Source organism: Sciurus carolinensis, chromosome 13 (assembly GCF_902686445.1).
Source record: "Sciurus carolinensis chromosome 13, mSciCar1.2, whole genome shotgun sequence".
NCBI classification, from domain to species: Eukaryota; Metazoa; Chordata; class Mammalia; order Rodentia; family Sciuridae; genus Sciurus; species Sciurus carolinensis.
In genome coordinates this window covers 25,566,971-25,639,059 of record NC_062225.1, presented here as the reverse complement: position 1 = coordinate 25,639,059, position 72,089 = coordinate 25,566,971, and the positions used below count along the sequence as shown (strand labels likewise).

Sequence of the window (72,089 nt, the reverse complement as noted above, 5' to 3'; positions counted from 1 at the left end):
TGATTCTCTATTTCTACACTAACCACCTGTCCTCAGTTCTGGCTTAAGTTCTTCTAATTTTACAGGAAGAAGGTGGTTATTGGCCTTTTGAGAATCCTAACAGTTTGTCATGAACTTCCATATAGTTTGCCTGACACATTGGTTGCAGCACACAGTTCTCACATTTAACATAATATGTGTTCTGTGAGGCATTTGAATGGGTCCACATAAAAGAGGGATGTAATACACCTGTGAGGTAGAATTCCTTTTGAATGGAAATGATAAGATAGATAATATTTTTCATTTATTATATTGATAATCACTGTTCCAGATCTGAAGAGGCTCCTTGAAGGCACCCAGAAAAATCAATCCAGACACAGGAACTCACACAAGAGATTTTTTTTAAATGAAAGAGCAGAATGTCCGCCCCCAAGGTTCAGAGAGAGAGAGAGAGACAGAGAGAGAGAGACAGGGAAAGAGACAGAGACACAGAGAGAGTGTCCGGGGAGCTGTTCTTATGTAGTAGAAGTTCCTCAGATAATAGAGATTAGACCAATGCCTGAGAAGAACATTTGCAGTCTAATGATCTAGGTTGTAAAATGGTGGGGTGTGGTTAGAAAAACAGCAGCAGCAAAATGACAGGGGAGTGGTAGAAGGCTTCATCCTTGGTAACCCATTATCCCTTCACTCCTCACTCAGACCTATTTTCCATAAAGTTTCCTGAATTGGCCCCAAATCCATTCTCATGGTAGGAGGTCATAATTCTCCCTCAGACCAGTACACAGAGGAGTTGGAGTGTAAAACAGTTCTAAAAACCAATCTAAACTATCCCTGTTTGACTATTTCCATCCCAAAGGTCTACATTCAGTGTCAATCAGTTCTGCCATAAGAACCCCAATTTATAACCTGTTTTCCTACAACAGAACGATTTTGAAGATGGAGTGTAACACATTCAGACCATGGAAACAATTTATGTGAAGCATCCCAGTGTCCATGGTAAGAGCATAGGTATCTGCTATGAGTTATTAACATTAAGTTCCTGCCATGGAGGTGAGCCTCTGCCAGTGAGGAAAATAAGCCTGTCCTCTTGATCCTGTGTTTTAGGGACATATGGAAGCCATGTTTGAGGCCCAGTGTGGTAACAACATGAGTTCTTGAGAGACATGCAAAGTGGGAGTTGAAAGTGTTGTGGGAATCAGGCAAGAAGTTGCAAAGGGCACTGGAAGAGTGGGAGACACCAAACTTTATACTACGCTGTGGGCCCAGAGGAGGTGAGCACTCCGATTCTGAGTACCCCTACCAGTTTTCCACACATTTCTAGGCTATCTAGTGTCATAAATTTTCTAGTCTGAAACAATGCATAGTTGTACACAAGGTTTCAAAAAATGATACATGATTGTGTGTAACAGTTTTCAAGTAAGAAGCATGTTTACAGAAGCAGAGTGCTATAAGGGGACTCCTCTCATAAGGCCTTTGGTAAATAAATCTCCACCCTTGGGCCCTGGAGCCTTGCAAGGGGCCTGGGCGAGGGTTTTACACTTCAAAGGAATGTAGTTAGGTCCTAGGGAAAGTCCTTTACAATCCAAAAGGTAGGAGTGAATGGAGATAATGAGGTTCCCTGTAAACCAGCTGGCAGGGGAAAGGGGAGGAGAACTCTCTCCCTTTCCCAGGCACTAATTTTCTCGGGGTCCTTAGTTTATTTTGTATCTGGGTCAGTGTTTGCCACCCCCTGCAGGAGGACAATTCCGAATAATTGAACAAAATTCGCTGGGAAGAACCAGTAGTCAACAAGGGACCAGGCAAAAAGGTGGTGGAATTAAGTTAGATTGAAGGGGGATGATCAAACCATGTTACTGGGTGAGCAATGGAAGGCTGTTGAATGTGGGCCCAAGAAGTCTCTGGCCACTAGTCATGCTCAAAGTTGTGCATATTATGAAGACCAGCACAAGGAACCTGTTAACAGGTTAGGAGTAATGAATTGACCCATTTTTATCAATTGGCACACAGGTAGTTTTGTTGTTCTCTTAACCTGCCTCCATCACATGGGGTGTGACTGCTCATTCATACTGCTCATTCCTGGGCAGCATCGAGGGTCTCATACAATATGAAATCCCTCACGTGATATGTGGCATTAGCACGTTAAAAAAGTATGCCCGAGATGATTCTGAGGGAGCCAAAACCAAGGAGGATTCTAGGCAGATGTCTCTTGCCTACTTTTTACTCCTGTGCTATGTGCCATGCCCAGAGGGGCACTCTCACTAATACAGAAGGTCATACTCCTTATCCAATACACTGCATTCTTAGAAGAGCAACTAATGATCTTTTGAAAAACAAAAATCAGATTCTATAACACATGGACTTCAAAACGTGTAATAACCTCCCATGATGCAAGGGCTTAAAAATTCAAACTCCTTACCCTGGATTGCAGAGTGATTCAGCCACTGTTGCCTCTCTGACCTCACCTCCCCCTCTCCTTCTTGCTTTCCATTCTCCAGCCACATCATCTAAACATCTGCAGTTCTACTCAATACCTTTGCACAGCTGATCACACTTTATGAGGTGCTTTTCTAGAATATTTACTTGGCTCGTTTCATTTGATCACTCATGTCACCTCCTCAAGGAGATCTTCTCTGTCCATCCACTCTAAGGAGCTACCCAGTCACCCTCTATCAGCTGGTCTTTTTTTAACCTTCTCAATAGTCTTTACCAGTATCTGATATGGTTCGGGTTGTTTATTGTCTTTCACTGTCCACTGGAATGAGATTTCCAGAAAGACAGGAGATTTTTGAGTTGCTTACAGCTCTCTTCTCAGTGCCTACATTGATACGTGACCCTAGTTGATATTCAATACATATTCCTGGTTGTTCCCATATTGCTGAGATAAAGGTCTCACTGTTCCCAAAATCGATTCCGTGGATAGGCTAGCCAATTGTGGTAATATCCAAGATACAGAATGAGAAAAGTTTACTTATGATCCTGAGACCAAGTCTTCTCCAGAAGGCAGTCCAAGCTAGAAGCATAATTCTTAAAGGCTAGATGCCTACAGCTGCTACCATATCCTTGAATCTATGTTAGCCAGTACACCTACAATGAAAAAGAAATATTTTTGTTATTTTAGGCTTTCATAGATGACAGTTTAGAGCCATCAGAACAAACAAATTTAAACGGTGAACAAGATTCTCAGGGGGATGCTAGGTGAAGTGCATGAATTGCAACACTACAACAACAGCCTATCTAGAACATTGCTAAGCATTCTGAAAGCAGAAATGGAATGTGTATTAAAGAGAAATTGTTCACACTGGTAAAATGGTTGCTGAGAATCCAAACTGCATTGCTCACCACAGGAAGAGAGAGAGGAAGAGAATTTGCAGTCCCAAGTATAGAAGAATGCTTGAAATTTTTGTAGGAATAAGACGGTAAAGTAAACATTGATGAGACTGACAGATTGTTATGATACTTGAGAAAGAGCATTATCTTAATGTTGTGGCAGTCAGGAAGCCTCTAATACCAGTAATCTTTGAGATACCCCAAATCAATCGCTTGCATGGCTGCAAGTGCTGGAGCAGTTTGGTACTCTTCTGATGAACTGCCTTCTCTCACCATTAGGGTACAGAAGACCCAAGTGGTCTGCTTCACATATTGTTCCCTACAAGCAACCTTCTCCCTGGCCTATCTTTCTTCTGAGCCTGTACTAGTATTTGCCCATGAATGAACCCTTCATCTGAAATGTTTTAGAAGGTAGAGGACATCTAACATTATCAGTTTGCAAGTGAGTAAACCCAGAGTCCGAGAAGTATGATTGACTTGTTCAATATCAGCACCAAGTTATGGAAACTTCCTCCCTTGGCCAGGGATCTATGCAGTAGACAAAGAGCAGAAGTCAGTTTAAATAGAATTTTACTTTTGCCTGTTCATAGGAAACAGTACTGCTATCACCAGTGTTATCTTCCCCATCCCATTTTGCTTGTGCAGGTCCCATGCCATTTCCCAGAGTTCAGTTGGACCATCCAAATGGTCATTGTTTACAAGCCTGTCTTTTCATCGTACACCAACATGAATACCTGAGGGTAAGTTTTATAAGAGATAATGCTTCTTGGAAAAAAATGTTATTTAAACTTTCTGTGCTTCAGGTTCCTCATCTATAAGGTATTTACAATAATACTGAGAGTCTTAATTCATTCACGAATAAAAGGGATATGTAAGATTTACCTGGAGGAAGGTATAATAAGTTCTGGAATGATAGAAAGGCAAAACTGAAAAGCACAGAGCTACAAAGAATACATAGACACTAAGAAAAATTTGTATATGTAGCAAGCGTCAAAGCATAGCAAATTTACTAATGAATGAAGTTCCATTATCATACATACAATATAATGAAAGTGAATGATTGTGGTTTATTTTAGTGACTACTCATAACTAAAACACTGCCCACAACTGAAGGTGATTTTGAATGAATTTCTAACCAGTACTTCTAGACAGAGAAACTGTATCAATGAAAAGTGTGTAATCAGCAGCAAATTTAAATAAAAAATATTATGAATCCACATGCAGTCCAACACTCCTGCAACCTCAGCTATTCAGGAGGCTGACGCAGGAGATCACAAGTTAGAGGATGGCCTTGGCAATTTGGCAAGACTATCAAAATAAACTTTTAAAAGGGTTCAGGATGTATCTTAGTGATAAAGTGTCCCTAGGTTCAATCCCTGGTGCTGCAAAAAAACAAAACCCCACCAACCCTCCTCTTCCCCACCACAGGCAAAAGCAAACTCCAAAGCAAAATCCCACCATGAATCTGGGCATGGTCCTGTGCGCCTGTGGTGCTAGCACTCGGGAGGCTGAAGCATTGGAATTGCTGGGACCCAGGAATTCAGAGCCAGCCTGGGCAATTTAACAAAATCCTTTCTCAGAAACAAAACAAAAGTGGGGAAAATGCTGGGGACATAGCTTGTGGTAGCATGCTGGCTTAGCACATATAAGACCCTGAATTCAATCCCCAGCACTGGAATCAAAAAAGAAAGAAAGGAAGGAAGGGAAGAAGGAAGAAAGAACAGGAGGAAGGTTTGTACAAGTAGAGCACAAAATAAGAAGTGTAAAGAAATTCCTTGAGTGTGCTTTTTCATCTCCTCTAAATATTATACACACCAAGTAAAAGATATTAATCCCACGAGGTAGATATTTCAATTAAAATCATTCTGATAAACATTTCAGTTACAATGAAAGCAGAAAAAAGCTTTAAAATAATCATAAAACTTATATTTATCCTGAAAACCTAGTTTATAATCATTTTTAACAGGAAAATGTTGGCCCTAAAATCTGATGAAACCATCCCCCACTAGAATATAATCATACAATTAAAAAATGTTTATGATGCTTCCTGGTGCAGGGTATTGAACCGAGGGCTTCCCACTTGCTAAGCATGCACTCTGAGACTGATTATATCCCTCCATCAAAACAATTCTTTGAAATGTAGAAAACCCAAAATAATTTACAATAGTATTTTAGATATATGTGGAATTAGAGATGTGGAGCTTGAATTTTATTCTTATGTAGGTCTTTCTTTTGCTTCTTAGGTTTAAAAATTGTTAATGACACTTTGTATGTACTCTGTTAAAAAAAGGAGAACTATTGTAAAGATTAAAAGCAGGACTGGTGTTGTGGCTCAGTGGTAGAGTTCTTGCCTAGCATGTGTGAGGCACTGGGTTCAATTCTCAGCCCCACATATAAATCAATCAGTCAATTAATAAATAAAATGAAGGTCATCAACAAGTAAAAAATATTTAAAAGCAAGATTAAAAACTTCTGCCTAAAAACTATGACACAAGTGAACGCATTCTTCTGATGCAGGTGAGGGAATATCATATTTTTACAAATCCACATAGTTTTAAAAGCAGAGTAAAATCGGACATGGAAAATGCTGTTTCCTCAGCCATGCCTGTAACCTCTTTCATTATCATGTTTAGATGAAGAATCATTCTAGAGCATACTTTTAAAATGTTCATGTTCAAACTATCTTGGTCATCTGTGTTCAAAGAGGCCATAGGAAAACTCCAAGCAACCAAAGGTGATTTTTCTGAGGCACTGCTTTCTTCACTGATACCCTAATTCTACCCTTAGTTTCCTCACTAGTCCATTAATCTAAACATTCTCTCAACCAGCCTCAGTTGTCCGGTGCTGGGAAGATTTCCCTGTATACTCTCTGCATTGATTTAAAATCTTTTGCACATTCCATCCCAAACATCCTCTTTTTTTTGAGAACATCTCCATGCTCTTTATCTCTTTTATTCTCACATTTTCTTCTCCCTTATTTTGATATTTTCTCCCTGCACCAAGTTCCTATTACCCTATGCTTCAACAGTCCCAAACTTACTTCCCCAGGAATATCTACCTCATTGCAGCCCTATGCGCTCCCTTCTCTCTCCCTAGTTCTCTTTTCACCTATTTACAGAAAACTCCAAAGTATGTGAATGTCCTTTTTGAATAGTACTAAATTCGAAATACTGACATGGAAATATTGGTGGAGGGACACTGTTGCAGTTGAAACCTCTAGGTACACACTGTAAGTTTTTTTTATTTTAATTTATTTTTATTGTAAACAAATGGGATACATGTGTTTCTCTTTGTACATGGAGTAACAGCATACATTTGCTTAAGTCATTCATTTGCATAAGGTAATGATGTTTGATTTATTGTTATTTTTTCTTTCCCCACCACCCCTCTCGCCCTCTTTTTCCTCTTTACAGCCCCTCCTTCCTCCATTCATGTCCCCCTTCCACCCCCCATTATGTGATATCATCTGCTTATCAGTGAGATCATTCGTCCTTTGGTATTTTGAGATTGGCTTATCTCACTTAGCATGATATTCTCCAATTTTATCCATTTGCCTGGATATGCCATAATTTTATTTTCCTTTATGGCTGAGTAATATTCCTATATATATATACAAGAGTTTCATTCTTTTTTTTTTTTTTTTTTTGCTTTTAAGAAAATACCATTTTAGTCCGAACAACTGGGATCATCAGCACAGCACTTGGAATCGGAGCAACCAGTGGGGCTCTGGGCGACTTCCTGAGGAGGAGCTGCGTGGCGAGCTGTTTGGACTCAGGCGATCGCTTCTGAACACCTGGGGGCTGCCCGGAGGAAGAGGAGGAACATGGCGGGTCGCTTGGTCTAGGAGTGACTGCATCAGAGCTACAGGCGGTTGCCAGAGGAGGAGGCGAGTGGTGAGTTGTTTGGACTCAAAGCAACCGCTCCTGAACACTGGTGGCCTTCCCAGAGGAGGAGCACGGTGGGTCACTTGGTCTCGGAGTGACCGTTTCTGAACACCCGGGGGTACCCCAAGGAGGAGGAGGAACAGGTCGGGTCACTTGGACTCGGAGTTACTGCCTAGGGCCACGGGCGGTTGGCAGGAAGAGGAGATGCAAAGTGAGTTGCTTGGACTCCTAGTGACTATGTCGGAACACCTTGGGTCTGTCCGGAGGAAGAGGTGTGTGGCGGGTCTCTGGGACTCGGAGCTATTGTACGTGGCTCCAGGTGATGGCTCAGAGGAGGGGCCGCATAGCCAGGCGACTAGGTGCAGAGCAGGGTCCCAGGACCTAGGCAGCTTCTTGGTGCAAGAGCCACACAGAGACACGCTTAGGGGCGGAGCGAAGGTTCCAGGACTGTAGGCAGATTCTCTGAGGAGAGGCAGCCTAAGGAGACTTGTCTGTGAAGGGTGAGGCTCCCAGGCCCAGGAGGTAGGTCCGGGCCCCTGGGAACGTTGCAGAGGAAGACAGCCCAGCCCAGGCGGTAGTTGTAGATTGAGGGGAACCTCTAGGAGGGAACTGACCAGCGAGACCTCCCCACCGGGTGAGTCTTCCCTGCCAGGTGAGGTTTTCCCACAAGGTCAGTAAAACCAGAGACACAGGCCCAAACAGGCCTTGCCTCAGCCCTCAGCCTAGTTCCCCAATGGATGACCATTGGTCAACAAGTGGAGGCACCTCTACCCACTATCAGGGAATATACCTCACCTGAGGGTCACCACCCCTAGAGAGGCAGCTTCCTTGTGGAGCACCGCATTATCAACTTCCTCCAAGACTTCAGGCTACTGAAGGATAAGAGGGGATATACTAGCAATCTTCAGGTACATTATAAGTCAACAGAGGAAATCTGCAATATCTTCATGATCCACTGATTCCTGAACAATATGAGAAAACAAGGGAAGAAAATGCCCCAAACAAATCTAGATGTTACATCAATAAAATCCAACGACAGCATGGCAGAAGAAATGACAGAAAGGGAGTTCAGAATGTACATAATTAAAATGATCAGGGAAGCAAACGATGAGATGAAAGAGCAAATGCAGGCATTGAATGATGAGATGAAAGAGGAAATGCAGGCATTGAATGATTGCACCAATCGACAGTTAAAAGAGCAAATACAGGAAGCAAAAGATCATTTCAATAAAGAGTTAGAGATATTGAAAAAAACCAAACAGAAATCCTTGAAATGAAGGAAACAATAAACCAAATTAAGAACTCCATAGAAAGCATAACCAATAGGATAGAACACCTGGAATACAGAACCTCAGATATTGAAGAGAAAATACTTAACCTTGAAAACAAAGTTGAACAAACAGAGAAGATGGTAAGAAATCATGAACAGAATCTGCAAGAACTGTGGGATATCATGAAAAGGCCAAATTTGAGAATTATTGGGATTGAGGAAGGCTTAGAGAAACAAACCAAAGGAATGAACAATCTATTCAATGAAATAATATCAGAAAATTTCCCAAATTTGAAGAATGAAATGGAAAATCAAGTTCAAGAGGCTTATAGGACTCCAAATACACAAAATTACAACAGACCCACACCAAGGCACATTATAATGAAAATACCTAACATACAAAATAAAGACAGAATTTTAAAGGCTGCAAGAAAAAGAACCAAATTACACTCAGGGGGAAACCAATACGGATATCAGCAGATTTTTCAATCCAGACCCTAAAAGCTAGAAGGGCCTGGAACAATATTTTTCAAGCTATGAAAGAAAATGGATATCAACCAAGAATCTTATACCCAGCAAAACTTACCTTCAAATTTTATGATGAAATAAAATCATTCCATGATAAACAAAAGCTAAAGGAATTTACAAAAAGAAAGCCAGCATTACAGAACATTCTCAGCAAAATATTCCATGAGGAAGAGATAAAAAACAAAGAAGCAAATCAGCAAAGTGAGGAATTATCCTAAAGGAACTGTCAAATAAAGGAGGAACCAAGATGTGTCAAAAATTTTAAATATGAACCAAATGACCGGGAATACAAATCATATCTCAATAATAAGCCTGAATGTTAATGGCCTGAATTCATCAATCAAAAGACATAGACTGGCAGATTGGATTAAAAAGAAAGATCCAACAATATGTTGCCTGCAAGAGACTCACCTCATAGAAAGAGATACGCATAGACTAAAGGTGAAAGGATGGGGAAAAACATACCATGCACATGGACTTAGCAAAAAAGCTGGAGTATCCATCCTCATTTCAGATAATGTGGACTTCAAGCCAAAGTTAGTCAGAAGGGATAAAGAAGGACATTTCATACTGCTTAAGGGAAGCATAAATCAGCAAGATATAACAATCATAAACATCTATGCCCCAAACAGTGGCTCATCCATGTATGTCAAACAAATCCTTCTCAATTTCAGAAACCAATAAGGCCATAACACAATAATACTAGGTGATTTTAACACACCTCTCTCACCACTGGACAGATCTTACAAAAAAAAATTGAACAAAGAAACCATAGATCTCAATAACACAATCAATAATTTGGACTTAACAGACATTTATAGAATATACGATCCAACCAAGAGCGAATACACTTTCTTCTCAGCAGCACATGGATCCTTCTCTAAGATAGACCATATATTATGCCACGATGCTAATGTTAGCAAACACAAGAAGATAGAGACACTACCTTGTATTCTATCAGATCATAACGGATTGAACTTAGAAATAAATGAAAGAGTAAAAAACAGAAACTACTCCAACACCTGGAGATTAAACAGTATGCTATTATATGATGAATGGATTACAGAAGATATTAGGAAGGATATTAAAAAATTCTTAGAGGTAAATGAGAACAAAGAAACATCATTTCAAAATCTCTGGGACACTATGAAAGCAGTACTTAGAGGAAGATGTATTTCATGGAGCGCATTTAATAAAAGACATAAAACTCAACAAATAAATGACCTAATGCTACAGCTCAAAGCCCTAGAAAAAGAAGAACAGACCAACACCAAAAATAGTACAAGACAGGAAATAGTTAAACTCAGAGATGAAATCAATGAAATTGAAACAAAAGAAACAATACAAAAAATTGACAAAATAAATAGTTGGTTCTTCGAAAAAATAAACAAAATTGTTAAACCATTAGCCACACTAACAAAGAGAAGATGAGAGAAAACCCAAATCACTAAAATTCGGAATGAACAAGGAAATATCACAACAGACACGAGTGAAATACAAAACATAATTAGAAGCTATTTTGAAAATCTATACTCCAACAAAATAGAAAATTTCGAAGACATCATCAGGTTTCTAGACACATATGAATTGCCTAAACTGAACAAGGAGGACATATACAATTTAAATAGACCAATTTCAAGTAATGAAATAGAAGAAGTCATCAAAATCTTACCAACAAAGAAAAGTCCAGGACCAGATGGGTTCTCAGCCGAGTTCTACAAAACCTTTAAAGAAGAGCTCATTCCAATACTTCTCAAAGTATTCCATAAAATAGAAGAGGAGGGAACCCTCCCAAACTCATTCTATGAAGCCAATATTACCCTGATACCTAAGCCAGACAGAGACACTTCAAGGAAAGAAAATTTCAGACCAATATCCTTAATGAACATTGCCACAAAAATTCTCAACAAAATTTTAGCAAATCCATACAAAAACATATTAAAAAGATAGTGCACCATGATCAAGTGGGTTTCATCCCAGGGATGCAAGGTTGGTTCAACATCAGGAAATCAATAAATGTAATTCACCATATCAATAGACTTAAAGTCAAGAATCACATGATTATTTCGATAGATGCAGAAAAAGCATTTGATAAAATACAGCACCCCTTCATGCTCAAAACACTAGAAAAAATAGGGATAGTGGGAACATTCCTTAACATTGTAAAGGCCAACTATGCTAAGCCCATGGCTAACATCATTCTAAATGGTGAAAAACTGAAAGCATTCCCCCTAAAAACTGGAACAAGGCAGGGATGCCCTCTTTCACCACTTCTATTCAATATCGTCCTTGAAACTCTAGCCAGAGTAGTTAGACAGACCAAAGAAATTAAAGGGATACGAATAGGAAAAGAAGAACTCAAACTATCCCTATTTGCTGATGATATGATTATACACTTAGAGGAACCAGGAAATTCCACCAGAAAACTTTTAGAACTCATAAGTGAATTCAATAAAGTAGCGGGATATAAGATCAATGCACATAAATCTAATGCATTTTTATACATAAGTGATGAATCTTCAGAAAGAGAAATTAGGAAAACTACCCCATTCACAATAGCTTCGAAAAAAATAAAATACTTGGAATCAATCTCACAAAAGAGGTGAAAGACCTCTACAATGAGAACTACAGAACACTAAAGAAAGAAATTAAAGACAACCTTAGAAGATGGAAAGATCTCCCATGTTCTTGGATAGGAAGAATTAATATTGTCAAAATGGCTATACTACCAAAAGTGCTATACAGAATCAATGCAATTCCAATTAAAATTCCAATGGTGTACCTTACAGAAATAGAGCAAGCAATTTTGAAATTCATCTGGACGAATAAAAAACCCAGAATAGCTAAAGGAATCCTTGGCAGAAAGAGTGAAGCAGGGGGTATCGCAATACCAGATCTTCAACTCTACTACAAAGCAATAGTAACAAAAACGGCATGGTATTGGTACCAAAATAGAAAGGTGGATCAATGGTACAGAATAGAGGACACGGACACAAACCCAAATAAATACAATTTTCTCATACTAGACAAAGGGGCCAAAAATGTGCAATGGAGAAAAGATAGCCTCTTCAACAAATGGTGCTGGGAAAATTGGAAATCCATATGCAACAGAATGAAACTAAACCCCTATCTCTCACCGTGCACAAAACTAAACTCAAAATGGATTAAGGACCTCGGAATCAGACCAGAGACCTTGCATCTTATAGAAGAAAAAGTAGGTTCAGAGCTTCAACATGTCAGCTTAGGACCAGAGTTCCTCAACAGGACTCCAATAGCACAATAAGTAAAAACAAGAATCAATCAGTGGGATAGATTCAAACTAAATAGCTTTCTCTCAGCAAAGGAAACTATCAGCAATGCGAAGAAAGAGCCTACAGAATGGGAGAAAATCTTTGCCAATCATACTTCAGATAGAGCACTAATTTGCAGAATCTATAAAGAACTCAAAGAACTCTACACCAAGAATGCAAGTAATCCAATCGACAAATGGGCTAAGGAAATGAATAGACACTTCACAGAAGAAGATCTACAAACAATCAACAAACATATGGAAAAATGTTCAACATCTGTAGTAATAACAGAAATGCAAATCAAAACCACCCTAACATTCCATTTCACCCCAATTAGAATGGTGATTATCAAGAATACAAGCAACAACAGGTGTTGGCGAGGATGTGGGGACAAAGGTACACTCACATGCTGGTGGAGCTGAAATTAGTGCAGCCATTCTGGAAAGCAATGTGGAGACTCTTTAGAAAACTTGGAATGGAACCACCATTTGACCCAGCTATCCCACTCCTTGGCCTATATCCAAAGGACTTAAAATCAGCATACTGCAGAGATACATCCAAATCAATGTTCATAGCTGCTCAGTTCACAATAGCCAGATTGTGGAACCAACCTAGATGTCCTTCAATTGATGAATGGATAAAGAAACTGTAATATATGTATATACAATGGAATATTACTCAGCCATAAAGAATGATAAAATTATGGCATTTGCAGGCAAATGGATGAAATTGGAGAATATCATGCTAAGTGAGCTAAGCCAATCTCAAAAAACCAAAGGATGAATGATATTGCTAATAAGTGGATGATGACACATAATGGGGGTTGGGAGGGGTTAGTTTTAGGGTTAGAGTTAGGGTTAGGGAGGGGGGGCAAGAATGGAGGAAGGAAGGAGTGTATAGAGGGAAAAGATGGGGGGGAGGGGTCAGGGGGAAGGGAAAAAATCACAGAAAGAATCAAACAACATTACCCTATGTAAATTTATGATTACACAAATGGTATGCCTTTACGCCATGTACAGACAGAGAAACAACATGTTCCCATTTGTTTACAATAAAAAAAGGAAAAAACTATTTTAGTTTTATTTGAATTTCCTGATGATTAATCATGTGGAACACATTTTCACATAACTGTTGGTTATTCGTTTATCTTCTTTCAAGAAATGTCTATATGTGTCTTCAGTTGGATTATTATTATTTGCTATTAAGGTATTTCATGTCCCTATAAATATTTGAACATATAGAATGTTTTTCTTTTTCTTTTCTTTTAATTTATTTTTATTCTAAACAAATGGAATACATGTTGTTTCTGTTTGTACATGGAGTAACAGCATAGCATTTGCATAATCATACATTTACATAGGGGGTAATGATGTTTGATTCATTCTGCTGTTTTTTCTTCCCCCCTCACTCCTCGCACCCCTCTTTTCCCTCTATACAGTCCCTCCTTCCTCCATTTGTGCCCCCCTTCCACCCCCCATTATGTGTTATCATCTGCTTATCAGCGAGATCATTCGTCCTCTGGGTTTTTGAGATTGGCTTATCACACTTAGCATGATATTCTTCAATTTCATCCATTTGCCTGCTAATGACATAATTTTATTATTCTTTATAGCTGAGTAATATTCCATTGTGTATATATATATACACACAACAGTCCCTTCACACATTCATCAATTGAAGGACATCTAGGTTGATTCCATTATCTGGCTATTGTGAATTTAACAGCTATGAACATTTTTGTGGCTGTATCTCTGTAGTCTGTAGTATGCTGATTTTAAGACCTTTGGGTATAGGCCGAGGAGTGGGATAGCTGGATAAAATGGTGTTTCCATTCCAAGTTTTCTAAGGAATCTCCACACTTCTTTCCAGAGTGGCTGCAGTAATTTGCAGCCCCACCAGCAATATATGAGTGTACATTTTTTCCCACATCCTCTCCAACACCTAATGTTCCTTGTATTCTTGATAATCGCCATTCTAATTGGGGTGAGATGGAATCTTACAGTAGTTTTGATTTGCATTTCTCTTATTACTAAAGGTGGTGATCATTTTTTCATATGTTTGTTTATTGCTTGTAGATCTTCTTCTGTGAAGTGACCGTTCATATCTTCAGCCCATTTGTTGATTGGGTATTCTTCATGTAGAGTTTTTTTTTTTTTAACATGTAGTCAAGGCATACCATTTGTGTAATCATACTTTTACATAGGGTAATGTTGTTTGATTCATTCTGTTATTTTTTCCCTTCCTCCCACCCCTCCCACCCTTCCCACCCCTCTTTTCCCTCTATACAATTCTTCCTTCCTCCATTCTTACCACCCTCCTTATCCCTAACCCTAAACCTAACCCTAACCCTAACACTAACCCCTCCCACACCCCATTATATGTCCTCATCCGATTATCAGCAAGATCATTCGTCCTTTAGATTTTGACATTGGCTTATCTCACTTAGCATGATATTCTCCAATTTCATCCATTTTCCTGCAAATGCAATAATTTTATCATTCTTCATGGTGGAGTAATATTTCATTGTATATATATATATGCCACAGTTCCTTCATCCATTCATCAACTGAAGGGCATCTAGGTTGGTTCCACTATCTGGCTATGGTGAATTGAGCAGCTATGAACATTGATGTGGCTGTATCTCTGCAGCATACTGATTTTAAGTCCTTTGGGTATAAGCCAAGGAGTGGGATCGCTGGGTAAAATGGTGTGTGCATTCCAAGTTTTCTAAGGAATCTCCACACTGCTTTCCAGAGTGGCTGCACTAATTTGCAGCCCCACCAGCAATGTATGAGTGTACCTTTGTCCCCACATCCTCGCCAACACCTATTGTTGCTTGTGTTCTTGATAATCGCCATTCTAATTGGGGTGAGATGGAATCTAAGGGTAGTTTTGATTCGCATTTCTCTTATTACTAGAGATGTTGAACATTTTTTCATATATCTGTTGATTGCTTGTAGATCTTCTTCTGTGAAGTGTCCATTTCCTTAGCCCATTTGTTGATTGGATTATTTGCATTCTTGGTGTAGAGTTTTTGAGTTCTTTATAGATTCTGCAAATTAGTGCTCTATCTGAAGTATGAGTGGTAAAGATATTCTCCCACTCTGTAGGCTCTTTCTTCGCATTGCTCATAGTTTCCTTTGCTGAGAGAAAGCTATTTAGTTTGAATCTATCCCAATTATTGATTCTTGCTTTTATTTCTTGTGCTATGGGAGTCTTGTTAAGGAAGTCTGATCCTATGCCAACAAGTTGAAGATTTGGACCTACTTTTTCTTCTATAAGATGCAGGGTCTCTGGTATGATTTCAAGGTCCTTCATCCATTGTGATTTGAGTTTTGTGCAGGGTGAGAGATAGGGGTTTAGTTTCATTCTGTTGCATATGTATTTCCAGTTTTCCCAGCACCATTTGTCGAAGAGGCTATCTTTTCTCCATTGCATTTTTTTGGCACCTTTGTCTAGTATGAGAAAATTGTATTTAATTGGGATTGTGTCCGTGTCCTCTATTCTGCTCCATTGATCTACCTGTCTATTTTGGTGCCAATACCACTGCTGTTTTTGTTACTATTGCTTTGTAGTAGAGTTGAAGTTCTGGTATTGCGATACCCCCTGTTTCATTCTTCCTGCTAAGGATTCCTTTAGCTATTCTGGGATTCTTATTCTTCCAGGTGAATTTCATGATTGCTTGCTCTATTTCTGTAAGGTACATCATTGGGATTTTAATTGGAATTGCATTGAATCTGTATAACACTTTTGGTAGTATGGCCATTTTGACAATATTAATTCTGCCTATCCAAGAACATGGGAGATCGTTCCATCTTCTGAAGTCTTCCTCAGTTTCTTCTTCAATGTTTTGTAGTTTTCATTGTAGAGATCTTTTACCTCTTTAGTTAGATTGATTCCCAAGTATTTTATTTTTTTGAGGCTATGCAAATGGAGTTGTTTTCCTCATTTCCCTTTCAGCTGTTTCATCACTTGCATATAAAAATGTGTTAGAGGAGATACAAGATGGTGGACTAGAGGGAGGCCGCGTTCCTTGTTGCTCTGTAACTCCGATTTCAAGCAGAGGATATCTGTTTCCTGGTAAGGCAGTTTTTGCTGCATATCAATCCCCCGCTGTTTACCCCATTTGTCTGCTGTGACCACCTGCAGTCTGCCAGCATATCGACACCTTTTTTGTGTGCAGATTACTCACTGTCAGGCACCTATCATCCGCCACTTGCCTGCCTCTCGCTTCTCCATCACTTGCCTTACACCTATCCATCACCCAATGCACGAGGTTTATCTCCTGATCGTCCGACAACAGTCAGCAAAATGATCGCCGACTGCCAGTAAAGCACCAGCTGCCTGCTGTTGCCTGGAAGTTCACTGTTACAGTACCTGCAGGTTTGATTGCACGTGGCTGCTGCAATTTTGAGACAACAGCCAGGCCCCATAAGACCCCTGGCCAGACTGACTGAGCCCAGTCTCCAGGATCCCTCAGCCCGACTGATCACTCCCTGCCTCTGGGACCCTCACATCGACTGACTGCTCCCTATCACAAGGACCCAGACCAACTGACTACACCATATCACCGGGACTCTGACCAACTGCACCCAGCCTCCAGGATCCCACAACCACACCAAATACACCCAAACTCAAGGACCCCTGCCTGACCAAGCACATCCCACCTCCACGACCTCCAGCTGACAACATCCACACCCTGAGCTGCAGCTCCTCATTTCCCAACACATTTGGATGCCAGAGCAGCCATCTTGGATAACCCTGGAAGCCCTACCTCTGAATTTTTGGTGGGGCAAATCCCATCCTGAGATGCCTACTTGAGACTAGAAGCTCAATGTCAGGTACCTCTCCTGCCTCAGGCTACTAAAGACTGGGAGGTTTTATTACTATATGACTACTGTACTGTAGATTTTCTTTTTTCTCCTTATTGAAAAATTTAAGTTTTTATTTCTTTACTTTTCTTACTCTCTTTTCCTTTTGCTTACCTGTTCACTCAGAGTCTCTTTCCCCCTTTTTGTATGCTAACATTCAATTTCTTTTGATTACACTCTCACCCTATTATCTAGAACTTCTGTATATTCATTTTTATCCCATTAACAACCATATTATACATCCCTCTGCATCCCCTTTGTCCTCCATTAGAAACTGCAGACCTTATTGAAAATCTGTTTGTTTTATTGAAGTTAATATTTGAACTCATTCTGTTTATTATGACAATTTTGTTATTGTCCTCATAGGGGCTGTTTGGTCTAGGATTGCATAGTGTCTGAATTGGGCACTGCTAATACTGATCTCCCCTTAAAGAAAAGGTTTTGGAAACCTATAGGGCCACTATAAGGCTATAGGGGGAAATCTGCAATACCCCAGATCTGCACTGCTAGAGGGGAAGATACATGAACAACATGAAAAAACAAAGGAAGAAAATGATCCAAACAAATCTAGACTCTATATTAATAGAATCCAATGACAGTATGTTAGAAAAAATGTCAGAAAACGACTTCAGATTATACATGATTAAGATGATTTGCAAAGCAAAGGATGAGATAAGAGAGCAAATGAGGGCAATGAATGATAATACCAATAAGCTGACAGAGCAACTGCAGGAAGCAGAAGATCATTTCAACAAAGAGGTAGAGTTTCTCAAAAGAAAACAAACGGAAATCCTTGAAATGAAAGAAACAATAAACCAAATTACAAACTCAATTGAAAGCATCACCAAAAGACTAGACCACTTGGAAGACAGAACATCAGATAATGAAGACAAAATATTTAATCTTGAAAATAAAGTTGTCCAAACAGAGAAGATGGTAAGAAATCATGAACAGAATCTCCAACAACTATGGGACATCATGAAAGACCAAATTTAAGAATTATTGGGATTGAGTAAGGCACAGAGATACAAACCGAAGGAATGAACAACCTATTCAATGAAATAATATCAGAAAATTTCCCAGACCTGAAGAATGAAATGGAAAATCAAAAACAAGAGGCTTACAGAACATCAAATGCACAAAATCAAAACAGATCCACACCAAGACACATTATAATGAAAATGCATAACATTCAAAATAAAGACAGGATTTTCAAGGCCGCGAGAGTAAAGCATCAAATGACATACAGGGGGAGGCCAATACGGATAGCAGCCGACTTCTAACCCAGACTCTTAAAGCTAGAAGGGCCAGGAACAACATATTTCAAGCTCTGAAAGAACATGGTTGCCAACCAAGAATCCTATACCCAGCAAAACTAACCTTCAGATTTGAAGATGAAATAAAATCCTTCCATGATAAACAAAAGATAAAAGAATTTGAAATAGGAAACCTGCACTACAGAATGTTCTCAACAAAATATTCCATGAGGAGGAAATGAAAAACAACAATGTAGATCAGCAAAGGGAGGAACTACCTTAGAGAAAAACCACACAAAGAGAAACCAAGCCAACCTAAAAACCAAAAATAAGCCCAAATGACTGGGAATACAAATCATATCTCAATAATAACCCTGAACGTTAATGGCCTAAACTCATTAATGAAAAGACATAGACTGGCAGAATGGATTAAAAAGAAAGACCCAACAATATGCTGCCTGCAAGAGACTCATCTCATAGAAAAAGACATCCACAGACTAAAGGTGAAAGGATGGGAAAAAACCTACCATGCACATGAACTCAGTAAAAAAGTGGGGGCTTCCATCCTTATATCAGATAATGTGAACTTCAAGCGAAAGTTAGTCAGAAGGGATAAAGAAGGACATTTCATACTGCTTAAGGGAACCATAAATCAGGAAGACATAACAATAGTAAATATTTATGCCCCAAACAATGGTGCATCCCTGTGCATCAAACAAATTCTTCTCAATAACAGGAATAACATAGACCACAACACAATAATTCTGGGTGACTTTAATGCACCGCTGTCACCACTAGATAGATCTTCCAAACAAAAACCAAACAAAGAAACCATAGAACTCAATAATACAATCAATAACCTAGACTTAATAGACATATATAGAATATTCCATCCATTAAGGAGCAGATTCACTTTCTTCTTAGCAGCACATGGAACCTTCAGGAAAATAGACCATATGTTATGCCACAAAGCAGCCCTTGGAAATGCAAAAAAATAGAGATACTGCCTTGTGTTCTATCAGATCATAATGGACTGAAAGTAGAAATCAATGACAAAATAAAAAGCAGAAATTACTCCAACACCTGAAGACTAAATAATATGCTATTGAATGAAACATGGATAACAGAAAACATCAGGGAAGAGATAAAAAAAATTCTTAGAGGTCAATGAGAACGACGATACAACATATCAAAATCTCTGGGACGCTATGAAAGCGGTACTAAGAGGAAAATTCATTGCATGGAGCGCATTCCAGAAAAGAAGGAAAAGTCAACAGCTAAATGACCTAACTTTACAGCTCAAAGCCCTAGAAAAAGAAGAACAGAATAACAGCAAAAGTAGTAGAAGACAGGAAATCATTAAAATCAGAGCTGAAGTCAATGAAATTGAAACAAAAGAAACAATTCAAAAAATTGACAACAACAAAAAGTTGGTTCTTTGAAACAGTAAACAAAATAGACATATCTTTAGCCACACTAACAAAGAGAAGGAGAGAGAAAATTCAAATTAATAAAATTCGTGATGAAAAAGGAAATATCAAGACAGACAGCACTGAGATACATAACATAATGAGAAGCTACTTTGAAAATCTGTACTCTAACAAAATAGCTACTAGTGAAGACATTGACAAATTTCTAGAGACATATGCTCCTCCCAAACTGATCCAGGAGGATATACACAATTTAAACAGATCAATATCAAGCAATGAAATAGAAGAAGCTATTAAAAACTTACCATCAAAGAAATGCCCAGGAGCAGACAGATTCTCACCTGAGTTTACAAAACCTTCAAGAAGAACTCATTCCAATACTTCTCAAAGTATTCTAGGAAATAGAACAGGAGGGTACCTTATCAAACTCATTCTGTGAAGCTCATATCACCCTCATACACAAACCAGGAAAAGACACATCAAGGAAAGAAAATTTTAGACCAATATCCTTGATGAATATAGATGCAAAGATCCATAACAAAATATTGGCAAACCGTATCCAAAAACATATTAAGAAAATCATGCACCATGATCAAGGGGGGTTCATCCCTGGAATGCAAGGATGGTTTAATACCCATAAATCAATAAACATAATCCATCATGTCAATAGACTTAAGAATAAGAATCATATGGTTATATCAATTGACGCAGGAAAAAGTGTTCGACAGAATACAACACCCCTTCATGCTCAAAACACTAGAAAAAATAAGGATAGTAGGAACATTCCTGAACCTTGTAAAGGCTATATGCTAAGCCCATGGCCAACATCATTCTAAATGGAGAAAAATTGAAACCATTCCCTCTAAAAACGGGAACAAGACAGGGATGTCCTCTTTCACCACTTCTATTCAACATTGTCCTCGAAACTCTAGCCAGAGCAATTAGGCAGAGTAAAGAAATTAAAGGGATATGAATAGGAAAAGAGGAACTTAAGCTGTATTTGCTGATGACATGATTCTATATTTAGAGGATCTATAAATCTCCTCCAGAAAACGTTAGACCTCATCAATGAATTCAGAAAAATAGCAGGCTATAAAATCAACACACATAAATCTAAAGCATCTTTATACACAAGCAGTGAAACATCTGAAAGGGAAGTGAGGAAAACAACTCCATTTGCAATAGCCTCAAAAAAAGTAAAACACTTGGGAATCAATCTACCTAAAGAGGTATAAGATCTCTACAATGAAAACTACAAAACATTGAAGAAAGAAATTGAGGAAGACTTTAGAAGATGGAACAATCTCCCATGTTCTTGGATAGGCAAAATTAATATTGTCAAAATGGCCATACTACCAAAAGTGTTATACAGATTCAATGCAATTCCAATTAAAATCCCAATGATGTACCTTACAGAAATAGAGCAAGCAATCATGAAATTCATCTGGAAGAATAAGAAACCCAGAATAGCTAATGGAATCATTAGCAGGAAGAATGAAACAGGGGGTATTGCAATACCAGAACTTCACCTATACTACAAAGTAATAGTAACAAAAACGGCATGGTATTGGCACCAAAATAGACAGGTAGATCAATGGAGCAGAATAGAGGACACGGACACAATCCCAAATGAATGCAATTTTCTCATACTAGACAAAGGTGCCAAAAAGATGCAATGGAGAAAAGATAGCCTCTTCGACAAATGGTGCTGGGAAAACTGGAAATCCATATGCAACAGAATAAAACTAAACCCCTATCTCTCACCCTGCACAAAACTCAACTCATAATGGATGAAGGACCTTGAAATCATACCAGAGACCCTGCATCTTATAGAACAAAAAGTAGGTCCAAATCTTCAACTTGTTGGCTTAGGATCAGACTTCCTTAACAGGACTCCCATAGCACAAGAAATAAAAGCAAGAATCAATAATTGGGGAGTTTCAAGATGGCGGCCTAGAGGGCGCCTGCATTCCATGTTGCTCCAGGAAGCAGGATCAAAAGAGGAGATAGTGAGAGACTTGGGACCAACTCAAAGCCGCCGGGTGAGTCTCTCCTGTTGGGGAGGCGTCCCGGATGGGGCGGTAGCCCCAGAACGCAGGGAATTTGTGAAGTGGAGTTGCTCGGTGAGACGCCCCTCCCACCGCTGGAGCGGTAAACATGGACAACTGGGATCATCGTAGAGGAGGCGGCTCAGCCCAGCGCTTGGATTCGGATCAACCACTGGGGCTCCGGGCGGCTGCCTGCGGAGGAGCTGCATGGCGAGCTGTTTAGACCCAGAGCGACTGCTTCTGAACACCGAGGGATTGCCTGGAGGAAGAGGAGAATCGCGGCGGGTCGCTTGGTCTAGGAGTGACTGCATCAGAGCCACAGGTAGTTGCCAGAGGAGGAGCTGCGTAGCAAGCTCTTTGGACTCAGAACGACCGCTTCCGAACACCGGGGGGTTGTCCAGAGGAGAGGAGAAGCGCGGCGGGTCACTTAGTCTAGGAGTGATTGCATCAGAGCCACAGGCGGTTGCCAAAGGAGGAGCTGCATCGCGAGCTGTTTGGACTCAGAACAACCACTTCTGAACACCTGGGGGGTTGCGCGGAGGAAGAGGAGAAGCACGGTGGATCGCTTGGTCTAGGAGTGACTGCATCAGAGCCACAGGCAGTTGCCAGACGAGGAGGTGAGTGGTGAGTTGATTGCACTCAAAGCGACTGCTCCTGAACACTGGTGGCCTGCCTGGAGGAGGAGCGCGGTGGGTCACTTGGTCTCAAAGCCACCGCCCCTGAACACCCGGGGGGCTACCCCGAGGAGGAGGAGGAGGAGGAGGAACAGGGCGGGTCATTTGGACTCAGAGTGACTGCCTAGGGCTACAGGCGGTTGTCGGCAGGAGGAGACGCGAAGTGAATTGCTTGGGCTCCTAGTGACTGCGTCAGAAACCGGGCGACTGTCCGGTGGAGGAGTTGTGTGGCGGGTCTCTGGGTATCGGAGCTATCGTACAGGGCTCCAGGTGGCGGCTCAGAGGAGGGGCCACATAGCCAGGCGATTAGGTGCAGAGTAGGGTCCCAGGAGCTAGGTGGCTTTTTGCTGGAAGAGCCGCACAGAGACACGCCTAGGGACGGAGTGAAGTTTCCAGGACTGCGGGCAGATTCTCTGGGAGAGGCAGCCTAAGGAGACTCGCCTGCGAAGGGTGAGGCTCCCAGGCACAGGAGGTAGGTCCGGACCCCTCGGAACGTTGCAGAGGAAGACAGCCCAGCCCAGGCGGTAGTTGTAGATTGAGGGGAACCTCTAGGAGGGAACTGACCAGCCACACGTTCCCACCGAGTGAGTCTTCCCTACTCGGAGAGGCTTTCCCACTGGGACAGTTAAACCAGAGACACAGGCACAAATAGGCCTTGCCTCAGCCCACAGTCTACTTCCCCATTGGATGACCATTGGTCAACAAGTGGAGGCACCTCCGCCCACTAGCAGGGAATGTACGCCACCTGAGGGTCACCACCCTAGAGAGGCAGCTTCTTCATGGAGCTCTGCATTATCAACTTCCTCCAAGACTTCAGGCTACTGAAGGATAAGAGGGGATATACTAGCAATCTTTAGGGACATTATAAGTCGATAGAGGAAATCTGCTATATCTTAATGACCCACAGATTCCTGAACAATATGAGAAAACAAGAGAAGAAAATGCCCCAAACAAATCTAGATGTTACATCAATAAAATCCAACGACAGCATGGCAGAAGAAATGACAGAAAGGGAGTTCAGAATGTACATAATTAAAATGATTAGGGAAGCAAACGATGAGATGAAAGAGCAAATGCAGGCATTGAATGATCGCACCAATCGACAGTTAAAAGAGCAAATTCAGGAAGCAAAAGATCATTTCAATAAAGAGTTAGTGATATTGAAAAAAACCAAACAGAAATCCTTGAAATGAAGGAAACAATAAACCAAATTAAGAACTCCATAGAAAGCATAACCAATAGGATAGAACACCTGGAAGACAGAACTTCAGATATTGAAGACAAAATATTTAACCTCAAAAACAAAGTTGAACAAACAGAAAAGATGGTATGAAATCATGAACAGAATCTGCAAGAACTATGGGATATCATGAAAAGGCCAAATTTAAGAATTATTGGGATTGAGGAAGGCTTAGAGAAACAAACCAAAGGAATGAACAATCTATTCAATGAAATAATATCAGAAAATTTCCCAAATCTGAAGAATGAAATGGAAAATCAAGTTCAAGAGGCTTATAGGACTCCAAATACACAAAATTACAGCAGACCCACACCAAGGCACATCATAATGAAAATACCTAACATACAAAATAGACAGAATTTTAAAGGCTGTGAGAGAAAAGAACCAAATTACATTCAGGGGGAAACCAATACGGATATCAGCAGATTTTTCAATCCAGACCCTAAAAGCTAGAAGGGCCTGGAACAACATTTTTCAAGCTATGAAAGAAAATGGATGCCAACCAAGAATCTTATACCCAGCAAAGCTTACCTTCAAATTTGACGATGAAATAAAATCATTCCATGATGAACAAAAGCTAAAAGAATTTACAAAAAGAAAGCCAGCATTACAGAACATTCTCAGCAAAATATTTCATGAGGAAGAAATAAAAAACAAAGAAGCAAATCAGCAAAGGGAGGAATTATCCCAAAGGAACTGTCAAATAAAGGAGGAACGAAGATGTGTCAAAAAAGAAATAAATAAATAAGTAAAATTTTAAATATGAACCAAATGATCGGGAATACAAATCATATCTCAATAATAACCCTGAATGTTAATGGCCTGAATTCATCAATCAAAAGACATAGACTGGCAGATTGGATTAAAAAGAAAGATCCAACAATATGTTGCCTGCAAGAGACTCACCTCATAGAAAGAGATACCCATAGACTAAAGGTGAAAGGATGGGGAAAAACATACCATGCACACGGACACAGCAAAAAAGCTGGAGTATCCATCCTCATTTCAGATAATGTGGACTTCAAACCAAAACTAGTCAGAAGGGATAAAGAAGGACATTACATGCTGCTTAAGGGAAGCATAAATCAGCAAGACTTAACAATCATAAATATCTATGTCCCGAACATTGGCTCATCCACGTACGTCAAACAAATCCTTCTCAATTCCAGAAATCAAATAGACCACAACACAATAATACTAGGCGATTTTAACACACCTCTCTCACCACTGGATAGATCGTCCAAACAAAAATTGAATAAAGAAACTATAGATCTCAACAACACAATCAACAATTTAGACTTAACGGACATATATAGAATATACCATCCAACAAAGAACGAATACACTTTCTTCTCAGCATCACATGGATCCTTCTCTAAAATAGACCATATTTTATGCCACAAAGCTACTGTTAGCAAATACAAGAAGATAGAGATACTACCTTGTACTCTATCAGATCATAATGGATTGAAATTAGAAATAAATGACAGAATAAAAAACAGAAACTTCTCCAATACCTGGAGATTAAATAATACACTATTATATGATGAATAGATAACAGAAGACATCAGGAGGGAAATAAAAAAATTCTTAAAAGTAAACAAGAACAAAGACACATCATATCAAAATCTCTGGGACACTATGAAAGCAGTACTTACAGGAAGATTTATTTCATGGGGTGCATTCAAAAAAAGAAGTAGAAATCAACAAATAAACGACTTAACACTACAGCTCAAAGCGCTACAAAAAGAAGAGCAGACCAATACCAAAAGTAGTAGAAGACAGGAAATAGTTAAAATCAGAGCCGAAATCAACGAAATTGAAACAAAAGAAACAATTGGAAAAATTAACAAAATAAATAGTTGGTTCTTTGAAAAAATAAACAAAATTGATAAACGCTTAGCCACACTAACAAAGAGAAAGAGGGAGAAAACTCAAATTACTAAAATTCGGAATGAACAAGGAAATATCACAACAGACACGAGTGAAATACAAAACATAATTAGAAGCTATTTCGAAAATCTATACTCCAACAAAACAGAAAACCTCGAAGACATCAACAAATTTCTAGAGACATATGAATTACCTAAACTGAACGAGGAGGACATACACAACTTAAATAAACCAATTTCAAGCAATGAAATAGAAGAGGTCATCAAAAGCCTACCAACAAACAAAAGTCCAGGACCAGATGGGTTCTCAGCCGAGTTCTACAAAACCTTTAAAGAAGAGCTCATTAAAATACTCCTCAAACTATTCCATGAAATAGAAGAGGAGGGAACCCTCCCAAACTCGTTCTATGAAGCCAATATCACCCTGATACCTAAACCAGACAGAGACACATCGAGAATAGAAAATTTGAGACCAATATCCTTAATGAACATCGACGCAAAAATTCTCAACAAAATTTTAGCAAATCGCATACAAATATATATTAAAAAGATAGTGCACCACGATCACGTGGGTTTTATCCCAGGGATGCAAGGTTGGTTCAACATTCGGAAATCAATAAATGTCATTCACCATATCAACAGACTTAAAGTTAAGAATCACATGATTATTTCAATAGATGCAGAAAAAGCATTCGATAAAATACAGCATCCCTTCATGCTCAAAACACTAGAAAAAATTGGGGTAGTGGGAACACTCCTTAACATTATAAAGGCAATCTACGCTAAGCCCATGGCTAATATCATTCTAAATGGTGAAAAACTGAAAGCATTCCCCCCTAAAAACTGGAACAAGGCAGGGATGCCCTCTTTCACCGCTTCTATTCAACATCGTCCTTGAGACTCTAGCCAGAGCAATCAGACAAACCAAAGAAATTAAAGGGATACGAATAGGAAAAGAAGAACTCAAACTATCCCTGTTCGCTGATGACATGATTATATATTTAGAGGAACCTGGAAATTCCACCAGAAAACTTTTAGAACTCATAAGTGAATTCAGTAAAGTAGCAGGTTACAAGATCAATGCTCATAAATCCAATGCATTTTTATACATAAGTGATGAATCTTCAGAAAGAGAAATTAGGAAAACTACCCCATTTACAATAGCCTCAAAAAAAATAAAATACTTGGGAATCAATCTCACAAAAGAGGTGAAAGACCTCTACAATGAGAACTACAGAACACTAAAGAAAGAAATTCAAGAAAACCTTAGAAAATGGAAAGATCTCCCATGTTCCTGGATAGGCAGAATTAATATTGTCAAAATGGCTATACTACCTAAAGTGCTATACAGATTCAATGCAATTCCAATTAAAATCCCAATGATGTACCTTGCAGAAATAGAGCAAGCAATTATGAAATTCATCTGGAAGAATAAAAAACCTAGAATAGCTAAAGCAATCCTCAGTAGCAAGAGCAAAGCAGGGGGTATTGCAATACCAGATCTTCAACTCTACTACAAAGCATTAGTAACAAAAACGGCATGGTATTGGTACCAAAATAGACAGGTAGATCAGTGGTACAGAATAGAGGACATGGACACAAACCCAAATAAATACAATTTTCTCATACTAGACAAAGGCTCCAAAAATATGCAATGGAGGAAAGATAGCCTCTTCAACAAATGGTGCTGGGAATACTGGAAAACCATATGCAATAGAATGAAATTAAACCCCTATCTCTCACCCTACACAAAACTCAACTCAAAATGGATCAAGGACCTCGGAATCAGACCAGAGACCCTGCATCTTATAGAAGAAAAAGTAGGTCCAAATCTTCAACTTGTTGGCTTAGGATCAGACTTCCTTAACAGGACTCCCATAGCACAAGAAATAAAAGCAAGAATCAACAACTGGGATAGATTCAAACTAAAAAGCTTTCTCTCAGCAAAGGAAACTATCAGAAATGTGAAGAGAGAGCCTACGGAGTGGGAGAATATCTTTGCCAACCATACCTCAGATAGAGCGCTAATTTCCAGAATCTATAAAGAACTCAAAAAACTCTACACGAAGAATACAAATAATCCAATCAACAAATGGTCTAAGGAAATGAACAGACACTTCACAGAAGAAGATGTACAAGTAATCAACAGATATATGAAGAAATGTTCAACATCCCTAGTAATAAGGGAAATGCAAATCAAAACTACCCTAAGATTTCATCTCACCCCAATTAGAATGGCGATTATCAAGAATACAAGCAACAATAGGTGTTGGCGAGGATGTGGGGACAAAAGTACACTCATACATTGCTGGTGGGGCTGCAAATTAGTGCAGCCACTCTGGAAAGCAGTGTGGAGATTCCTCAGAAAGCTTGGAATGGAAACACCATTTGACCCAGCTATCCCTACTCCTTGGCCTATACCCAAAGGACTTAAAATCAGCATACTACAGAGATACAGCCACATCAATGTTCATTGCTGCTCAATTCACCATAGCCAGATTGTGGAACCAACCTAGATGCCCTTCAGTTGATGAATGGATAAAGAAACTGTGGCATATTTATACAATGGAATATTACTCCGCAATGAAGAATGATAAAATTATGGCATTTGTAGGCAAATGGACGAAATTGGAGAATATCATGCTAAGTGAGATAAGCCAATCTCAAAAGACTAAAGGACGAATGATCTCGCTGATAAGTGGATGAGGACATATAATGGGGGGTGGGAGGGGTTAGCATTAGGGTTAGGGTTAGGTTTAGGGTTAGGGGTAAGGAGTGTGGTAAGAATGAAGGAAAGAAGGACTGTATAGAGGGAAAAGAGGGGTGGGAGGGGTGGGGGGGAAGGGAAAAAAATAAACATCATTGCCCTATGTAAACGTAAAAAAAAAAAATTGTCATGTCTTTTGAAATGAGCCATGAGAAACTAAAATGAAAGAAATGAGAACTTAAGAGAATTTTGTGTTAAAAATATTATAAGAAATTATCTGTTTACCAGAGATGCTAAATATTACAGTTATAATTGTGCACCTCCTTGAACATCATAAACACACTTTGGTGTTGGCAACAATGTTTTTAAACCTTTGTGTTCACTTGTAAGGAATATTATTTAGTGCATCTTACAAACTAAATATTAATTGGTATATTTTGAAATGCTCATGTAAATTTTTGCCCTATATATCATGAAAATAGTCATACCTTAATTGTTTTCTGACATTCACTGTAAAATATTCAGGGGTCCTAACATTTCTGCTCAGGAAATCTTGTATTTTATTATCATTAACAGTATTAGCTGAGTTTCATATATTTCATTTTAAGTTTATTTTAGAATAGTGATTGTGACATGTTTGGAGTTATTATTTTAATATTTTATGATACTGAAATTTTTATTTAAAAATTATGGAAGAAACAGATTCATGTGTAATTGTGAATATTGGACCACTACTGTTTTTTGCATTTGTAAATTGGTTTTATATTAAACCCTGTAACTTAAAAAAAAAAAAGAGGCTGGAACCTTAAAAAAAAAAAAAATTCTTAGAGGTAAACGAGAACAAAGAAACATCATATCAAAATCTCTGGGACACTCTGAAAGCAGTACTTAGAGGAAAATTTATTTCATGGAGCGCATTTAATAAAAGAAGTAAAACTCAAAAAATAAACGACCTAACACTACAGCTCAAAGCCCTAGAAAAAGAAGAACAGACCAATACCAAAAGTAGTAGAAGACAGGAAATAGTCAAACTCAGAGCTGAAATCAATGAAATTGAAACAAAAGAAACAATACAAAAAATTGACAAAATAAATAGTTGGTTCTTCGAAAAAATAAACAAAATTGATAAACCTTTAGCCACACTAACAAAGAGAAGACGAGAGAAAACCCAAATCACTAAAATTCAGAATGAACAAGGAAATATCACAACAGACACGACTGAAATACAGAACATAATTAGAAGCTATTTTGAAAATCTATACTCCAACAAAATAGAAAATTTCGAGGACATCAACAGGTTTCTAGACACATATGAATTGCCTAAACTGAACGAGGCGGACATACACAATTTAAATAGACCAATTTCAAGTAATGAAATAGAAGAAGTCATCAAAATCTTACCAACAAAGAAAAGTCCAGGACCAGATGGGTTCTCAGCCGAGTCCTACAAAACTTTTAAAAAAGAGCTCATTCCAATACTTCTCAAAGTATTCCATAAAATAGAAGAGGAGGGAACCCTCCAAAACTCATTCTATGAAGCCAATATTACCCTGATACCTAAACCAGACAGAGACACATCGAGGAAAGAAAATTTCAGACCAATATCCTTAATGAACATCGATGCAAAAATTCTCAACAAAATTTTAGCAAATCGCATACAAAAACATATTAAAAAGATAGTGCACCATGATCAAGTGGGTTTCATCCCAGGGATGCAAGGTTGGTTCAACATCAGGAAATCAATAAATGTAATTCACCATATCAATAGACTTAAAGTCAAGAATCACATGATTATTTTGATAGATGCAGAAAAAGCATTTGATAAAATACAGCATCCCTTCATGCTCAAAACACTAGAAAAAATAGGGATAGTGGGAACATTCCTTAACATTGTAAAGGCCATCTACGCTAAGCCCATGGCTAATATTATTCTAAATGGTGAAAAACTGAAAGCATTCACTCTAAAAACTGGAACAAGGCAGGGAAGCCCTCTTTCACCACTTCTATTCAATATCGTCCTTGAAACTCTAGCCAGAGCAATTAGACAGACCAAGGAAATTAAATGGATACGAATAGGAAAAGAAGAACTCAAACTATCCCTATTTGCTGACGATATGATTGTATACTTAGAGGAACCAGGAAATTCCACCAGAAAACTGTTAGGTATCATAAGTGAATTCAGTAAAGTAGCGGGATATAAGATCAATGCACATAAATGTAAGGCATTTCTATACATAAGCGATGAATCTTCAGAAAGAGAAATTAGGAAAACTACCCCATTTACAATAGCTTCAAAAAAAATAAATACTTGGGAATCAATCTCACAAAAGAGGTGAAAGACCTCTACAAGGAGAACTACAGAACAGTAAAGAAAGAAATTAAAGAAAACCTTAGAAGATGGAAAGATCGCCCATGTTCTTGGATAGGAAGAATTAATATTGTCAAAATGGCCATACTACCAAAAGTGCTATACAGATTCAATGCAATTCCAATTAAAATCCCAATGATGTACCTTACAGAAATAGAGCAAGGAATTTTGAAATTCATCTGGAAGAATAAAAAACCCAGAGTAGCTAAAGCAATCCTTGGCAGAAAGAGTGAAGCAGGGGGTATAGCAATACCAGATCTTCAACTCTACTACAAAGCAATAGTAACAAAAACGGCATGGAATTGGTACCAAAATAGAAAGGTGGATCAATGGTACAGAATAGAGGACACGGACACAAACCCAAATAAATACAATTTTCTCATAGTAGACAAAGGGGCCAAAAATATGCAATGGAGAAAAGATAGCCTCTACAACAAATGGTGCTGGGAGAATTGGAAATCCATATGCAACAGAATGAAACTAAACCCATATCTCTCACCATGCACGAAACTAAAAATGGATTAAGGATCTCAGAATCAGACCAGAGACCTTGCATCTTATAGAAGTAAAAGTAGGTCCAGAGCTTCAACATGTCGGCTTAGGACCAGACTTCCTCAACAGGACTCCAATAGCACAAGAAATAAAAGCAAGAATTAATAACTGGGATAGATTCAAACTAAAAAGCTTTCTCTCAGCAAAGGAAATATCAGCAATGTGAAGAAAGAGCCTACAGAGTGGGAGAAAATCTTTGCCAATTATACTTCAGATAAAGCACTAATCTCCAGAATCTATAAAGAACTCAAAAAACTCTACACCAAGAATGCAAGTAATCCAATCGACAAATGGGCTAAGGAAATGAAGAGACACGTCACAGAAGAAGATCTACAAGCAATCAACAAACATATGGAAAAATGTTCAACATCTCTAGTAATAAGAGAAATGCAAATCAAAACTGCACCTAAGATTCCATCTCACCCCAATTAGAATGGCGATTATCAAGAATACAAGCAACAACAGGTGTTGGAGAGGATGTGGGGAGAAAGGTACACTCATACATTGCTGGTGGGTCTGCAAATTACTGCAGCCACTCTGGAAAGCAGTATGGAGACTCCTTAGAAAACTTGGAATGGAACCACCATTTGACCCAGCTATCCCACTCCTTGGCCTATACCCAAAGGATTTAACATCAGCATATTACAGAGATACAGCCACATCAATGTTCATAGCTGCTCAGTTCACAATAGCCAGATTGTGGAACCAACCTAGATGTCCTTCAATTGATGAATGGATAAAGAAAAGTGGTATATATATACAATGGAATATTACTCTGCCATAAAGAATGATAAAATTATGTCATTTGCAGGCAAATGGATGAAACTGGAGAATATCATGCTAAGTGAGATAAACCAATCTCAAAAAACCAAAGGAAGAATGATATCACTAATAAGTGGATGAGGACACATAATGGGGGGTGGGAAGAGTTAGTGTTAGGGTTAGAGTTAGGTTTAGGGAGGAGGGGCAAGAATGGAGGAAGGAAGGACTGTATAGAGGGAAAAGAGGGGTGGGAGGGGTGGGGGGGAAGGGAAAAAATAACAGAATGAATCAAACATTACCCTATGTAGATTTATGATTACACAAATGGTATGCCTTTATGCCATGTACAAATAGAGAAACAACATGTATCCCATTTGTGTACAATAATAAAAAATTAAATTAAAAAAAAAGAATCAATAATTGGGATAGATTCAAACTAATAGCTTTCTCTCAGCAAAGGAAACTATCAGCAATGTGAAGATAGAGCATACAGAGTAGGAGAATATCTTTGCTACTCATACTTCAGATAGAGCACTAATTTGCAGAATCTATAAAGAACTCAAAAAACACTACATGAAGAATACAAATAACCCAATCAACAAATGGGCTAAAGATATGAATGGACGCTTCACAGAAGAAGATCTACAAGCAATCAAGAAACATGAAAAAATGTTCACCACCTTTAGGAATAAGAGAAATGCAAATCAAAACTACGATTCCATCTCACCCCAATTAGAATGGCGATTATGAAGAATACAACAATAACAGGTGTTGGAGAGGATGTGGGGAAAAAGGTGCACTCATACATTGCTCATGGGGCTGCAAATTAGTGCAGCCACTCTGGAAAGCAGTGTGGAGATTCCTTAGAAAACTTGGAATGCACACACCATTTTACCCAGCTATCCCACTCCTTGGCCTATACCCAAAGGACTTAAAATCAGCATACTACAGAGATACAGCCACATGAATGTTCATAGCTGCTCAATTCACAATAGCCAGACTGTGGAACCAACCTAGATGCCTTTCAATTGATGAATGGATAAAGAAACTTTGGTATATATATATATATACAATGGAATATTACTCAGCTATAAAGAATGATAAAATTATGGCATTTGCAGGCAAATGGAAGAAGTTGGAGAATATCGTGCTAAGTGAGATAAGCCAATCTCAAAAACCCAGAGGACGAATGATCTCGCTGATAAGCAGATGATAACACATAATGGGGGGTGGAAGGGGGGCACAAATGGAGGAAGGAGGGACTGTATAGAGGGAAAAGAGGGGTGGGAGGGATGGGTAGGAAGGAAAAAAATAACAATGAATCAAACACCATTAACCTATGTAAATGTTTGATTATTAAAATGGTATGCTGTTACTCCATGTAGAAACAGAAACAACATGTATCCCATTTGTTTACAATAAAAATAAATTAAATTTAAAAAATAAATGCGTTAGATTTATGTGTGTTGATTTTGTAGCCTGCTATTTTGCTGAATTTATTGATGAAGTCTAGAAGTTTTCTGAAGGAGTTTTTTGGATCCTCTAAATATAGAATCATGTCATCAGCAAATACAACTTAAGTTCCTCTTTTCCTATTCATATCCCTTTAATTTTTTAGTCTGCCTAATTGCTCTGGCAAGAGTTTCGAGGACAATGTTGAATAGAAGTGGTGAAAGAGGACATCCCTGTCTTGTTCCCGTTTTTAAAGGGAATGGTTTCAGTTTTTCTACATTTAGAATGATGTTGGCCATCGGCTTAGCATAAGTAGCCTTTACAATGTTCAGGTATGTTCCTACTATCCTTCACAGTGTAAGTTTTCTTCTCTGTCTTGGACTTTTCTCTTTTGGTTGAAACAAAGGCACTCACCAAATCCAATTTCATTCTCTGTAAACATCCCCTTAAGACTTAATTTTAGAAAAGCAATGGGACCAGTGCAGAGGCAGTCTGTTATCCTCCTAGTTCAGATGAGGAAACAGATTTTGTGAGAGAGTAAATGATCATCCATCCCATACCTAGTATATGTCAAAGTGAAAACTCAAATTAGGTCTCCAGATTTCTACTTCCATCCTTTTCCCTATTATTCTAAGCTAATTCGACTCCACTAGTACATTGAGGCAGCAAAAAGCCTAATGATCAACTTTAAAATGGTTCTTTCCTTACCTGACATGGTCAGAGATTAGGTAACATCAAATGCAGATACAAAGGATGAGGAGACCACCCCAGAGGATGTCTGGGTGACTGAGGCTAGAGAATGCATGTTTCTCAGTATGGAGTTCACTGGTCACTGGCCACTGGCCACTTACTACTGGTCAGTGATGACTGGTTATCTGTCACTGGTCACTTGTGATGATCCAAATTTTTTTACAACTCCATGCAATCCCTAAGATTCTATCAGGTGGCAGTAGGTTTGGTGGGAGAATGATGTCACCAAAAAGGCAGTTTAAAGGTATGGGGTAGCCAATAGGGAGTTCAGATTCCCAACCAGAAGGTGGGATTGGGTGAAGACACTGAGAAGAGAGTTGATTGGGTGGAGAAGGTGACAGGAGATTTATCATTGAACCTAAACGGCCAAACTCTGGGAACGTGAAATTCTGCAAGAGGGTTAACATAGGGCCAACTTCCCTGGTGCTTGTATTCGGAGGATCAGCTCAGTGTTCCTTATAAATGTTCATTAAAAATTATTATACGTTATATATTTATTTCACATTTTAATAGGTAAAAGTGGGCACTTAATTATATATTAATGTACAGTTAATATCCCTGGGGATGGAAGAAAGAGAGCAATTCTAGTTATTCTGGAACCATAGATATTGATCTGATTAGTAAACTTCCTGCAGCTTCCAAGGATGAAAGAAAAGGATTTAAAAGGTTTATTCTGTAGTCTAGTTGTAGGTGGATGCAAAACTTTTACTCATTTATTTTTATGTGGTGCTGAGGAATAAACCTAGAGCCTCACACTTGCCAGGTGAGCACTCTACCACTGAGCCACACCCTCAGCCCTAAAGAGTTTTTTCATAACCTAAGAGTAGGTTGAAGTTCCTTGAGTGCACCCTGTAGGAAATGAGGAGTTCCCAGTTTTTCTTTCGGTTTTCTTGAATCCTACTTTCCTTGGGCTGGGGTGTGCTGGGCCAGGTTGGACTTGTAACTTCCTTCTGCTCTTCTCCTCCCACCCCTCTGCATTGTAGACATTGTTTCATGAACAAGCCTTGATTTTGCATTCTTATACTCCTAGATAGTACTTTCTTTTGACTTCCAGAGCAGGGGTCTTGTATTTTGTGACTTGATTCTTTGAAAACGCACTCTGAAACTGAGAATCAAACAGTGGAGGGGTGGAAGACCCTGCTCACTGTCAAATGTCCTTCTTTTGGATTTTGGTTGTACACCATATGCCATGGATGGCTCCTTGGGTAATATAGACATCCTGCTTTGGACTCCTTCATATGTGATAGGCTCTGAGTATTCTTTCTCTCTTCCTATGTAAGTGAATCCAATCCAGTTTGGCACTTACTGAATCTTCCTCCCCCTTGCAAACAGCCACTGTAGAATCCTGGGCCTCTCATATTCTTTGTCTGCCATGCTTGGGTGAAAGGCCAGGAGAATAGTTAGTAGAATATAGGGAAAGTGAGAGTAGACAAAAGAAAATCATGTGGATTTTTTTTTTTTTTTTGTCAGAAATAAGTCAACATACTTTGATTTTATTTTGTATTAATAAAACAGACGATTCAATTTTTGGACTAGCATCCTGGGATGTTAAACCAGAGACTCATTACCCCTGAGTCACTTGCCAGCCCTTTTATATTTTATATTGAGACAGTTTGCTAATTTCATAGGGTCTTTCTGTGTTGTTGAGGCTGTGCTAGGACTTCTGATCCTCCTACCTCAGCTTCCTGAGGTGCTGGGTTTGCACCTGGCTCAATACATACACATATATAGGTAGATATATAATGTAGCTAGCTAGAAAGTCCAGAAACTGCCTTCAGTTCTGTACAGTGAAGATAAACTCTTACATATAATTTGCTTATCTTGTTTTTTGTCATGTTATCTCATTTTTGTTCTTTATTAGTGTGTTTGCAGATTGTGAAGAGCTCTTAAAGGCTCTGGATTTTTAAGTCACTTTTTCTTTTTCATATTTTAAAGGAATACAACATTGTAAGACACATTGCATGTTTTTCTATTGATGACCGTTTCTGTTGAAGCCTCAGGAATTAACTTGAGCTAATGGATTTGTGGAGAAAATTAAAGAAAGGCATATGGAAAAAGCATTGTATGGTAAGGTATACCGCACAACCAAGGATCAGGTCTGTTGGTGTTCAGCCCACCTTTATCTTGATTGCTTTTGGTTTGATCCCATGGAGAGTATCTGTTTCAGTAACTTCTCTTATAATTGTGATAAAGCAAGTCAGGAATTATTTTCTAATTTTATGTATATATATATATATATATATACACACACACACACACATATATACATATATACATATATATGTATATATGTGGACTGAGCTGGTTTGGTGGAGTAAATCTGTGGATTTAATCATTTTCCTTGGGGGTAAGTTTTTAAGATGCCTGGATTGATTTCTCTAGGAACTTCCTAGAGGCAGTGAGTAGATAGTGTGTGATTCAAGATGTCAAGAGCCCACTGGAAGACAAGTTCATATATAGGATAAATAACTCATGTAAAGTTCACAAATGAAGTTGAATATTTCATTTATAGGCCTATCTGTTCCAGTACTCCAGTGTTTATTATGATATATGGTATTTTTAGTAGTTGTGTGTGGGATAATTCTTATATGAGAAGAAATCATGGAAGGTTTGGCAGTGTAAAAAAAGCTGGTACTATGTGAAGTATTTCAAGGTTTTTGTTTGCTTTTTATCTCCATTTCATATCTTGGATAACTTACTTCTATAATGTTGGTATGTAACATAAGCCTAATAATTAAGTATCAGCAAGTGATATCATTCCTTATATTCTCATAGTAATGAAGTAAATCTATAACTACTACAGGTTAAGGTGGTAGGTGTAAGGTTGTGTGGAATGTGGTGTATTAGTTGGGTTTCCCTTACTGTAACTAACCCTTGAGAAAACCCTGATGAAGAGAAAACGTTTATTTTGGTTCACAACTGTGGAGATTTCAAGTCATAGACAGTTGGCCCTGCTGCTTTTGGGCTGTGGCAAGGTAGAACATCATTGCCAGGAGAACATTGTGGAACAAGCTGCCTACCTCATGACCTGGATGAGAAAGACAGAGAGAGGACAGAGGAGAAGAGGAGGTGTTGGACTTCATTGTCCCCTCCAAGCCCATGCCCTCAATGATAAGAAGATCTCCTACTAGACCCTCCCCACCCTTTTTTTAAGAGTACTGCTTAGTGAACCCAACATCACTCTGTGAGTTATCACCAGCCCCTCCTCTAAAATCTTATTTTATGACTGGGTCTCACTGAGGCGCTCAGGTTGGTGTGAAACTTGAGATCATACTGCTTCAGCCTTCCAAATAGCTGGGAGTGTAGAAATAGCAACATTGTGCCCCTTTTAGGCCCCACCTCCTAAAGTTTCCACAATTTCCCAATAGTACCAAACTGGAGGGGAAGGTTTGCCACATGGGCCTTTAGGGACATTCCAAATCAAAATTCGTAGCATGTGGTAAGATCATTTTTGATAGCAATGTAATTTTTACATACTGAAATATTCAGGTCCAATATTCAGTTATAATTAGAAAAATGCTGTTTACCTCTCCTAGTCCACAGGCATGATAAGGATTTGCCCTTTGTAATTCTATCCACTCAACTCTAGTTTGCAGTAAACCTCACCTTAGCCTCTAAACCAAGTCTTAAATATGGAAGAATGTACCTAAAGAGATTTGGTCCAACACTGTGTAATGTAACATCAAGTCCTTCCCTGAACTAAACCCACAGTTTTTATGTTGAGGGTATTGTTCCAGGCACAACCCAATCCCAGCAATTAGTACTGATCAGGATGACTGGGACTCATCTTCCTGTAACCTACCTATATCATCTATCCCTGACATCCTTCTATGTCATATCCTCCATATTCTCATTTGGGTTTTATTAAGAATGGAAACCCTCAAGTCTCTATATGATACCTAGGCACTACCATGTACGGTCACATTTTATTAGTGTCAACTACTTAACTGTTCCTCCTAATATCTCTTTCTCCGGTTTCTATCCTCCATTCCTGTGCACTACGGATTTGTGAAGACATTCTTTTAACTCATATTGGAACCACTCCTCTCCAAAGGACTACTCTTGCCACTTCCCATACTTTTCTGGAAACTCTATTCTGTCTAGGTCTGGATTTTCTCCTGGCAACTATAACTGACTTTGTTCTTGATCTACTTGTGTCTTTTTGAAAACTTAAAGTGCAAGACCAACATAGTTATTCTAGTTTTGGAGAAATTTATGTCGTATTTTGTATTTTGTCATGTTTATAAACAGATGGATCATGTATACCTTCTAGCCATCATATACCTGTCAGATATGTTTTCCTATGTTCCAAAAGAGTATTTTATAATTTACTGTCAAGTTTGAATGTGCCAAATTGTAGTTTGCAAATAAAAATTGTTGTGAAGATTAATAACAGTGCATATAACGACCTTTTAAAATTAGAAACAGAAAAGTAGAAATTATTTTGAAGAACTGTTGCAATCATAATTATTTACAGTTTAATCTAGAAATCAGTACTCCCATCTTCAGATATGCTGTTCTTTGCTCTTCTACTTGTAGCTGAATTGAGAGTTTTCCTAATATGTACAGTCTGGATGAGTGATAAGTATGTGAAGATATTACAAGTGAACTCCACTCTCATGTCTCTCACTTTTGTTTTGGTTTTGATATTTGCTAAAACATATCCAAGTGTTGTCTACTTTTAGCATACCTGTCATATGATAGGAATATTGTGAACGCCTGGCCAGGAATGTGAGTATAGGGTATATAATTTTTGGAGGTCAATTAGACAGTATCCTTCAAAACTTTAAGTGCGTGAATCCTTCATTCCAGAAATTCTATTTCTAGAAATTTAGATATAGTTTTGTATATGTGTAGAGATAGTTCATTGCATGGCATGTAAGAGAAGACCAAAACCCAAACCAAAAAACGTGAAAACAAGTAGAGGTCCATTAATATGGGACTAGCTAAGCAAATGATGATACTTTGAGTTATGTTACTTACAATGCATGCAATGCACTGTGGTCATTAAAAACTTGGATGGATACACGTATAAACTGAGAAAAATCAGTATTCTAGAGACAGAAATCATATGGTGAGCTGCTGCTGTGTAGGAAGAAGCTATACATATATGTGAAAGTAAATATCCATAAAAGATATACAAAATGTAAATGTAAACACTTGGAAACATCTCGAAGAACACATAAGGAACTGGTGCAGTGGGACCTAACTCTTTATTCCAGGGCCAGCAGATTTGAATTCAGGAGTGCTCACTGGCACTCACAGACCTGTGCTACAGGCCTCCGGCTAAAGAGGGCGCTGTGGGCGCCAGAGTCCCGTATGTAAGTCGAGCAACACAAGCAACCCGGCGTGTCCCATCACGACGGGAAGTGGCGCAGGGTCCGCATTCCATGGGTAGCTGCCCGGCACGCTCCCGACCCAGCATCTTTTTCAGGCATCGAGGACGCCGCAGTGACGGCCTTGACCCGCTTGGCATTGGGTGGGCGACATCTCAACGCCCACATGAGCCAATGGCATCCTGTCCGCAGTGGCTGGGGCCAGGGAACGACTTTTCTGGACGTCACTCAGCAAAGAGGAAGGGCGGAAACCGCATCCCGGAAAGGTGATATGCCCTGCTGCTGGGTTGGCCCTTCTGGCTCGTACCTTCTGGGGTGGGCTCCAGGTCTTGTGGTCTCAGCCTCGCCCTGTCGCCCCGGCGAGCTTGGCCCGTCTGCCCGGGATTAGAGCCTTTGACCCTCGCTGTGCCTCCAGCAGAAGCTGAAAGAAATGGCGTGCGGCGTTCTGTGATGCGCCCCACCCTTTTAGAAGTGAGGCTGTGTCCCTTTCTCCTCGGGTCAGGTATGCCTTTGAGGCGGGCCATGGTGTTGGGGACGCTCCTTAATCGTCCAGATGGAACGTGCCCTTGAATTCCTCAGGTCGTGTTATTGTTTGGCACAGAAAATATGAGTAACAAGATTTAAATTCGAATGAATCCCTCAGTACCTGCCTGAGACATTTCGTGAAAAGTAGGTTTGCGTCCTTGCCAGGAATCACCGAAGCCACACTGGTGCTTCCTAACGGGTGGCCCCTGAGACCTTCCTGTACATGCCCAGATGGTTAGTTTTGAGGCTGTGTGCCTGTGTGCAGTGCAACCGTTTACTCCTCGAAATCTTCCTCTCCTCCCTTCCAAACTTCATTGAGTCCTTTTGATTTTATCTCCTGAATATCTTTTGAATCTGCCAGCTCTTCTCCTTCAGCATCCTAACGCAGGTCTTGCCTGACCTGTTGCAGTTGAGTGCAGTAGTGTCCCTACATCTATTCTTTACTTCTTTCCAGTCTGTTCTTTTCACAAATCTTTTAAGTAGATCATTATGAACAATTGAGAGCCCAGCATAGTGGTGCATGGCTGTAATCCCAGCTACTTGGGAGCCTTAAGGCAGGAAGATCACAAGTTCCAATCCAGGCTCAGCAGTTTAGGGATACCTGGTCTCTTTAAAAAAAAAAAAAAAAAAAAAAGTGGGTTTATAACTCAGTGGTGAAGTGCTCATGGGGTTAACCTCAGCACCCAAACCATGTTGAAATTGAAATGGAATTGGAAGGTAGCTCATAGACATCAGTGTAAAGCATTATTTTAAGAATAAAAACAATCTCCTTACATGGTCTGTGAGGCCCTGTGTGATGTGGGATCCTCTCTGCTTCTCCAGCCCCACTTCTTACTGCTCTGGACTTTCTGTGCTTGAGATATATTGAATTCACCATACTTACTTCTAACTTGTTCCACAGAAGTGAGCTCAAATAATACTTTTCATGGTTGACTCCTAGCCTTTTTAAGTGAAGTTCATAGTTCCTTTCTATTTGAAGAATTTTCTGTTCAAAATTAAACTTTAAATGCCCTACCGATTGAATTTGCTGCTATTGGTTGTATGAAAACTTAGAAAATGATGTTTAGTTAGAGAATTGAATTTAAAGTGTTGCACTGTGTTTCTAATAACAACTCCGTAGTATTGGTACTAAGGTTAGAGTTTGTGAGGGATACAGAAGTTCTGGCCATCTGATTTTAGCTATTCCTGATTTGTGGATTCCTTTGTTCTGTTGTCTTTGATCTGTTTTCAAGATGCGGAGATGGGAAGAAGGACTTATTACCAGACAGATGAATAAGTTAGTAGCAGAAAGCAAAGCAGAGGGAAGGGACATGCTGTGTCAGCAGGGACTGTGGTTTTCCAGAAGCCTTTATTCTGTGCATGGAGACAAGGCTAACATACAGTTTGGCTAACAAAGAATGTATCTCCTAGGTGGAAAGACTATCTCCCAGTTGGACCGGATGCCTGAGACTTGATTCTTTGCTTTCAAAGTCCCTTTGCAAAAGGTAAGCAAAAGTTAATTCAGTATTCTTGCAGAAGTCTAAATTCACCCTGTGGAAGACTGGGGTATTTTTTCCTTTTTCTTTTTTGAAATTGATATGGAATTTTTTGGGAGTTTAACTCATTTGGTAGAGTACTTGCCTCAAAAGCATAAGGTCCTTGGTTCAATCCCAGTACCACCAAAAAAAAAAATTATTCACTACAAGTTTTTAAATAACTTTCTTTAATGTGTACAGCATAAATATAGGTTCCTTTTTGGGGTAGAGATTAAAAGCCCCACTATCTGGCTTCTAGGTGGGAACCTGCAGGCAAGGTGTGCTCTCAGGTTTCTGCCTGGGCCACATAGCTAGCAGGAAGTAGGGTGGTTATATCCCGCAGAGGAACACCACAGACTCTGCAGAGGGATGGTGTTGTCAAGCTGGGACTTTCTGTGGTGGGGAGCTTCCTTGCTTGGAGATGTTCTTTTGGGATGCAGCTGCTCATAAGCATGCTACAGGTGGCTTTTGTAGAGTGGACATTGTCTCTGCCATCTTCACTCATCTGACTGATTTTTACACATGTGCAAGCAATGGAACCCTTATTTGTGGCTGTCTCTGGGACTTAGGAGTCACAACTCAGGCATACATATGATCCACAGTATCACACAGCCAGGGCTGGGTGTGGGGAAGTAGAGCATTGATATTCAGGCAGCTTGACTTCATTGCTTCTGTGCCTGCCCACTCTATTAGACCACCTTCCTTGAAATGGAAAATATCTAAAAACAAACAAAAATGACCCGACACCTGACATTGGTGGCTCAAACTCTGCCAGATCCCTAGCACGCCAAAATGAAATTGTGATGCCAAACATTCATTTTTTTCAATGTAAAAGTAGTTTTATTTACACATAAACCTTTTTTAAATTATTTTTTAGTCATAGATGGACACAATATTTTCATTTTATTTACTTATTATTTATGTGTTTGGGAGTGTTGAAACCAGTGCCTCACTCATGCTAGTCAAGTGCTCTACCACTGAGCCACATACCCAGCCCTGCACATAGATATTAAGAATTAATCTTGTTTTAAATCATGCTGTTTGTTGGGATTGGTGAACTTTTTGTGTTTGTCTTGATCATGGTGACCTCTAGTCAGAGTACATTTATTGAGACCACAGGGGTATCATAGTACTAGAAGGGACCCGACTGCATCCACTGTATTGTGACAGCTTGGATTTGTGTACTTCAAAAATTTCAAGGTAAATTTACTTCTTAGCTCTCAGAGCCATGCCATGGAAAGCTTATTCTATCCAGGGATATGATTTATGAAATTACAGTGATTTCGGTTGCATCTGATAAATTCCCACCTGCTGCCCAAGATGCACAGCTTTTGCAACTTGCTACTAAGTGCCAGATCTGCCTGGTGGCTTGTGTGCTTATGCCTGTGATCCTTTGTGCCATTGCTTCATACAACATTGTATTTAGAAGCATGGCCATGTGTAGCCAGGCTGGAAATATGGAGAAAGTCCTTCAGTCTCTCTCCTTTGAATCTGTCTCACATATATGGTATTCAACTAAATAATTACTTCCCAAAATAATATTAAGTATCAGCTTCCCTGTTTTTTATGGTGTCTTGGTGACCATCTTTTCCTGCCCTCCTCCAGGAACCAGCCTACCTCTGCTGAGGTGGGTGTTGTAGATTTCATTTTCCCTGCTCTGCACCAAAGAAGGCAGTACCTAACTGAATCTATAGAACTGAGGATTCTCCGTGAGGTTCTATGCGGTAAATTCTCACTGCTATCTGCTTAGAAGTCTGTATGTTCTAGTTAACTACCAGCCAATAGTACTGTAACTTTGTATTGAAAATTGTTTCCCACCAATATTTTTTTAAATTTGGGCTACTATTTTTAATAGAGGCCATGAATATATGAACAAATTATTTGAACACTGGTTTTCAACCCTGTCACACTCTAACATTTTCCTTTTGTAGCAAATGCTTCTTAATGTATCCTTTGCTCCCCATAAATATTTGTAGATGAATATAATTTACTTCAAACCATACTTTCAAAGAAGTTATTATAATGCCTTAACTATGAATAATACACTAAATTTATAATTAAGTCATATATATTTCAGTATCTAAATTAATGAACATTAGCACACTAGAAGATATAAGGAAAGAGGTGTTTATTACTGTGAATGCAAGATCTACAAATATACATTGTAACCTTGGTTGTATTTCCAAAACAGTGAAAAACTTCAATAGATTTCCAAACAAAACGAAATACGGTCTTCACTTTGTTGATCAGGTGATTATTGTCCTGAGACATTCAATGGACATTATAATTGTCCAAAAATACTTTATTTGTGAATCAGAGTTAGGATCCAAAACTTAGGTAAAGAGCAGGTTTTTTTACGCAACTATATTAACGTCGACTAGTATGTTCATGAGTCATTTAGTATGTGGAACTCAAGTAACACATCCATTTATATATTCAGTGAGCCTTTATCTAAGGAGTGAGCGTCTTTCTTCCTTCAGATGAGTGGAAGAGAGTTTATAATTTAGTTTCTAGAAGAGTAGAAACCCTCCTTGCATCTCACAGTTTTTGGTGTCTTCAGATTTGAATAAATGTATAACCAGATTTTAGCACACATTGTCTCTCTATTTCATTTTCTCTGACAGAGTTTTGAAGCCAAACTTGCTCCAGAAGAACCCTTTTTCCACTGGATCTTTTTAAGCAAATTCAAGAACAAAATGAAGAGCTTGGATTGATTATTGATTTAACGAATACTCAGCACTATTAGATGTCAGATGTAAATTGAACCTTTAACTGAAGGAAACTTTTTTTTTTCTTCTTACAACCAAGGATTGAACTTGAACTGAAGTGCACTCAACCACTGAGCCACATCCCCAGTCATATTATGTATTGTTTTTTAGTGGACAGGGTCTCACTGAGTTGCTTGGTGCCTTTCTGTTGGTGAAGTTGACTTTGAACTTGCCATACTCCTGTCTCAGCCTGCCAAGCTGCTGGGATTGCAGTTGCGCACCATTCTCCATTATGATGTTAAAATAATTCATAGTAATTCAGTAACGATTTCATAATTTTCATCTTACGCTCATGTGAAGCCTGGCCTTCTTCCATGGATAATAACAATTTTAAAAGGAAACCAAATGGTTTCCTGAATTACATGCATTTAATTGCTCTCTCATAATGAGATTGTAGAAATGAACAGTTTGGTCACGATTGCTATTGTTTATACCCAGTCTTTCATCTTCAACAAAAACTCAATAACCTATAAAAAGTAATTCCCTTTTCTTCCTCCAGCCCCTGGTAACCGCTAATCTACTTTTTGTCTCTAACTTTTCTTATTCTTGGTGCCTCATAGAAAAGGAATAATAATCTTTGTCCTTCTGTGTCTAGCCCATTTCACTAATTATGTTTTCAAGATTCATCCATTTTGGGGCATGTTTCAGAATCTTATTCCTTTTCATGGCTAAATATTTTATTGTGTGCATGTGCCATGTTTTGTTTATCCTTCATCTATTCATAGGTGGTGGGAGTTTCTTGGGCTATAGGGAATATTGCTGCTATAAACATTGTTATACAGATGTTTCTCTTTTGGTGTTTTGCTGTTGGGGATTGAACCCACAGGAACTTTACCATTCGGCCTTATCCACAGCCCTTTTTAATTTTTATTTTGAGACAAGGTGTCACTGAGTTGCTTAGGGTCTTACTAAAGGTAGCCTTAAGCATGTGATACTCCTGCCTCAGCCTCCCGAGTCACTGGGAGTACATCATGTGCCACCCTGCTGTACTGCTGTATAAATATTTGTTTGAATCCTTGCTTTCATTTTTTCTACATGTCTGACTATGTGTAGAATTACTGGGTCACATGGTCTTTGACCTACTGAGAAACTGCTGTACTTTTGCAGTGTCATCTTCATGTTTTTAAGCTGTTGTCCTGAATGTCACACAGATACAGAGAGACATAATACTTACAGGTGTTTATTAAACCCACTAATGTCTTCAGCTTTAATGTTTATCAACTGATGAATGTCTTGTTTCATCTGTACCCCTACCTGTGTCACCCCATTCTGTAGTATTTCACAGCAAGGCTCAGATGTGATATAATTTTATTTCTACCACTTTGGTGAGTGTATTTTAAATGTATGGACTTTTATTTTTTATATCAGTTCTCAAATGGCATGTATCCCATCAGTGCTCAAACTTGCTATTGACTCCTAAATGCCATAAAATATTGTCACGTTGCAATTAGTTGTTAAGGCTCTTATGTCTTATTTAATCCACAGATTCCCTTTCATGTCTCTCTAACTGTGCCTCTCTAACTGTCCTCCAACTGTGCCTTGAAATTTATGTATTAATCAGGTAGTGTCTGTGGTATGTAGATTTTGACAACTGCATCCCCATGTGTTGTTAATATTTTTTCTAGTCCTTTACTGTCTGCAAACTGGTACTTGGATCTAGCTTGTTCATATTCAGACTTGTTGTCTCTGTCTTTTTTTTTTGTGGCAAAACTGTTTCAGAAGTGACATTGTATTTCTTCTCCGAGGAAGCTTATCAATGAGTGGTTATCTCTTTCTATGATGTTATCAGTTCTTGATGATTGGTCCGATCACTTCTTTTGAGACATCAAAAAATAGAAAGGTCAATAATTCTTTCTTCCTTTATTATCTGTGGATTTTTCTATAAGGACAATTTTCCCCTTATCAACTGGAGGCCCAGTTGGGTAGGCATGATTCTTTCCTTTTGTTTAAATTTGCACAGTGAGTTGAAATAGTAGGATTTTGTTTAATTACTTTACTTTTTATATCATTATGAACTCCATGCCCTTTTTTTTGTTACCGAGGTACAAGTTGAAGCCATGTCTTTGGGTGTTTGGAGCTCCTCAATTTGGTGCCTGAGACATTTCAAAACAAAATTTTGGAATCTTTGTTCACTAATTTTGCTATTTGTATAAAAATGTTCCAGGATGATCTTGTTCGTTTTGAGCCCCAGCCCGAATCAATGTTCTTAGATTCCTTTTTAGTGGGAATGATACTTAGAGACTACCATCTGAGTGCTAGAGATATGCATTGCTACCAGGCTGAAAATGTTCCTAGGCTTTTTCTGTGAAATTATGTTTGTGGGTGTTTATAATGTAAAAACTTGGGTTTATGCTGATACTTTCCAATTAACTCCTGAGCTATAGGCTTTTCACTTACCCTCTATCTGAGCAAAATTCCAGGTCAAGTATACTTAATTAACCTCTCTTTGGTGCTTTTTTCCTTTGCATTCACCTCTTGCCAAAGGATAGGCATAGCAGTTGACCCAATAAAGAACAAAAGTAACATTTCATTACCCAGCTACTGTATTAGGTACTTCCTGCAAATTACTTTTGTGCACGTGTTGCTGGGGATTGAATTCAGGGTCTTATGCATGCTAACCCTACTTCCTTTAACCCTTGCAGTATGCCTATAAATATGTTTTATTATTATCCTCACTTTACTGATCAGAAAGATGAGGTCCAGGTAGGGAAGTAGCCTCAAAAACATAGAGTGAATCAGTGGTATAGCTCACATTCAAATCTGTTTCCATCTCACACTGCTTCCCATGTCTGTCCTTATTACAGAGATCTGGAAAGACAAGTGACAAGGCAGATATTCCATGTGGGCCAGGCAGAACAATGCACCTCATCAGCTCTGACTGTCCTCCTTGCCTGAAGTACAGCTCTAATTTCTTTTACACTAGATGTATATACAAAACAGGTGGATCCTTGCTGTGTGGATCAGATCCTTTCTGGCAACATGAAGAAATCTCCTCTTGTCCATGGTCAGTTAATGTAAAGAATCCAGTTCTCAAATAAGAAGAGGCAGATTCAGAGGCAAGCAAAGGTGTTCCTCAGCCTCTCTCTCTCTTACACACTCACACAGGACCAGGCATGCATTCTCACACACAGTACAACTAAGTGCATTTTAAGACAGCTTCTATAGTATGCTGGTTTACAAGTCTCTTATCTATTGAGTAAGCACAGTTACAGAATGATTCATCAGTGCAACCACATTGGTTTTTCTGGGAGAACTCATAGTAAATAACAGTATTTGGAATGAAAAAGAGCTAACAATGACATCATGAGTTTGATTTGAACTTCTGTTCGTCTGTGTGTGTGGTAGCAGGGATGGTACTCGTGGCTTCACACACGTGCATGGAAGTGCTTTTCCACTGAGCTCCACCCGCTTAGCACAGATTTGAAATTCTTAACCCAACATTGAACTCTTGGAACTCCCTTTTCTTCAAGTCAAATACTCTAAATTTCTGGTGGACTTTTTAAAATTTATTTTTATTTTAATTTTTTGATACTGGGAATGGAGCCCGGGGCACTTTAGTACAGACCTACATACCCAGCCCTGGTTTTTTGTTTGTTTGTTTTGTGTTTGTTTTGTCTTTTTGAGATAGGGTCAGTCTCACTAAGTTGCTGAGGATCTATCCTCCTGTCGTAGCCTCCCAAGTTGCTAGAATTTCAGGCATGGGTCACTGCACCTGGCTTCTCTTAGAAAAGCAACAAAACTTTTGCTTATATATCTTTTAAAACAAGCATCATAGGTTTACCAGAATATGGGGCTTTCAAGAAGCATTTTAGAAAGAAGCCAGTTAATGCTACAATCTCTATATTTTCTAAAGAACAAGTCTCAAGTATAAAGACCTTGTGCTCTGAGACTTTCTTTGCTCTGTCCTCCCTATAATACCCACAACCAAGTCCTATGTACTCACTCCTGAAACTTGGGGGAGCAGACACTAGTTATTGACTGTGGTAGCATCATCTGGTAGGAACAGTGAGTGTGTAGGTCAACACTGGAGAGAAAGGAGATCTGTGTGGGATGAGTCTGAGAAGAGAAAGGAGCCAGAGAATTCTTGGTGAGCAGGGACAGCACGAAGAAAGGTATGGCCATGTTAGACCGTCTCAACGCTGATACCAAAATTCTTTTCAAGTAAAAGATATTTACAACTTGAGGGGTACACTTGAAGTTCACAAAAAGGAAGGATATTTCTTTCCAACATTGTAAACAAAAATGCAATACAAGTATGGGAAGAAACCCATAATTTCTTTTGAGTTGTTGTTAAAAGATTTCATGTGCAACATGGTGACAACATAGTTCACTTTCTTTTTTCTTCCTCTTATTTTTGAGGAACTGTATTTTTTATTTGACTTAAAACATTTTCATTGATATATAATTATACATATTTATAGTGTACAGTGTGCTATTTCAATACATATATATGTACAATGTAAAACAGGATCATTGGCATATTACATGTCAAATATATATAATTTTTTTCTTTTAGACAGTATTCAATTTTGTGGGATTTTTTCTTTTTTAATGAGAATATCTGTGTACTTTTTATTGTAGATGGCCCTTTATTTTATTTATTTCTATGCAGTGCAGAGAATTGAACCCACTGCCTCACACTTGTGCTCCACAAGTGCTCTATCACTGAGCCTTAGTCCCAGAAGTTAGGATCCATTTTGAAATGTACAGTTCATTGTTGTCAAACAGAGTTACCCTAAAGTGCTATCAGACATTACTATTTTCCCCCCAGCTGCACCTTTATACCTATAAATTATCGTCTTCAAACTCAGTTCCCCAACTCACCAGATCAAATATTTGAGCTTCTTCTCATTTATGAGAACAAATGGAAATATTCCCACCTTTCTGAAACCCTCTTGTTACCTGGCTTCCAGCATAGCAATCTCCTCATTTTAGTACATTTCCAGTACATTTGTAAGTTTCTCAGTCTTTTGTTATTCCTGTTCTTTGTAATGTTGGAAGAACCCAGGGCTCGGTTCTCTTCCATTTTCTCTTTTCCAGATCCATAAAGTGATTTCATCCAATGCCATGGTTATTCCCAGATAACTCCAGATTAAATTTCAAGCCCTAAATTATACCCTGAAATCCAGTTGTCTATTCAGCATCTCCAACCCAACGTGGACAAAATAGAAGTTGATTTCATGCTTTTCCAAACCCTTTTCCTCCAGTATGCCTCATCTCTATCTTAGAATTCACCTAGTTCAGGTAAACAAGCGTCTAGGACTCATCCTTGACTCCTCTCTTTCTTCCTCCTAATATCCAACTGATGAGTAAATCCTAACTTCTCCAACTTCAAAATAGAGATTGAATCCAACATCTAAACACTTCTCTATCATCTGTGAGACTGGCCTAAGACTCTTTCCTGGAATATTGTAAGAATCTAAGTATTCTCTGCATTGGCCCTCAATTCTTTTTAGTCTAACCTTCACACTGTATCCTTGTATTTCATACAGGTAAGCCAAATTATGCCATCTTTTCTCAGTCTCCCTAATGGTCCATACCAGGCTAAATGAACCTTTCATAAAGTAGTCTCTGCCTTTTGTCCCTAGTTCTTCCCACTGTTTACTCTTCATCATGTGGTAACCTCACCAGCCTCTGTTGTCCCTTAAATATGCCACATAGATAAACATTATAGGGCCTTTTGACTTGCCTTTTCCCCTGTGCAGAATGCTCTTTCCTAGTCAAATGGCTCGTATGCTTATGAGGTTTTCTGCTTATATCACCTCTTCAGACAGACCTTCCCTAACCACCTTATAAATAATAGCAACCATCTCCCCATTCTATCCCTAATGCCTGCTTTTTCTTCTTAGTACCTGACATTATATATTGCTTACATTGTTATTATCTTTATTCTTCATTGGAACATAAATTTCTAAAAGAAGGTTCTTTGTATGGGATGCAGCTATATAACCAGCACACCAAAGAATACCTGTCCCACAGGAACTCAATACATATTAATTAACTCAATACATTAATTAATACAGTAAGGAACTTAATACATATGAATACATGAATAAGATTTCTACTGTTCGATTATTATTTTTGTTTTAATGAACAGAAAAATACTGGGAATGTACATATAATATAAAGCTGCTCCCCCGCCCTTTTGGCTGCAGTCATCTCCCTGCCTCCCAACTTCTTGTCAGTCTGTGAACATCCTACCTAGCTATTGGTTCATCAGTCAGCTTGCAAGTATCCTTGTCCATTATTGGTCCCCTGTTAGCCCAGTGGAATTCAACTGCTTAAGGATAACTCCCCCGCCATCTTTTTTCTTACTTTCTCTCTCCTACTCACTTTTCTTTCTCTCTCCTCCTTGCTTTTCACATTCTCTGTTGCATATGTCCTTTCCCTTTTCCTCTCATTTTCTCTCTTACCCTGCAGGGAGACACTCTGTTTGCTTAATAAACCCTCTTACGTGAGTTCCCGTGTCCGGAGTGGTTTCTGGGTTCTTACAATACCCTTCAATGCAAGGATAAATTCAATTTCATTCCTCTAAAATGATATGAATTAAATTAAGAGTAGCAGGGAGAAAAAATTCATATTTCTTAACATTATTTTTTAGTTGTTGATGGACATTATTCATTTATTTATTTGCCCTGCATAAAATTGATCTCAGTGCCTTACACATGCTAGGCAAGCTCTCTATGACTAATCTACAACCCCAGCCCTCCAAAATTTATATTTTCAACATCTTAGTTTAGTTAATAGGAAATTCATAAAAAGCTTAAGAATTCCTTCTCAAAGTAAATTTGCAGTTAGTTTACATAGACCTGAACATTTAAAAATTATGTATATACATACACATATACACACAAATAAAATAGTTTAATGAAACCGTATCAGTATGAACAGAAATGTCTTGATTCCCCCCCATCCTTCTCCTTCCTTCCCTCAACAAATTCTTACCAGTGACAGCCCAGGAGGCCATCAGCTACTCAGGGCCCTTACACTCATATGTCTTGTATCCTATTAAGTTGGTACTGCTGCTCTTGTTCACATAAGAAAAAATGTCAATATCCACAGAGGTTTCACCGAGACAGCAGAGTATGCAAAAGTATGCCTGTGGATTAACTAGCATTATATATTACCTACTCTCGTCGGTCAGTGCAGCTCATGGTTTATAAGAATGTGAAAACTCCCAGCACAAAGCAGATGTCTCTCTTCAGGTATAATTTGGTGGAGGGCAGAGCAGGATGAAGAGGTCCTTTTTCACCAGTAAGCTAAAAATTTAAATGATGAAAGATAGTTGGCTACACCAAGGCCCTCCTGAGCCACCAACAGGAGGCCCTTCTGAATACTCCTTGAATGCAGTCTGCTACTGAAATGAATACGGAAACAAAAGTTGAGCTACTTGGCCTCTCTACCCTTGAGGAAGGAACTTAGTCTGATGTGTTCACTTTGTATGTCAACATTCATTTAATATTTATTGTGGTGGTTTTGCTCTCTGATAAAGGGCCAGCTCTGACCATGGGACAGAAGAATGATGAATATTACTTCCTATGAAATGTTTCACACCTCGTAACAACCTCTGAGAATAAATACTCCAAATACCAGTTCCATTTCTTCCCCCGAGTAGAGCTCATGTTTATTGTCCGTCCTACTGGGCTTTCCTGCAGGCAAAAGGAAGAGTATAGCCTAAATAGAGAAGGGTAGTAGACTAAACTTAGCCTGTTTTTGTACTCCACTACTCCACCTCTTTCTCAGATTTGGAGGTCAATCTATGTTCCTTTCTCAAAGGGTTTGTATGTCCACAGGCAAACAACTGGTTGTCAATTAGTGACAAATTTATTGATGTGTCTTGCTGCTGAAATTGAACTCTGATTTTGCCTTTTGTACCAAGTCTCATTTTCTTGCTAGCATGAAATTTTTACATTACCTGTGCATACTATATCAGAGCTGGTTCCGTTTACTGGTATCCATACAGAAGAGTGCAGAAGAGAACATCCCAGGAACAAATAATAGTCTTAGTGAAAGGTTATAATTTACATATGTGTCACATCCCACTCATACAAATCCAACCTGAACTGCAACAAGAAAGTACTATTACTCTCCAATCACAGTGCAGTAGTACACAACCATCCTTCATAGTGAATCAGTTTAGACACAGAGTTCATGGATCCACCCAAGATTGTCTCCAGAGGACTGCTTGCCAGAGGTTTCCTGCCAGTGTCCACAGAAAGCCCCAGCAGCCAATTTTGCAGCACCTCTTTCAGACTCTGAAGAACACTACACTTGAAAGACGTGGTTGATGTAAAGAAGAGCTGTGCTAGATGGTCAGAAAGAATAGGCTTCACCTCTGAGAAATGACAAAAGAAACCCAGCTCACAAGCTGAAGGAATTGTGACCAACAACAGAGGCCATCCAGGAGAGGAAGGCGCTCAGACTGGAATGCTTCACAGGAGTAAAACCCCTTGTGGAGGAAGCACTGTGCCCTGATGATAGTGTCCAGGAAGTTGGTAAAGTCTTATCGATGTTCAATATTATTCCTGTTTTACCCAATACAGTCTTCTTGTAATGTTTGACTGAATTAGTAACAGAGCCTCAGTGACATTGACTCATCTCTGTCACAGTTAATATAGTAACCTAGCAGAGAGTTGTTCAGCACTGAGCCCATCTGAGCAGGCAACTCTAAGCAATGGATGTTTTGTAAGAGTGGAGGGAAGTTTTGAAGCTGTTCCAGTGGAAGTGATCTATTGTGACTGAGACAGAAAGACTCGTCTGTTTTTTTTCCACATTAGTGTAGCTACCAGAATGTAGTAGAGGTGTAACTGAGTGAGAATTCCATTTTCTGTTTAGTGGATGGACATTAGCTGGACCTACCACTACTGCCAGAGGTTCTGGAAAACTTTGCCATTTTCATAGTACAAGCACTCAAGTATACTAGGACTGTATCCAAAGGAGAGGAAAACAATAAATAACCTATGTACAATCCGTTGAAAACAAGAAACAAGCAGTGTTCATAACAAACAGAGATGAGATGAACCCTGAGACAGCTGAGATTTGCTTACATGAATCCCGCCCAGGTTGATGAGACCCTGCTGATCCTGTATGAGGAAAAGTTCTATATCTGTGTTGCAATAATCATACCAGCACTTTGCTTGGAGATGAGAATATGGATAATGGTGAATTCCTTCCTCATCTGCAAAGAAGAAAACAGATTGTCACAATTCTTGTGCACTCCTACAACCTCACTGTGGAAAGTGAAACATTTACACAAGCAACGTTACTTCCCACCACAACATGAGTCTCTTCTGTGTTCCCTGAATCCCTCACCTCAGTGGTTCACGACCTTGTCTACTAATGTGCATTACTGGGTTCTCTTCATAACCAGAGTTGCTGTGACCTTCCCCTAACCTTCCTCTGATGCCCAGCTTGGGTAAACACCACATCCCTGTTGCATTGTACTCGTGGTTCCTGAAAATCTCCAAGTGGAGTAGCATTTCTCTTCCTTTGGTCATGTCTAAAGCAGTTTTCCTCTCACTGTTAAGTCCTTCATTAAACTCTGGCTACATCTGTTCCACTTCATTCATGGATTCATTCAGCAGTTAGTAATGGGTTCTCTAAGTGACTGCATTCAGTGCTCTTTCCTTCCTCAAAATTCCTAGTGCTTATATCATACATAGACTCAGAACGCTATGTATGTTTATTGCATATTTCCCATCTCCAACTTGATTGGACACTCTTTGTGAACATAAACTATTTGTCTCACAAATATTTTATATTTCTAGGCCCTCCCACAGAGTAGGTGCTCTGAACATGGTGGTATAGGTAATGGCTAGCTCTTCCTACTATGTTTAGTTTCTAACTATAATAATAATCAGTTCAATTCAAGGGAATCTGAAAAGCAACCAAATACAGAGTCTAAAGATCTAAAGGGACTATACTCCACAGTCCACGTTGCATCTGTGGAGGATTTCATGCAAAGACAAAATGACCCTGAACATCTTCTCTGAGAGTCATGGAGGTCAAGAAATGGAAAGTCTCACTTCAGGAACGAGTTTGAATTTTTTGTTCTTTTTCTTTCTTTCTTTCTTTTCTTTTCTCCTCTTTTTTACCAGTATCTCAAAGAAATTCTACTCCCTGAGCAGTGTTGGCACTGGCTAACTGAAGAAACTGAGGACAGAGTCTCCTGGGCACCACCACATGGTGCAGTCTATCAATTGTAGGAACTGTAATGGTGAAGGGAAAAGTCTGAGACCATGAGGCTGAATCATTCCAAGCAGAGCTCACAGCTTCTAGCATTGGGAGAGCAATCCTAAGTCACTGGATGGACCCAGTTCCTGAACACCAAGGAGAAACCCTCTGAGAAAGCCTGCAAGCCAAGCTTAGGAAGCAAATTCACAGTCATATTTTAATTAAAAAAAAGTACATTATTTTCTGGACGTTCTACAGCAAGGTCTGAACTGCCAGAGAGGTGACAAAGTCAGACCATGAGATGCACCATGAATCAGCAGTCTGATGATGACATCTACAGATGAGGAATTAATGTTTGACACACTCCTTTCCTTTTAATTCAGTAAATTTGCCTATTAAGTGTATAGCAAGTAGACACTGCTCAGGCTACAGGGAACACAAATGTGAATCAGACTCGAACAAGACTCAGGTCCTCACTTGCAGGAAGTGAAAATCAAGTTATTGACAAATAACTACATAATCTGATAAATGATCTAACTTGTATTGCAGATCAATCTGATTGAAGGGAGAGGAAGTGGAAAGGCTTCCAGAAAAGCAGGGAAGGCAGAAACAGAATCTATGTAGAAGGCAAAAGTTAGCAAACATCATTGGATAAGGCAGTGGAGGGAATGTTCTGGGAACTTGACAGATCAATTACCCTGAACTAAGAATATGTAGGAATGAACAGTAGTGGGAGATAAGGCTGCCTGGTAAATGGGGATGGGTGTCAAAATCTCAGACCTCACAGCCCAGCCCACCTTCCCTTCTTACTTGTAAATGGATTTCCATCAAAGCTGACTTTTTTTTTTAATTTTTAGAGCGTGCAGAGGGCAGGGAGAGTAAGCTGAGCCCAGGGGTTCCTGGCTCCTGGGGGCCCAGCTACAGACAAACACAAAGGGAACACAAGAGGCAGGCAATTATCAGATTTGGTCTTGAACTTGGGGGGTGGGAAAGGGATGATCTTAGAAAGGGGGAGCAACAGGAAGCAAGCTGGGTCTAAGGAAGGCCTGGATGACCCAGGGTTGGGGGACAGCACTACCTGGGGCTCTTGGTTGGAGAAGAGGGAAAGGTGGCCCCTTCCCTGAGTGCTGAGGAAAAGGCACCTGACTCCATCTCCTCTTGCCCCGCATCCACAGAAGAGCTAAGAGTCCATTTCCTGGCCCCATTTAATGGCCCTGAGGCTTTTCCTGGTTGAGCCTCTGGAAGAAGCTTTTGCCAAACTCGTAAGGTGCTGATCATGGTAGCACAGGAGGGGGCAGCCTTGACGATCCTCTGTTGAAAACCTGCAAAGAGTCCCTTGGTACCTGATTCAGCCCGTATTCTCCGAAGCATCAGCCAGGTGGAGTGAACTGGTGGGGGCTTCACTCTCTCAGCCTCTACTGCTTCCCTCGCAACCTGGTGCTGCATCTTCACCACATCAAAGGGTAGAGTCAAGATGGTAGCCACCGTCCCTGAGATGCTGCCAGCTGCGAAGCTAATGCCCACAGACGTCTGGTCCTTTGGTCTGGGCCTATTCAGTCATCTCTTCACCAGCTCATACTTGAACCAGTACAGAGCTGAGAAGGGTACATCTCGAACTGCTGTGGGGCCTCCGCCCAGCCACAGTGAGCGCCAGCTGCCCTGAGTCGCTGCAGCCCGGCCACAGGTGCTTAGCTCATGGTATGATACATCCTGACCCTCCAGCTTTGTCCGCACAAGTTCCAGGGGACCGATCACTGTCGCAGTGCCCAAGTGAGCCAGTGCACCAGCAACCATGGGTGCGTAGAGGTCAGAAGTCAGGACTTGCCCACAGAGGAAGACCTTGAGGTGGTCATAGGCAGTGAAGAAGATGTTGGTAGCTGGCACAGTCATCACCAGGGTGGCTGGGAGGCCACTCCACAGAGTGCTGGTGCCCTCATGCCTCACAATCTTCACAAAAGTATTCAGAGTGCCAGTGAAGTGGGTAGGATCATGAAACCATGTGGTACAGTGGGTACCATTTGAACATTTGTACAGGGGCTCCAGGACAACATTGCAGTATGGGAGGTACTTCCCTGTGGATTGGAGAGAGGAGTGCGATCTGCTGTATGAGAGGCTCCAGAGTCTGGAGGGACTCTGGCTCACTGCCTACTGAGGTGCACTGAGACTGCAAGTGGACCTCCAACACATCCAGGGGTGTCGTGAAGAGGGAGGTGACCACAGCCACAGCCCCTGAGGCCATCATTTGTTGGAGAGGGCTAATTCCCCCAAGGTCCTGGTCAGTCATCTTGTTCCAATCCTGGCTCTAAACTGGTGCTCCTATGTAGTGGCCAGGGGCCCAGCAGGACCATAGCAGCTCTGCAGCCAGTGCAGGGTGCCCACGCACTCACCCGCTTCACACAAGGAGAGCTGGGAAACTCCAAAGGCGATTTTAAGTGACTATTTGAAAGTCAATTCCTGCCTTCCACAAATTCCTCTAATGATCAAGATATACTCATCGTTTAACCCCATTCCTATTTTCTTGATTGCCATTATTGGTGACAGGAGGTAAGACTGCCGGTAGTTTTGATAGTTGAACTGAGTTCACATGAGGTTCAACTTGACCAAGTGCCTTAAGAATTAGGAATGCTTTCAGGGCAAGCAGTACCCTGTTCTTTCTTTTTCTTTTTTAAAATTCAGTCATTGAATTGCAGCATGGATTCTGTACATTTTAGGATTATTTTCACAAAAAGTCAGTGGTGGTCTCTTATTCACTGAACATTTTCAATCTCTGGATGACCTTAAAAGCTGAGGGTTTGACCTTCAGGGATACTACCAGCTTTTCAGAAAACTGACCTGGATTCAGGTAAATTGTATGTTTTAAATAAAGGCCTCAAACAAGGTAGCCAGTGTGACAGGACACACTATGGCAGTCCTTATCCAAGGGGTTCTGTTACCAAAGGCTGGTAAGTGGAATCACAGAGGCCCTCCTAGGCTGAGTCCCCCGGAATGATACTGTGGAGGCAAAAATGGGAGGAGAACAGCAAACAGACTCACTACTTTCAGAGCTGCTCAGTGCTCCAGGTTGCAAGGACCTGTCCACCACTGTTGGCCTACCTGGCCTTCTGTCGTGTTACCGTCTGAAGGCTGTGTGGATGACACATGTGAGGTGGGGAACACGTCAAGGGAGTATTTTTCCAAGTCAGGCATCAGTGGCCTCCTAGGCCAGGGTCCACCTTTTCAAATTCCTGTACAATTTTCAGTCACTCTTTTTCTAGTTCCTGGTTCTGGATCATTTCCTTAAAGGCATGGAACTCTTCCTGTTCCAGCTATTGCTCCTTCTCATGTGCTGTCCTCTGTCTTTGCTGTTGTAGCTCTTGCTGGATAGTTATGTTCCCAGCAAACCCCTCCACTTCCTTCTTCTGCAAAGGGAGAGAAACATTTAGGCCAACACTTCACACATCAGAAGAAAGGCTTCCCGGGGAAAGAGATTTTCAAAACATTTTTCTGTGCTAGTTTGATTTTCCAACACATGATCCATGCTTCCCTTGCTACCAATATACTGATGAGATGCAGTCCCCACACCTATCTACCCAGCCACCATACACCTATTTTCAAACACAGTTAAAGTCCCAGTACTTTCAGCTTTATGTATAACCAAATGTGAATGAATTTATTAACACATTACATAACAGGATCTAGTCATTGGTTTAGTAATACTATACCATGATTCTGAAGTAGAGATAAATGTAGATGGTATTTTGGGATATCAGAACAATTTTAATATGGCATGAAAATATCTTCATAGCTATTGGTGACAAAGTTAGAAATATTTTGTTGTAAGCACAAGGCCCTGAGTTCGATCCCCAGCACCCAAAAAAAAAAAAAAGAAATATTTTGAACATGGATTTTGTTTAAGCCTACATTCAACATGGAAAAAACTGCTAAATGTCAGTTGGTGGATAGTAATAGTAAGAACCATTTTCCTCATTCAACTTCATGGTCCCCTGAATTCTATACATGAATCCCTCAGAGTTTCCTGGACCCTGGGCTATGAATCTCTTCACTAGAAGGTCTCAGCTGTTCTCATGGCTTCAGAACCATTTTCACTTTGAGGTCACTCTTATTTATATTTTCAGCCCAGATCTCTCCTCTGAGTTCATTCAGACTGGTACATTCAACCTCCTATTGACATTTCTACTTGAACATCTCATATGCATCCCATAACAAGTCAAAAAGTTAAACAAAAAAAAAAACAATTTAGGGGCACTTCCACTGAATTACATCTCCATTTTATTTATAAATTCTTTTTTATTGATAAATACTATTTATATATTTCAGACACAGGATCTCAGTAAGTTTTCCTGACTGGCTTTGAACTTATAATCCTGCTGCTTCAGCCTCCTGAGTAGCTAGGATTACAAGTGACTGAGCTCCTCAACCCCTTTTTGACACATACTGGGGAAATGGACTACTATGTTGCTCAAGACAAAAATTGAGGTCAACCATGATAGCATCTTTTTTTCCAGACTATAAGTCACTAGAGTCCTCTGGACTCTACCTCCATTCAGCAAATCCATCTGTCTCTCCCCGTGCTGCCATGTTTTACTACTCCACACCACTAGCCTTCTGCTGAGTTGCTGAAAGTGTTTCCAGCTGGTTTTCCTGCCTTCTCTGAGCAACTCTCTACCATTTACCACGTAACAGCCAAGAGTCATATTTTAAAAATACAAGTTTAGGTCATACCCTCGATATTCCCCAGGTTTTTTCCCAAGTATATGTACTCTTTAATGCATTCCTTCATTTGCATTAAACAATATAATATTTATCAATTTCTATACAGTTTTGGGCAGAACACAAAGACATTATTGAACAAGAGACTAAGTTAATACAATATATGCTGCTTCTCAGGAAGAGGCCAGGTGGCAAACATATTGGAGAACCAGGACACAAGCCACCACGGATCACAGAATTTCACAATATAATCCACTGTTGTAAAAGCCACAAAAATGAGCCATGGATGAAGACCCCAAATAAAAGTGTCCAGAGAGCAAGATTTGGAGATGATCTGTGGAGACAGATGAAAGAGCCACAGCCAAGTGCCACTGTGGCAAAAACTGGTGGTGGCTTCTGACCACCTGTCCTCATTTTTAGACAGCATTTAGGAGAATGGCAGGTGCACACTTCAAGAATCAGCCAAAAGCCTTATTCAGGAATGGAGTCATAGTTCTAATGGCCTACTTTCCTGGTGCAAAATAAACCACTGAACAAAGATAGAGATTGGGTTTATATAAGTTTTTTTGAGGGGTGCTCTATTGAGCATAACAATGTTCTTGGGCACTCAGGAATTTCACCTTCTTGGAGAAGGGATCTGTGGGCAGCTTCTGGAGAGGATTTACTTGGAAGGAGATTAACTAATGCCTCCTAGACACTCTTACTTTAGGAGTGATTAAAAAAAAACACCTCCCTGTCTGCAGCTAGTGCCTGGAAACATTTGCCTTGGGAGATGCAGGCTTTCAGTGCTTGCATTGCAGTGCTACAACAGCCTGTCTAGAACATTGCTAAGGATTGGGGGTGCTCTGAAGGCAGAAAAGGGATGTATACTGAAGAGAAATTGTTCACACTGGTAAAATGTTTGTTATGCACCTATTGGGAATATTAAAATGACAGAATTTGAAAGTAAGTACTTGGACAGAAAAAGATGGGATGAACGTTCAAATATAGGCCAATGTCTCAAATGCATTGGAGTCTTTTAAGCTTGTCCATTATTATTGCATGCAAATGATGTTCTTTTTCACTTGTAGTTGGAATTACCTGGTGAAGTTGTCCCTTCAGAAGAAGGCTACAGTAAAACCATAACATTGCATTGTTGAAATCTTATGAAAGAAATGTATGGAAAAATGTACACCCTGAACATTCTGAAAAGTACCATTAAAATAAATTTACAAACCTCTCAGCACTAATTATTGTCCAACTCTAAGTGGGTCCATTCCTTAGGATAATATTAATGGGTTATTAGTATCACCACTTTTCCCTTTTCCTTCACCTAATTCCTTAGAATTTATCCTTCCTTTATATCAAATTATCTGTACTATCTATCATGCAAATAAACACTGTTATCCAGAGAAATAAGGCCTGTCCTTACCCTCTCCCTCAGTCCTTGAACACCCATACTGATCCATTCCCTCACCCTACAAAACTTTCAGAGGGAAGGAGAACACCTTGAGTCCTTTTGAGGTGACTTTCTTACCACTGAGGTGGAAGGAATTTAATTAGGTTATCACATATGATGATGAGACATACTGAGCACTCCCCTTCTCTCACTGCTGCTAAAAACACCAGGAAAGGGGGTCAGAGGTCACAACCAGACAGTCTGTTGCTACAGTAGCACTTGAGTGAGGCTCTGTCATCTGTCCCAATGGTGGAAGGCAGATCATCTCCAAATCTGGCTCTCCAGATACTTTTGTTTGGGGTCTTCCTCACTGGCTCATTTTCTGCTTTTACAACAGTGGAATATATTGTGAAATTCTGTGATCCCTGATGGCTTGTGTCCTGGATCCCCAATCTGTTTGCCATCTGACCTCTTCCTGAGAAACAGCACAATTTATATTAACTTATGTCTCTTTTTCAATAAAGATAATATCTTTGTGTTCTGCCCAAAACTGTATAAAAATTGGTGAATATTATATTATTTAATGCAAATGGAGGAATGCAATAAAGAGTATACTTGAAAAAAATAAAAATATTAAAAAATTCAAAAAATAAATGAATAAAATTTACCATGAACAAAAAAGAAAAAAATGATAACATTGAGATTAATCTGTGATTTGGAGCATCACCTATAGCTACTTCAAACACTGGTCTCTCGTGTCAGCAGGAAAAGTGACAAGTTTGCAAAATAGTTTCTTATGCATCTTCAGAGAGATCTTTAATATGTGGGTTTGTTAAAAGTGATGATTAATTGTATAAACTAGGAATAAGTTTAATTTTAGTCAAATTTTGTTTCTTTGTTTCCAACAAGTTAGCTATGAGTTATATAAATTATTTTCTAATTATTCAAAACTTTTTTTTGTAAAAGCTTACAATCTCAAGGTGGAGAATTGCAAACAGAGTTAAATGACGTAAGAAATTTTAGGGATATTTGGTACACTTCAGGTGAGGGATTTTATCATTTTATATTTCATTTACACATTTATTTTATAAATTAGCTTATAAGCACATGCTGTAATTTTTTGTATTTCGGATTTTTAAAAATAAATAATTTTATATTCTTTTTGGTATACATGATTATTACAATGTATTTTGACGTATTATGTACATGGAGTACAACTTCCCTTCCCTGTGGTTGTACATGGTTTGAAGTTAAACTGGTGATGTATTCCTATGAAAAATGTGGGATATCAGTGCAATATAATCATAGGCAATCTGAAACACGGATGAAGGACTCAACACTTTACAACACGGATAATCCTTGAGAACAGTCTTCTAATTCAAAGAAGCCATAAAAGGCCATATATTGTATGATTCCTTTCATATGAAATGTCCAGAAAAGACAAAACCAAAGATTAATGGTTGCCTGGGGGCAGGGCGAGGAAGGAATGGGAGTGACCTCTCACACATAGAAGGGTTTCTTTTGGGAATTATGAAAATGTTATGAATTAGATGGTAGCGATGGCACAACCTCAAGAAATTACTAAATGCCACTGAATTGCACACTTTTCAATAATGAATTCTATGTTATGTGATTTATATCTACAGCAAAAATTTCTCAAATATACATTAATAATCTTTGCATAGTTAAAATCTGCTGCCTGCGCTAAGATCCATTCCTTTCCAATTCTCACCCACTGTCGGTCACCCTCTCCCAGGGCAGCTGTGCACGAGGACTCTGGCCCTCCGGCCTCCGGCCTCCGGAAGAGCCTGCACAGCTTTGGGCTTCTGGGTCCTGCAGCTGTTGGCCGGCTATCCCCTGCGCACGCGCACTGACTGCTCGCATAGGGTGGAGATGGACGCCAAGAACTGTTGTTTCTCGTGAGCGTCGGTTGATGGCAGTGGTCTCTGGTGGTGGCACGTGCAGGAATCAGTGAACAAGGACTGACAGGTCCCTCAGTTTAGTTATTTATCCTTGTTTTGAAGTGTGATCTTGGCTACCGGTAATGTCTGGATGCTGTGCTCTGAAAGTCAGGCTGACTCCGGAGGGCACTTGTGATCACGGAGGACTTGTGGCCATACGCCTCAGATTGACGCCTTCTTTTTGTGCAAAATTTGTGATCATACAGCAGTAGATCTTTAGTAAAGTGGCACAGCGATACTGGCCTTGTGTGTTTGAAGGTTAATTGAAGTAGTGCATCTCTGCTGCCCTGGTGCACGGGTGTTAGTAAATGATGATTTATTCCAGGCCGTGTTCAGGGTGGGCCTCATACTGCTGCAGTTCACTTGCCTTGGTACCACATTGTCAGGTGCACTAAGGATAACTATGAACCCTTGCCACAACCCTGGTAGATAACCCCATGTTTTGTATTTACCACCCCAGTCATGATCTTAGGTGACCCAAACATGCTAGACTCGTGCCCTGAATCTAATTTACTAAAAATGTCTTTCTGATAGGTCATAATACCTAGATCATTCTCCATGAGGGTTTTTGTTTGATTTTTGCATTTCTCCTGGTCAACGTGAACCCATCTTCCGTCATTTTCCACTTGTTTCAGATTTTATGCTTTTAACCCTAACCTCAAACTTTGTGACTTCATTTCCTGAATCTTGGTATAAATCCATTTGCTTTCCTAGTGCTAGGTCATATTCCTTCCTCTTTCCTCAATTCCTATTCTTTTCCCCTGTTATCCTGTCCCACGTTCAGGTCCTTTCTTCTCATGCAGGCTTTAATCCCCACCTCTTCCAAGAAAACCACAGTTCACAGCAATTCAAAACTCAAAAGTTCTCTTTACTATTGATCTGTTAATTCTTTATTCAATTTTAATAACTTTGAAATGTATATCAGAATGAATAATCCTAACCCTAACCCTAACCGTAACGTACATATATCTGTCTCTATGTGGAAAAGTATGTGATGCTCCAGTGGTACCAGAACCTCTTTGTTGCTTATCTATTAAACAATACTATTACATTTCTTTATTCAATTTTATTAAGATTTAAAAATATATCAGCCTATGAACTTGTACCTATAGACATATATATAAATATGGGAAACTATTTGGTATTCAAATAGTACCAAAAAATCTCATTACTTATCTATTAATATTTTCTAATGCATTGCTTTATTCAATTTTATTGTATTTTGAGATTATATCAGAATGAATAATTTGTATCTATCTATCTCTGTATTATATGTGGAACACTAATTGGTACCCAAGTGGTACCAAAAGACCTCTTAAATTTCTTCATCTAATTTTATTAAAATTTAAAAACATATGAGAATCATTAAATTTATATCAATCTATATACATGTGGAAACTAACTGGCAGCCACGTGGCACCATCAGTCTTAGCAGCTCTTATATTCTATAGCCATAGTAGTTAGCAATTTCCATCTCTCTTTCCCTCTCAATGAAAAACTGCACTCTCCCCAAAGGATATTTGGCAGCATTCTCACGCTCTTGTTGAGCCTTCTTCTTCATGGCTTCCCGCTCTGGCCTCTGCTCTTCCGTGATGGGAGTTGACATTACTGGCCCAGGAACATTGGGTTTCCTCCATGGAATTGGTTGTAAGGCAAAGTCTTGGAGCAGATATCGGTTTTGAGGCTTGGGCGGTTGGGACTGGAGCTTGTTCACAAGGGTGGAAACAGGGCCCCGCTGGACAGAAGTGCAAGATGATGTTGTGTAGGCTGCAGGCCTAGAGGCAGCAGACTGAGGGACACTAGGCTGGGTAGACGTGGTGAAGCCTGAATGGATTGAGTGGGATACAGCCGGCTGAGCTGGCTTGGCAGGACGCATGAAAGATGTGTTGGCAGGAACTGGTCGGGATTGGTTGACTGCCCTGGGTTGAGCTGAGCTGGTAGAAGCAGGCTGGGCAGGGTAAGCCACAGTGGGTCTACGTGAGGCCAGAGACTGTGGCCTGCGATACACAGGTCGAGGTTGAGGTTTCTCTGGGGACAGAAAAGGCAAAGGCACCAATTTAACCTTCCCAGGAGGGGGAAGCTCATGCTGGGATGGAGATGGACACTCTTTGTCAGCACTGATATCTGGTTTCTGGGCTCTCATTTGAGTTTTCTCAGGACCTTTAACCTGCAGCCAGGGTTTCCTAGCTGGGCAAGGACGGGGATCTTTGTTACTGCTTGAGTTTCCCAGGGCCCGGGAGGAAGAGAGCCCAGGATTCTTATCATTCTTCTTCCCCAGTGCATGAAAAACCTGCACGGACTCCAGCATGTGCATGCCTAGATAACTTCGAGGCTTTTTAAAGGTCTCCTGGCTAAGGTCAGGTTGATTTCTCTTGCGCTTTGCCTTAGGAACCATTGGCTTCTCTTCTGTCTTGACCTTGTTGCCTGCCTGCTTACTGTCTTCTGCTTTCTTGAACCTGTTTTCTGTGCTCCTTTTGGGCTTTTCCTGCCCATGACCCTTAGCTTTGCTGTTACTGCTGGTTGCAGCCTTTTGAGTTTTCCTGTTAGAATGCTGGGCTCTGTTCCCAAGAGCCCTTTGACTGTCTGCATCCCTGCAAGCAACTTTTCCCTCTAATGTGCACTCTGGGGGCTTTGGCGGCAATTTGGCCTTAGGAGTCCCATCAGGAGACTCTGAGGCTTTATGTTTGTTCTTCCTAACTTGATCAGCATGGTCCTTTATGTCACTTGAGTTTACCTGCTCCTGATTCACCATGATGTCTCTGGTGTCATTGGCTTTTATGATTTGAGGACTTCCAGGTTGGTCAAGGTCTTTGAAGAAATTGAAAATTTCGGGAAGGTGAATATCCCCCACCAGTGCAGTGAGGTCTGCAAAATCACTGCTACATTCGATCCCATTTTCAAGTGTGCCTTGGTCCTCAAGACTCAGGGTACTCTTTCCCAGATTGATATGTTCAGAATGGGGCATCTCCTCTTGGTCCAGAGGACCAGTGGAGGCCAGGAGCTCGTGGCTATCAGAGATTTCTAAAGGGAGTAGTAGAGGATCCTGGTTTTCTACTGCAAACAGATAGGCATCCAGAGGGTTTGAAAGCATGGCTTTAACCTCATCCAAACTGTCTGTTTCTTCCTGACTTTGAGTTGGAGGCAATGCCACGAAATTAGTAGAGCTCTGGTCTGGAGTTATTACTGAAATGTCCCCAGGTTCAGTTGGTGGGTTACTCTCAAGTATTTGGAGATTTTGCATACTTCTGCTACTGCAGGAGTTGGGGAATTCTGGAGGTTGTGGCAGACAAAATGTTTGACTTGGCGGTGGCAATCCCACAGAAGCCTCCATCCCTTGGGTAGTTTCCATCACTGCAAAGGAATCAAGGAGGATGGTAAGTAGGATGCTCCCCCTACACAGCAACACAATAATCAGGGAACCTACCAACTGTGGAGAAGTCCTTTCTAGTAGCTCTTCCTAAGGACCATGGACAGGTCTCTGTTAGGAGTGGGTGCTGACCCCCTCAGTTACAGGTGATCAGTAGATATCCTAGATTTGCACTGACAACATTATCATGGCAGCATGGCTGATTGGTAGCACACTTACCTCCTATGTGTGATACCCACAAAAAATGTTTTCTGAAACCTGTCATTCTCATGTTGCAACCTCTGAATACTCTCCACTCTCCCAAGAATATATGAACACTGAACACCATGTGCTAGGAGAGGGAGGAGCTCTTCCTCATAACATATTTGATAATGGACAGATTTTGAGAAACCTGCTTTGCACAGGATCTCTGAATAGAATGTTTAAATCCTGAAATTAAGGAAGGAAAGTTAAACTGTCAAACCATGGTCAGTTTTGAAGTATCTTCCTTAGAAAACCCAGCCAAATTAGGGAAATAGACTCATAATGTGTTGGTGGAGGGGGACTGGTCTACCAAGGCACTGAAAATTAATCGCCTCCAGTGTGCTCATGAAGGTCTTTTAAATGCATTGTGAATGAACATTAGAGGGTCCTGCATCTTCTTCTTGCAGAGTCTGAAAATGCAAACTGCTGATAAGAATAGGGGTTAAAGTCTCAGGACTTAAATTCTATATATCTGTAGACCCACAGCTCCCGGCTGCCTATTTGACTCTCCTTTTGATTTCTGATCTTTTTCTTTCCCCATGCTCTTGTTTGTACTCACCTTGAAAATTTGTTTCTGTCATAGGCTGAGTAGACACACAGTAGTAGGTGCCAGGGTTAGAGACCAATGGTAGGATATTTGTAGACGGAACCTCCTTCAGCACCATCACCATTTCTGGTTGAGGGGCAGCGACCCTATTTCTTGCGTATGACACAGAGTCATAGGATTGCAGGTAGGGGCCAAGATCTCCAGAGAGCAGAGGTCCCAGTGTGTTTTGATCATAGTAGTAGACCTGGCTCTGTGCTTGGTAGGGAAGTGACAGGGTATGTGCCTGATTTGGAATCTGAGATGGTGCCACCTGGACAAGCCTGGCCGACAGTGATGGATACTCAGGGAATATGACATTGGCATCTGAAGGTGTATCATATTGGGCTGTCATAGACATGGAAGGAGCTGCTGTGTCCTGTTCAGTGACAGTCAGAGTATAGTCCCCCAGTGCAGATGACTTCTTTTCAGCACCTCCCATATTATCCCACTCAAAAATACTTGGATAGGAGGCAGGTGCCAGGGGGATCTGGTGCTGGCTAGTAACCCCAGACAACATGGCTGTGCTAGAATGTTGGTAAAGGTAGGCACTGCCCATGAGTGGCTGGAAGGAGGTGCCCGAGTTTGAAGGCAATAGCCATGCCGAACTGACAGCAGAAGCAGAGACTCTGGAGAAGTTACATGTACTTCCTGTTAGGGAAGCTGCATTGCTCACCACAGGAAGAGAGAGACGCAGAGAATTTGTAGTTCCAAATACAGAGGAATTCTGGAAATTTTCTGTAGGAAGCAAAAGGGTGATGAAAAAAATTGATGAGACTCACAGATTTTTAAGATACTTGAGAAACGGCATTATCTTATTGTTGTGGCAGTCAGGAAGCCTTTAATACCAATAATCATTGAGATCCCCCAAATCAAACCATTTACCATGGATGCAAGGTTGGAGTAGTTTGGTACTGTTCTGATGAACTGCTGTTTCTCTCCAATTGGGTACCGAAGACCCAAGTGGTCTGAACCACACATTGTTCCCTACACACTTCCTTCTCCCTGACCTACCTTTCCCTTGAGCCTCCACTAATTTTGGCCCATGAATATGCCTTTCAACAGAAGCATTTAGAAGTTAGAGAATGTCTAACATTATCAGTTTGCAAGTGAGTAAACCAAGGGTCAGGAAAGTATTATTGACTTGTTCATTATCAACACCAGGTTGTGGAAACTTACTCCCTTGCCAGGACTCTCTGTTGTAGACAAATACCAGAAATGAGGAGAAACATATTTTTGTTTTTCTCTATTCAGAGAAAACAGTACTGATATCACCACTGTTTTCTTCAGCATCTGATTTTGTTTGTGCAGGTTGCATGCCATTTTCTGGAGTTCACTTGTACCATCCAGATGGTAATTTACAGGGCCACTGTTTTTGATATTCGAGCCTGATTTTTCATCCTTCATAAACATTACCACTTGAGAGTAAGTTTTTCAAGAAATGCTTCTTGTTAGAAAAATTTATTTGAACTTTTGAGCTTCAGGTTACACAAGTAAGGCGTTTATAATAATAAAAACAGTCATAATTCATCCATGAAAAAAGTGACATATTACATTAGATTTATATAGGCTAAGATGTAGTAAGTTCTGGAAAGATAGAAAGGCAAAAGTGAAAAACAGCACAGAACTACAAAGAATACCTAGATACTAATGAAAACTTGGATATTTAGCAAGCATCAAAGCATAGTAAATTTACTAACCAATGAAGTTCCATTATCATACATACAATATAATGAAAATGAATGTTCGTCCTTTATTTCAGTGAATACTGTTAATCAAAACACTGTGCAAAATTGAAGGTGATTTTGAATGAATTTCTAACCAGTACCTGTAGACAGAGAAACTATATCAACAAAAATTGTGTAATAAGCAACTAATTGATGTAAATGTAAATGTTTAGGTAGCCACAATGCATGTAGATAAATATTTCAGGAAAATGTTTTTAATCCAGTTGCAGTGGCACACACCTGCAATCTCAGATTCTCAATAGGCAGGGACAGGATGATCACAAGTTAGAGGACAGCCTTGGCAATTTAGCGAGAATCATCAAAATAAAATTTAAAAAGGGTTCAGGATGTAGCTCAATGGTTATGTGCCCCTAGGTTCAATCCCTGGTACTACAAAACAAATGAAACATAAACCAACCCTCTTCTTCCCTGCCATATGCACAAACTGAAGCAAAATAGCACTATGAGTCTAGGCATGGTGGGTTGGACCTGTGGTCCCAGCACTCTGGATGCTGAGGCATTGGAATTGCTGGAGTCCAGAAATTCAAAGTCATTCTGTGCAATTTAGCAAGATCCTGTCTCAGAGAGAAAACAAGATGTGCTGGGGATATAGCTTGTGATAGCTTGCTTGCCTAGCATGTATGAGACCCAGTGTTCAGTCCCCAGCACTAGGAAGGAAAAAGGAAGGATAGAAGGAAGTTAGGAAAGAAGGAAGGAAGGAAGGAGGGAAGGAAGGAAATTTTCTACAAAGTAGAGTATGAAACAAGAAATGTAAAGTAATTTCATCTCTGTGGTTGTTCATCTTCTTCTAAATATTACCCACAACATGGAAAGATATTAATCCTACTATGTAGATATTTCAATTAATATAAAACATTTTCTGATAAACATTTGTTATAAAAAAGCAGAAGAATACTATAAGTCATCATTAAAGTTATATTTATCATCACAATCTAGTTTATAATTATCTTTAACAGGAAAAGGTTGTCCCTAAAGTCTGAAAGCAACATCACCAGCAGAATATAATCATACAAGTAAAACAAATTTCTATAATGTTTGCTAGAACAGGAAATCAAACTCAGGGCTTCCCACATGCTAAGCATTCACTCTACCACTGAGCTATACCCCCACTCAAAAACAAATTTTTGAAATGTAGAAAAATCAAAAGTTATTTTAGATAAATATGGGATTAGATATGGAACTTGAATTTTATTCTTACATAAAAGAATAAAATTTTGTTCTTTTGGTTCTTAGGTTTAAAACATGTTAATGAGTATTTGTATATATTCTCATGAAGAAAAAAATTATTGTAAAGATGGAAAACAGCTTCTGCTTGAAAACTACCTATCACCACAGGAATGCATCCTTCTGATGCAGGTTAGGGCACATCATTTTTTAAAAATTCATGTAGTTTAAAAAACAGAGTAAAATCGGACATGGAAAACTGCTGTTTCCCCAGGCCTGTCTCTCTCCCCTTTCATTAGCATGTTTAGAGGAAGAATCATTACTGAAACATACTTTTAAATGTTCATGTTCAAACTGTCTAGGTCATCTGTGTTCAAAGAGGCCATAGGAAAAACTCCAAAGAACCAAATATGACTTTTCTGAGAAACCGCTTTCCCCAGTGATACCCTAATTCTACCCTAAGTTTCCTTGCTAGTCAGTTAATTAAGACATTCTCTCGACCACCCTCAAATGTCCAAGTGCTGGGAAGATTTCACTCTATGTTCTCTGCATCGATTTAAATCACTTTTTTTTTGTATATTCCATTCCAACTAACTACTATTTAACTGAGAACATCTCCATGCTCTTCATCTCTTTTATTCTCACTTTTTCTTTTCCCTTATTTTGATATTTTCTCCCCCACCAAGTTCCTGATGCCCTGTGCTTCAACAGTCCCAAACTTACTTCCCCTGGAATATCTGCCTCCTTACAGCCCTGTTCTCCCCCTTCCCTCTCCCTAGTTCTCTTTCACATAGTTCAAACAGAAAATTCCAAAATATGTGAATGTCCCATTTTGAATATCACTAAATATGAAATACTGAAGTGGAAATATTGGTGGAGGGACACTGTTCCAGATGATACTCTCGGTACACAGTGTGAGTTTTCTTCTCCATCTCACTATCTTTTTTTCTGTTGAAACGAAGGCACTCCCCAAATCAAATTTCTTTCTCTATAAATATGTCCCTTAAGACTCAATATTAGAAAAGAAAGGGACCAGTGTAAAGTCACTGTGTTATCCTCCTGGTTCAGATGAGGAAAAAGATTTTGTGAGAGAGTAAATGATCATCCCTCCCATACCTAGTACATGTCAACGTGAAAACTCAAATTAGGTCTCCAGATTTCTTCTTCCATTCTTTTCCCTATTACTCTAAGCTAATTGGACTCCAATAGTACATTGAGGCAGCAAAATGTCTAATGAAAAACTTTAAAAAGTTTCTTTCCTTACCTGACATTGTCAGAGAAGAGGTGACATCAATTGCAGATACAAAGGATGAGGAGACCACCCCAGAGGATGTCTGGGTGACTGAGGCTAGAGAATGCATGTTTCCCAGTATGGAGTCCACTGGTCACTGGCCACTGGTCACTGATGACTGGTTACTGGTCACTGGTCACTTGCGATGATCCAAATTTGTTTACAACTCCATGGAATCCCTAAGATTCTATCAGGTGGCAGTAGGTTTGGTGGGAGAATGATGTCATCAAAAAGGCAGTTTAAAGGTATGAGGTAGCCAATAGGGAGGTCAGATTCCCAACCAGAAGGTGGGATTGGGTGAAGACACTGACAAGAGAGTTGATTGGGTAGAGAAAGTGACAGGAGACTTAGAATTGAACCTAAATGGCCGAGCTCTGGGGAGGTGAAATCCTGCCAGAGGGACAAGATAGGGCCACCTTTCCAGGTGTTTATATTAGGGAGTTCATCTCAGTGTTTCTTATTAATGTTCATTTAAAATTATTTATATGTTATATATTTCACATGTTCATAGGTAATAGTGTGCACATAATTACATAGTACATATACAGTTAATATCCCTGGGCATGGAAGAAAGAGACATCTGTTTTGAGCATTCTAGTTGTTCTGTAGCCATAGAAGTTGATCTGAAGTTATTGCTCCTTCCAAGGATGAAACAAAAGGACTAAAACCAATCTCTCTTTTCTTTTTGAATGTGCATACAATACCTTTATTTTATTCATTCATTTTTATGTGGTGCTGAGGATCAAACCCAGTGCCTCACATGTGCCAGGTGATCACTCTACCACTGAGCCACAACCTCAGCCCTAAAGAGTTTTTTCATAACCTAAGAGTAGGGTGAAGTTCCTTGAGTGCACCCTGTAGGGAATGAGGAGGTCCAAGTTTTTCTTTAGGTTTTCTTCAGTCCTACTTTCCTTGGGCTGGGGTGTGCTGGGACAAGTTGGACTTGTAACTCTCTTCTGCTCTCCTCCTCCCACCCCTCTTCATTGTAGACATTGTTTCATGGACAAGTCTTGAGTTTGCATTCTTATACTCATGAATATTACTATCT

At 39.7% G+C, this 72,089-nt stretch overlaps 1 protein-coding gene and 3 pseudogenes across 1 annotated transcript; all 4 read right to left on the bottom strand.

Annotated features, from left to right (window-relative positions):
* Positions 1-47,337: 47,337 nt before the first annotated feature.
* Positions 47,338-60,744, bottom strand: LOC124962831 (STAM-binding protein-like; annotated as a pseudogene).
* On the bottom strand, positions 51,886-53,423 carry LOC124963478 (centromere protein I-like; annotated as a pseudogene).
* On the bottom strand, positions 55,802-56,880 carry LOC124963429 (probable mitochondrial glutathione transporter SLC25A39; annotated as a pseudogene).
* A 3,339-nt stretch (positions 60,745-64,083) lies between the features above and the next one.
* LOC124962963 (uncharacterized protein C2orf78-like) lies at positions 64,084-71,111 on the bottom strand. Its single transcript, XM_047522242.1, has 3 exons — positions 71,015-71,111; positions 66,815-67,576; positions 64,084-65,996 (listed from the first exon to the last, which is right to left on the bottom strand). The coding sequence occupies exons 1-3, from the start codon at positions 71,109-71,111 to the stop codon at positions 64,084-64,086; spliced, it is 2,772 nt and encodes a 923-aa protein (XP_047378198.1).
* Between the last annotated feature and the right edge of the window lie 978 nt (positions 71,112-72,089).

What these genes read in the sequence shown, in the direction of transcription:
- LOC124962963 (XM_047522242.1), bottom strand. Translation starts at nt 71,111, where the DNA reads ATGCATTCTCTAGCCTCAGTCACCCAGACATCCTCTGGGGTGGTCTCC. An exon ending in CTCTTCTCTGACAATGTCAG is followed by an intron (nt 67,577 to 71,014) that starts GTAAGGAAAGAA and finishes TGCTTCCTACAG; the next exon opens with AAAATTTCCAGAATTCCTCT. An exon ending in GACAGAAACAAATTTTCAAG is followed by an intron (nt 65,997 to 66,814) that starts GTGAGTACAAAC and finishes ATTCCTTTGCAG; the next exon opens with TGATGGAAACTACCCAAGGG.